Genomic DNA, 54,045 nt, shown 5'->3' with positions numbered 1-54,045 from the left:
ATTAGGTTAATTCTTAATATGAGTATTACTTTAATTATCTTAAAGTCAGACTTATTTATTCTTCTTTAATTATTTTAATACCTTTATTTTTTAATGTGTTCTTTTCATTATTTAATAGAAAAATTAATGCTTTAGTCGATTAGTGACAAAATTTAAAATGAATCAGGGTCTGCCTTGTAATCGATTCACAAACACTTCTAGAATTTTACTCTCTTTGTTATATTCAGATGTCAGTTTAAAGCCTTGAAATACAAAACGCAATTTAAAAAATTAAATTTATATTCAAGTATAATATGTAATTATTATGTAAATTGAGAGAATCCAACCAAGATTTTTTTTTTTTAAAACTTTATAAAATTTAAATTATAATAATATTTATTATTAAAAGAAAATAATTATGGCGAAAAACATATTTCTATCATTAATTTTTTATTTAATGTTCTTTTCACATAAATCGCATAATTGATTGGTCCAACATGTCAAAAAAAGTAATATTTTATTTGGGAGGTCTAATTAAAAATATATATATATATATATTGAGTTAAAAATTAAATTTAAATATTGTCAATAAGAAGTGAGACTATATTTTAAAATTGATAAAATTTTAAACATTAATTCGTATTAATAAATTAATTAGTTCAAACTTTTTAGTATTAATTAGTTTTAATTTATCATAATCTTTATATTAAATATTATAAAAATTTAGATAAATTTCTTTAAAATAAAGTATCCAAAATATCTAAAATTTGTACAAACTCATTAAATTAAATTATTAGAGAAATTTTAGAAATTAGTGAAATATCACAATGATTAAATGAGATCTAAATAGTCACTGAGATATAAATAAAGAAAGAGCGCATATCAAAATATATATTTTTTATTAATAAATTTTAAAAATTCAATTAAAATTTCAAATATTTTTGCTTTAGAATATGGTAAATAAAAGAAAAAAAAATCTCTAATTTATTTCTGAATTTTTATTTTATTTGTAGCTAAATTTTAATTTTATTTTGTAGATAAATTTTCATTTTATTTTATAATTAAAATTTTAAATAAATTTTAAAAGAGAAATAGTTTAATTTATTTTTTTAAAAAATTTATTAAGAACATACATATATAGGTCACAGAAGACATACACTCTTTAATAAAATTATTCCTATTTTATCAAATTATATTAAATTTTATATTCTACACAGTTATTTATAACGGATGTTGAATCTGAAAGGATTATCTCTACCACCCCAAAGCAGATAAACATCTATTGAATAAACTGTTATGTCATTAAAACAAAATAAAATAAAACGTTGTCGAATATTATATTAAAAGAAATAAGTAAAACAGCATATTCATATGCTTCAAAACGTTACGTTTGTCAATGGATATATCAATTGAAATGTTGAAATTGCGTTTCATACTTATATTTGAAATGGTGATATTCGTTTTAAAATTTCCATTAAAATTAAATGGATTTTGTATATATTTAATCAATAAAATATTAATGTAATTATATAATAAACTTAATCTATATATAAATTTATGGGTAAGAATAGGTAAAGCCCTATTGAAATGTAAGATTAGTTGAATGCAAAAGTTTCCTGAAATATTTAAAAAATAATTTAATATCAAATTTAAAAAATTTTAATTATAAAAATAATAAAATATTTTCTTTTAATAATTTTAACCCTTCAATTTCAATACTAAATAGACACGTAATACTTAAATTTTAAGAGTCTATAAAATATAAAATATCTTATATTAATATTTTTTAAATAAGGAAATCCTTAATTTTAAGTTTAGGGGTAAGTAATGGACAAAATAAGGAAATAAGGTTCTTCCAGTGCTTCATCTATAATTTGTCTTTTATTTTTTATTATTTAAAATAAAATTTAAAAAAATATAAATTATAAATTTTTTATTTTGATTAGTAAAAAAGCTTTTCAAAATTTTAAAATATGAATTCGTTGTTTTTTATTTAATTAAATTAATAAATAAATATCAATAACTTAAATTTTTGTTAAAAAATTTTTTGAACTAGATACGAGAGGATTGATCTATCATTGCCTTTACTAATATATCGACGAAATTGAATCCTAAAAGTGACCCAAAAAGGATCGAGGTCTTGAGACAACCCAGAAGGGAAGGGCAATGGGAACTTCGGTCTTCAGGTGGCTAGAGTAGACTTTCTTCTTGCTGGAAAAAATTGCATGGCTAGGCCTAGGTTGTTTTAAAAGGGATTGGATACTGTTTCTTCGCAAAAAGCTTTTTATATATATTAGCCGCTTGACATAAACTCTAGTAATTAAAATGGTCAAAATTAAGAACCTAAGCTCCATTTTTAAGATTTGCTCCTGATACTGATACTCTCTAGCTACTTCACTCTCTTTCTTCAGGAATCTTTCTTATTCCAGTATGAACACGTCAATTTCATTACCAGCCTTGAATTATATGTAATGAAATAGACATAGTTTTTCACACTCATTGGCCATTTCTGCTTCATTTGAGTATGCAATTGGTTTATAAATAAGAATTTATCAGCTCCAGGATTCCCTTGGAAGCATCTATGCAAGAATGTAATCAGCGGCCCATTTTCTTGGCGGGGATCCCGTTGCTAAAGCTCGTAGCTGTTGGATTCTCCGCTTACCAACAACGCGACATCCGTAATAATTTTTCTAATTTTCCCATTACATGACAAACCCTGCTTAACTATAACTTTATAAACTTATTTTTGCAAATAAGCCGGCTAGGCAGCAAAACGGCAAAGAAACCGCATAGACCAGCCAGAGCCAGGCACATATCTGCATCATTCCGCCAACCATATTCACCTATATATACGCCCACCGACCTCCCTCACCACGACTCATTTCTTTCAGACGCACCTTTTTCTTCTCAATCCTGCCCACCCTAAATGTCTACAGAATGGAACCTCCCCTCCGGGCTTATGCCTGATCCTGCCAGCCCAGATTGGCTTAGCAAGGCGGACAACGCATGGCAACTCACTGCGGCAACTCTAGTGGGCCTCCAGAGTGTACCTGGCCTGGTCATACTCTATGGGAGCATAGTAAAGAAGAAATGGGCTGTGAACTCGGCGTTCATGGCCCTGTATGCCTTCGCAGCGGTGCTGGTTTGCTGGGTGGGCTGGGGGTACCGGATGTCATTTGGGGACAAGTTCATACCTTTCCTCGGGAAACCTGATGTTGCCTTGGACCAGAAATATCTATTGGGCCAGCCCTTTGTAGGGAAATTCCCTAATGCTACAATGATATATTTCCAGTTCGTGTTTGCAGCTATAACGTTGATTTTGATTGCTGGGGCATTGCTTGGGAGAATGAATTTTCATGCATGGATGCTGTTTGTGCCGCTTTGGCTCACTTTCTCTTACACTTTTACTGCTTATAGCATATGGTGCCCAACTGGGTGGTTGGCTAAGATGGGCATTATAGATTACTCCGGAGGATATGTGATTCACCTTGCATCTGGGGCTGCTGGTTTCACAGCAGCTTTTTGGGTAACTATAGCTATAGCTGCTGAATTTATTTGAGTTGAAATGCTTGGAACTTTTTGGTGGTGCTAACGTTTATATGGAATAATGATAATGGGCACAGGTAGGACCAAGGGCAAACAAGGACAGAGAAAGGTTCCCACCAAACAACATCCTTCTTATGTTGGCAGGTGCTGGACTTCTTTGGATGGGGTGGACGGGATTCAATGGTGGAGATCCTTACTCTGTCAGCGTAGATGCATCTCTGGCCGTCCTTAACACCCATGTTTGCACTGCTACTAGTTTGCTCACCTGGCTCTTTCTTGACATAATTTTCTTTGGGAAACCCTCTGTGATTGGAGCCACACAAGGCATGATCACTGGTCTAGTTTGCATCACCCCTGCTGCAGGTACTTCTTTTTTAAATAACTTTTTTTTTTCGTTTTTTACAAGAAAACATTTAAAAAAAAAAACACGATGGATATAATTAAAATATAATAACAATAATTATGGTTGAACAGGAGTTGTCCAAGGATGGGCAGCAATCCTAATGGGACTGATGTCAGGTAGCATCCCATGGTACTCCATGATGGTCCTGCACAAGAAAATATGGCTTCTGAAGCAAGTAGATGATACGATGGCAGTTTTCCACACCCATGCAGTTGCAGGTAGCTTAGGAGGCATTCTCACTGGCTTCTTTGCAGAGCCTAAGCTAAACCGCCTCTTCTACTTGGTAGACACTTGGCAGCACTATATAGGACTTGCCTATGGCCTGCAAACCGGCAGGACGACGGCAGGGTTCAAGCAGATGGGAATTCAATTGCTTGGAATAATTTTCGTGATTCTCCTGAACATTTTCACGACGAGTGTGATTTGTTTCTTGATAAAATTCGTGGTTCCTCTTCGACTGGCTGATGATGAACTGCAAACTGGAGATGATGCAATTCATGGAGAAGAGGCTTATGCGTTGTGGGGAGATGGGGAGAAGTACGAGTCCAAGCATAATTCAATTTATGAAGAGTTCCCTCAGGTGGCTCCAAAGGGTGGTGGTGGTGGGGGAGGTCAGGTTGAAATGGCTTGATCTTTACCCTTTAAACTAGTTCTTCACTTTCCTTTTCATTTTCTTCTTTTCATTTCTTTTTCGTTCAATTAAAATAAATTTTTCATTTGTGCTTCATTGATAAATATAGGACTTTAATGTTCTGATCTTCTGTAATAAGATTAAAACCATATCCTCCCTGGATTTGTGGTGACGATATTCTGCTTTTTTTCAACATTTAAATGCATATTTTCACAATAAATTATTAAGTACAATCGATGAACTAAAAAATAGTACACCTCATATTTATACAAAAATAATTACACAATAAAAGTAAAAAGATGGGACCTACTATTTTATTAATGAAGGTACACATACACTGAATGCACTTAATAATTTACCTATTTTCACTCTTGATATCAATATGTTCTTAGAACTTTTCTATTTAAATGGCTTGAATTTATGTGAAACAGTGAGGGACTATTCATACCCAAAACCATATCTCTATTAGATCTTAGCAAAATGATCATATCCATATGAGATGATTGTATATTAAATAATATTCACCTAAATTATTATTTTTATAGTGAAATACTTAATTATTTCAAAATTTTAACATAATGAAATTCTCAAAAAGAATGGCTACTTTGATCAAACCGGATGAATTACAATATATGATTAACTTATAATATCTCATATCATCCGGATTGAATTTTATGATCTTGATACGATGTGATTAGTAAATGCATAAATTAATGGGAAGTAGGTGATTGCAGCATGTATATCACGAGGGCAATAGTGTTGCAGATTTTCTTGCTATTTTTTCCCTTTTTTTTTTTCTATATCAAGTTGATAACGAATCAGGGTATATCTATATATTTATGATAGACCTAATTTAAATAAATTTTCTCCGTTCTTTCAATTTGAGTATAATTTTTATTTGAATTATGAAAAAAATTTTAAATTTATTTTATTATAAATCTAAAATATAAATACAAAAACTTCACTTATCTTACATATAAATTTTATTATATATAAACAAATGATCCCACCAAAAAGAATAATAAGAATGGATAGGATATATATATATATATATATATATATAATTCTTTCACTATAACTCAATCACTAATTATATATATTTAAATTAAAATAATTGCTCATATTTAAATTTTAAAAATTTATGTTAAATTTATCTAATAAAAAAATTTAATATTATAAGAAAAGGTTTTATTTCTTTTATTTATAATATTTTTTTAGTTCAATATAAATTACTTTTATTTTTTTCCCTTAAAAAACTCAATCACTCCATAGCAAAGGGTCTGTTAATAAATATTTTAATTAAATTGTTAAAACAATCCAAATAATTTTATAAATATCATATATCATCAATGTTAAATAGATTTTCTAAAATAAGATATATTTTACATAGAATTTTTTCAAATGAGAATTCATATTAGCACATGAAAACTAAATTAATTATTATAGAAAATTCTAATATGTGTTCGGAGTACTAAAATTATGGTGCTCTCTCTTTGTAGACACATTAATATAGCTATTCCCTAAATTAAAGAGAAATGAGTCAAGCGTATAAAAAAGGCATGTGTGAAGAGTAACATGCATTTTGAACTTGGAAGAAAGCAGGAAAAGACAGCATTCGAAGGCACTTTGTCAAGTGGGGAGGAGAGGAAGTGGACCCGTCAACAACATGCATACCCATTTCCACTTGCTCTTCATCAAAACCGCATCTTTCTGGTGGCTTTGCCCTCCACCACCTCTTGTATATAAATTTAATTAATATTAAATTTGATAAAATAAAATAATTGAAAAATAAAATTATTCAGTAATATAAATTGAATACTAAAATTACATATTAAATTTCTGGTAATAAACACACTCATATTTTATAAACCTTCATGCTTATATTTTTATTCATACATCTTTGAAAATTGTATGTAATTTGGTTGAAATCTTTCATCGATTACTAAAAAATTACTTCAGTTCTCATTTTTTTTTTTAGGGCCTGTTTGAATTAACTGTTGAATACAATCGATAATCATAAATGATACTGTTATCGATAATGATAAATCGATAGTGATGATAAATGCTTTATATTAAGTGTTTGGTAAAATTATATTTAATCATTCTTTGTTAATATGTGAAATGACTAATAAGGGTATATATCATATAATTTATTTTATTATTTAAATAAATATAAAATTATAAATTTATTATATTATATTATTTATTTTATTATTAAATTAAATATATAATTATTAAATTAATATATTATATTATTTAAATAAATATATAATTATTAATCTTTTATATTATATCATTTATTTTATTATTGAAATAAGAAAATAATTATTTTTTTAAGATAATTAAATAATTTTAAAAATATAGATAAAATAATAAAATAATTATTATTGTTAATAGAAAAATTTATAATTAATTTTAAGTTTTTGAATATAAATAAATATTTTATATTTTATGTTATTAATAAAAAATATTTTAACAAAGTTGAAATACATTAATTAAAATATTAAAATTATAAATAAAAAAATAAAAATATTAATAATATTAATTTTCAAGTTAAATAAAAAAGGATAATATGGTCAAAATAAAAATAAAATCGATCATTATCACCGATGAAAAATTTCTAAAAATAGAGCTGATACAAATTGCAGCTGATGGGTATCATATCAGTTGCCCATCAGCTATCAGCTGTATTTTTTTAAGCTTATCAAACACCACAATTTACCTGTTTGGGTGTCTATCAGCTATCAGTTGAACCCAACAATTAAACCAAACACCCCCTTAAGGTAGATAATAATCAATGGTTGGATTTTTTTTATTTTTAAAGAAATTTTTTTTAAATAAAATTAAAACTTAAGAATTTTTTTAATAATAAATTAAAGTTAAAATATAAAAATAAAATATAAATAAAATTTAAGGATGACTACGAAAATTACCAATATCATTACCAACCATTACTGAAAAATAATTTTAATTAGTAAATTTATTTGTTTATTATTCCTTTTGATCATCGATATAAATAAATAAACAAAATAGTACAGAGAGAGAGAGAGAGAGAAGAAGACAGTTCCTTTATATGAAGAAAAGAAAAGAAAAGAAAAGAAGAGAAAGAAAAACAGCTTTCAAAGAGGGAAGAGAGGAAAAGTCATTTGTGTTTTCTGCGTTGAAGAAGAGAGCTAAACAACTGGACGAGAAGACGCGGCGAAAATTCAAACATTGTACGGACGTTTCATTCTTTCGTTGCTCTTATTTAGATCTGTGGACTCCTGGGATTCCTTCTCTTTCTCCATTTTCAATGCGGTGACTCCCAGAAACCATAGTGATTACCTTCCTTTCAAATGATGATGGACTTCTACTTCTAAATTCTCGCTAATGGAGTCTGAAACGGCGTCGTCGGTCGATGAACAGGTCGTTGCTGCTGTTGCTTCAGTGGGTGCTGCAGCTGGAGCTGATTCCAGAGGTAGGCATCGGATTCTTGCGGAGCTTAAGCGCGTTGAGCAAGAAATCAAGTGCTTGGAGGTCCGTTTCTTCTTGGGAATTCTTCTTCTTCTTTATTGCTTTCTTTTATGTTATTGGAATTATATTTTTATTTTACTACAATAATGTTGCAGCTTTACTCTATTCCTCTGTGTAATTTAATATGTGGGGGAGGAAAAAAGGGACTATTTTAAATTTGTTTTCTTTTTATGCTTTTGGATCCTTTTTCGCTTCCTTTTTTTGGTAAATCTAGTTGACGTTTACTTTGCTCACCGGATTCAACTGAATATTTAAGATTTTGTTTAGGACATTGTGGATTGGGTGCTGCCCATTTCATGTTTAGTTAGGGTTACTGAGACCTATGCCTTGAAGGGAAGATTATGGAATACTCCTGTGCACATAAATAGTAGTCTCCCTCGCTCACAGGAAAGTGTGGGCTCTCTTTACAACGTGGAGAGTGGAGAGTGGGTTCACGTGATCGTGAGAGATGTTGCATTTGTGCACCTAACAATCTCTTGCCTTGGAGAAGGTTTGCTGAATGAGAGAACTGAGAGATTACTGGGTACTTGGCTTGTCTAGCTTATTGTTTAGGAGAAGATAATTTACTGGTTGATTCAAGAATTTGGAACCTTTTTTTATGCGAATAGTAATGCTTAATGAGCTCTAGGCAATACATGGTCGGCACTGGTCCAGAATCTACAAGTTGAAAATTGTTTCTGGATAAAACTGAAGAATGTGAAGCATACTTTAAGCTAGTTTTATTTTTTGTAAATGCTGATCAAATAGGCATATTCACTTGACACTGTTATATCCACCAAGATGTTGCGAGCCTAATATGTTCAACCACCAATTTTGACATGCCATGTGTAGACCAATGGATCAGAGCAATCATATTTTTGCTCGAGTGCAGGTTAGAGTTATACTCAATTTGTTTGCCTAACTTATATGGCATGGGAACAGGCCACTGAGTTTTATTTAACCTGTTACCGTTTCAGAACTATGTTTGAACTTCTGGTGAGGAATAATGGTAGGAGTGAACTTTTGTCACTGATAGGCATAGCTTCTGAAGTAGTAAAGTCCCTTTTATTGCTGTTATAAAATAGGAAAAGACCACTTGAGTGGTTGGGACCTAGTGGCTGCTTTCTGAGGACTAGAGATATCATTGTATTTTCTCTCTCATAGATGTAAAATTACACATATATTGTGCTATCTTGTGTGCTCTCCCTGTTAACACTCTTTAATGTAAATCTCGTAAATTGCATTTCTTGATTATTTCTGGGTCTTGCTTTTTTTCTTTCTTTAGTAATTGTGGAGAACCCTTTTGTAATTCACACATACTGATAACTCTTCCAAATAATTCTGAGGCTTCTGTTATTACCGTTGCACTGCACCAATAAAGTGTTAAAAGCACTACGGTCTGAGATGGCTATCCCCTATCTTCTTGTTGTAGTTGTTTGTTTATGATTAAGGAGCCTATGAAACTGCTTATTTGTTGAGAAATTAGTAGGAAAATTGCCATCATGGTTAATGCATTTTCTCTGAAAATGTTTCTTGAAGTTTCCCTGCTTTAGAATCAACAGGTTTTTAACCTGGCTTTATCCTTTGGGTTTAGGAAATCTGACCACCTGTTGGTGTGGAGATTATAGGTTACAGATAGGGGCTTGCCCCTTACCAAACTTTCCTCACATGGACATGGTATGAAAGCTATCTTCTTGTTTTGAAGACACCTGGTGCTTAACTGAATATCAATGAGGCTGAACTGTCATGTCTTTGTCTTTGTTCATTTTAAGTGCTACAGGAAGTAATAATTGTATTTGCATGCCCTTATTTGGATTTTGACGAGTTTCATGGATTTAATTCTGATTAAGCTTGCTACATGAACTCATACAGGAAGAGCTGGGGGAGCTTGAGAATACACATAATGTCTCAACAGTGTGTGAAGAGTAAGTGCACTAAGTGATAGTCTTTCCAAATTTTTTTTTTTTTTAAAAAAAAGGAAAACAGTATGCCGTCACTTAACCTGTTTATCTTGGTAAGAATTTGATTAGGATTAAAATTAATTTTGTTGGTGCTCCTCAGATTGCTGCTGAATGTCAATGTCATACCTGATCCATTACTCTCAGAGTAACTTCTGTAACACCTATGTGTTTTCTTGCTGTTTTAACATGAAATTTCTTTATCTATGATGCTCAATCTTCTTTTTCTTTGACCCCCCAATACAGAACAAGTGGCTGTGTGAACCCATTATGGGATCGATGGTTTGAAGGGCCCCAGGAATCTCAAGATTGCCGATGCTGGATACTCTGATTGGAAGCAATCTAACATTATTATGATTTATCAGCTGGAGGCTTCAACATATGTTTCATAACAAACTTGTGAACATGTTACAAGACAAATGTTGCTCTCAGCGAATGGTCAATTAATTTTTTCTACTGCATGAAATGAAAGGTTTTTAGGTAACTCATAGTTGATGTAAAATCATTTGTTGGTCTGTTCAGATTAAATTTGTAAATCAAGTTTGTAACCACTACTGAGAATTACTACATGTATTTTTCTTCTCACAACTTGAAAGAATAAGAAGAAGAAGAAGAAGAAGAACAAAAATTGTTTTGGTGTGTAGTATTCACTAGTTACTTGGTATTAGAGAAGGATAATGGGGAGCAAATGTTGGCAAAATACTCCCATTTCTACAATGAAATTATGAAAATATTCAACAATACAATAATACAAGCTTCTGTGCATGAAGACATTAAAAATCAAAAAGCCAAGTCTCAACAAGCTCAACTCAACTCAATTAATCCTTTATCCCAAAAATTTGGGGTCGGTTATATGGATTCGCTTTTTCCACTCTGAACGATTTTGAGACTTGGCTAATGGTTGAAAATTTTATTTATGCATACAAGCTCATATAATAGCCAAAAAGGTCGAAACTCAGGAATATATACGGAACAAGTGTATCTATCTTAGGAACTAAGCTTCAAGAAAAGCAACTTAAATCCTCTCAACAGAATTTACAACTATGTACTCTCAAAAGCTGCAATGGCTGGGAAAATAACTATTAAGTTGCTTGAGAATTAGCTGGAACCTCTTCCCAAGTGGCCATTGGATTTGCAAAAGATGACAAAACTGAGGGGTTCAGATTATTACAGAACTTGAGTGGATAACAGGTGCCTCAGCTGGAGTAGATGTTCCTCGTCTGATATGTGAAGGGATAATCGAAGATTTGTTAAAAGTGACTCTTGCTCCCAACTTAAAGGACCAGAAGCATACAATGCTTGCACAGTTGATTTGTAAGCATGAAACTCTAGTTCATGGATGTCAGCCTCTAACTTTTGTTCCAAATAAGGAGTTAAGCATATGTTAACAGAAGAGGAAGGATACGATGATTCGGCATCTGAGTTATCAGATGTGTTTTCAAATGCTTTAATGCAATTATGACTAAGAGAGATCAGAGCAAAATCGTTTGAACTACAACTAGCAACAGAGCATTGGTCACCATCTTCAGTTGAGAGAGGCCTAGAAGAATTATATATCCGTTCGGTAGTTGCTTTTGCTATATTATCATCCATCTTCCTAGATGCCTCATTGAATTCCTCATCTGCTCTTACTTCTTGAGAAGAAACGTCACTTACAGGCCTAAACAAATGAAGATTTCTTGTGAGAGGCCTGTGGCATCCTCTCACACAAGAAAATAGGTCCTTGGAAGATCTTTCAAGATAATAGGTGTTGCTTCTATTTACCATTTTTGCAGGAAGACACTTCTTGGCATTATTGCTTCCATCCTTAAGGCCTCTCTGCCCATTTCTCTTTCTTAAGCTCGAGTCTTTGCCTATCAGTTCATCAAATGGAGAACTGCAAACCAAGCTGCCAGAATGTTTCGACTTATTTTCAGTATATTCTTTATTTTGAGCAACCTGCAGTGAAAGCTGCAAAGACATTGGAGATGCAAATTCACCCAATCAATCTCCATACAGATTGAAAATGTTATATAATCGAGTCACAGAAGAAAACTTGCAAGGGCATGAAGGTGAATGAAAGAAATGCTATATGCGAGCAACATGGGATATTGCAATACCAAAAAGCTTTCAATTCATAAATTTAGTGGGCTTAATATAGCAAAACAAGAGAAAATCAAGTAAAATAGAGCATAAGAAAAAGTATATATTACCTTCCCTATCACTGACCAATTATTGTTATGCCAGACTTGCCGAATCCTTAGATTAGATTCATGAAATTCTTTGAGCTGGATGGATCCAAACAATTTTATGACAAAATGGTTGTTCTTCAAAACCTTTGCAATTTTCCCAACCCTCCAACATCGAGTATCGAACACATCAGCTACATCACCAACCTTCCATCTTTTTCCCCTTTCATGAGGAGGCTGAGGCCTAACATCCTCCTTATGCACCTTCTCCATCACAGGCTCTGCCTCACTGTCTGTAATTGAGTCGTACCTAACAATGTAATAATCGACAAACACTGATATTATACTGCCTGGAAACCAGGAGCCATATGGCTCATGTTCCCTTTTTAAGACTTCCACTGAGTTCCCTTCTTCAAACTCCATGATTCAAGACTCTCTTAAGCTTAAACCTGAGCAGCAAACACTGAACGTTTAGATATAAAAACATATGCGATCTTTAACTTGCACGAGAATGGAACAATCAAATAGTAGTGAATACTTTACTTTGCTGCAGCAGATCGAAGAAACCCAGGATCACATTCATAAAGTGCTAAAATAGTATTTGCAGATGATGGAAACCCAGAAGTACAAGTCACTCACTCAATTGCTAAACAAGATTTTTAGATCTTCCAAATATTGTCATCTCCTAGAAATAAATTTATAATTTTAGAAGTTGAATTCAGTCATTTCTACACCAACCCAGTTCTCTTCAATTAAGGTTTCCAAACACCAACAGGACAGAATCAAGATCAGAAATACCTCACAACTAAAGAGTTAACACCCAGTTTTTAGCTGCCCTCACAGAAGATACTATGATTGAACTAATTATTGAAAAAAGAAAACAAAAATGACAGATAACCAGAATTTAAAAAACTAAATGAACTCTTGAAACAGAGAATTGGTGATAAGGAAATCAAACAAAAACAATAATAACAAAGGTGACCAGTAAATAATTGAATAGCAAAAGATAGATTCAAGAAAGGGATTATAACTAAAGAAAGAAAGAAAAACAATAGGGGAGGACCTGGGAGTGACAATTGCAAAGGAACAGGACATCCTTTTGTTGTGCTCATGACCACATCTTTACGCATATTGGCTGTATATGCTCTCTCTCTCTCTTCAGTGTTAGCAAAAAATTTCTATGGATGGTAACTTCATTTTCTACTGATTAGCTAATTTGATGTTAACTTCAAACCCGTTTCCCCCTATTTCCCGTTAGCTACTATCACGTAATCGTCACCCATTGGCAATTTCATGGGACCATCAATTCTTGATGGCCTTCTCATATTTTATTGAAATCAAGTTAATATGATAAACAAGGATCTCCCATATCAAGAAATTTAATTTACAGTAGATCTTCCTGTTCTTTTTTAAAGCACAAAATGAAACAAAAGGGGAAGAAATTATAGATGGATCATATGGAAGAGAGTGGCTTCATAGATATTGATTTAGTAGCTTATGAATTTTGCATTCCCAATATTTCATGTGGTAGTGATTTACAGTCTACATTTAATATTGTCCAAATTAAACTTTTTATCTAATTAGACCATAAATTTATATATATATATATTTTTTGGCTCAATTCAATTAAGACGAAAAAAAAATTATTTATATATTTTAAATAAATAAGATATTATTTTCTTAAATTTGAAAATAAAAAAATTTCAAAATAAAAAAATCATGTTTTTAAAATAAAATTCAATGAATCAAAATCTGCAAACTCTTACTTCCAAATCAAATTTAAAGGCTTTATGTATAATATTTTAATTTATTTCTACCCAAAATAAGAAAATAAAATAAAAATAAAACATTTTCCCTTTCCCCTATTTAAGAGTTTTTATTATATATATATAGAGAGAATAAAAGGTATGGAAGTGCTGGAAATATTGAATATAGATTTAAACCACCATACGCACCCAAAAGGCTAGCTATCTTGTGTTGATCTTATGTCCAATAATAATAATAATAATAATAATAATAATAATGATGCGGACATTAACATCATCCAGGAGCCTGGAGAAGTTTGTATTTTGAGAGGGTAGGACTAGAAAATGACTGCGATAGATCTGTTCAACAATTGGGTTTGGACTCGGCCTAACTGTTTCACACTTTGAGGCCCATTGACACTGCCCCTAAATGGTCCAGCCATGTTATGATTTGGGTCTTTAGGCCTGAAATCTCAATAGTTTGGGGCATATTCTGAGATCCATAGTTGCAAAAGCAGGCAGATAATAATACAAGTCAGGTTCTGGATATTGATGCTCCGGTAGTATTTTATAATACCAATGAATATAAATTAAAGGGTGGCATACGCCCCGTCATCCATCGCCATGCTACTGTATGCATGATTATGCATCGATTTAAGGAGAGTTAAAAATAGTATTAATCTCATTGAAAACTTCAACCATTGTCAAATGTTAATTACATATGATAAACTTTAGGTATTATATTAGCAACTTGTTACAGTGGCTCCATGTTCTTTACTGCTTCCTCCAATGAAAGCCGATAACGAATCGGGGGCTGTGAGCACACCTCGATGATACTTCCTCGGTCTCAAAAAAATATAATCCACTTTTTTTTTATATATGGATTAAAGATTTTAATTATTATGATTTAATTGAATTTTTTTTCATATTTTTCTCTATATGTCTTTAATTAAAGTTATATATTGAAGTAATATTACTTGGATTGCATTAAATATAAGATAAATATAAAAAATTATTGTTATTAATTAGAATATCAATTTAGTCTTTCTTTGTAGATAATGATTTATAGTAATATGTCTTTAATTAAAATTTTAAAACTTTTAATTTATAAAATTAAAATATAAAGAAATTAAAATAATATTCAGTTAGTGGTAAATTAAAATAATGTAAATCAGTAATAAATTTTATTATTATTTTTTATATTGTTATTAAAATTAATAATAAATAAATTATTTATTACATTATATTTTTTGTAAAAAAATAAAATTTATTAATTATTTTAAAGTGTAATAATATGAAGGTATAATTATAAACTCAAAAAAATATACATTTCTAAAAGAAAAAAAAAAAAAAGACCATCTTTATAAGACGCGCAGAGAAAAGAAATATGATTTTTTTTTTTTTTGAACAGAGCAAGTAATAAAACTCACTAAATTTAACACTTTGGCTACACTTTCCAAGCAAAACCCACTTCTCATTTTTCATAAACTCTATTAAACCCTAAAAAGGCCTTTATTATAAGCATCTATTTCGTTTCATCAATTTAATAAGTCTTTTTTGGCCCTATTAAAAATTAAACCCTAAATCCTATAACCTAAGCTCGGTCTAAACAATATATTTAAATACAAAGATTAATTGTATATATATATATATATAAGGATATAACCCTATGGGTCTAAGGAGAATTAGAACTTGGTGATAATAGATAATAATGTTACATGCTTAAAAATGTGCCCTAATCTAAGGTCTAAGAAGAATTGGAACCAAAATAAAACATTATTTTAGAGTCTAAAAAGAATGAACCATGATGATAATATACTCCAAAAATCCCAATCTAAGGCCTAGGAAGAAGGTGTGAATCATAAAACTATTGTAATCTAGGATACGAAGATTGAATTAGTCACGCTAAACTAAGGTCTAGGGAGAATGTATGAATCAAAAAACTATATCTCAATTATTCACGTTCAAAAATAAATTCTTAACACTAATCTTGCTAGGGGGCATGATGAATTTCAAAAAAAAAAATTAAGAAAATAGAGAAAGAAGTGGAAATGCAAATTTTTAATATATATATTTCAATAACTCAAATTTATTTTAATAATAAAAGAAATAACTTTAACCTCCTATGATAAGTTTACTGGTTACTCATTATTCCTTTATGCTTTATTTGCTTTTTCTCTTAACTAAATTAAAGTTGGGCAAGTTTATATATTTTGCCAAATCAATTCAAATAAAAATTAATAAATTAAATTACAAATCACATATATTTAATTTTCATATTAAGTGGTCAGTTTTTAAATATTTTAGCATGAGTACATTATACGTATGGTAAGAGCTCCCGACCTATCCTGATATCAGAGCCTGGTTATGATTGTATTATACATACTTCACTGGTAAGTAGTGGGGAATATTCAACCATTGTTATCTTTTTAATCACATACTACTATTTTCTACCATCTTCTTCATCTACTGGTATATAGGCTGGAAACTAGTAACTGCTTGAATCCTTCCTGTAAGGTAGAGCGACCTCTAGACACAACGCCACGTACCAAGCATGGCTTGTCAAATACCTAACCCTGTTTCTGAAACTACTCTACAGTCTCCTTCACCTTCTGAAATTGTAAATCTCACCTCCTCTCTTTCTTTCTCTTCACCTTTACGAAGGACTCTGTCTTCTCGAATAGATAATCTCATAGAAATATCTACTATCCCTGAAGATGTACAGGTCGGAGAATCTCTCTTACCTCTTTTAAGTCCTTGCAACATCTATCGAAGATCTGGATCCTTAACCAAATCTATTAGATCTCTTATCTCTTCAAGGAGATCTCTATCTAAAGAATATGTCCAAGCTTCCAGAATAGATCAGTGCTCTCTTCAGAGCTCAACTGTTGAACAGTACGTGACTCTTGAGATTCCACCTCAGCTAATCCCCAGGTGGCGATAAGAAGGTTTTTCTCATCTCCACTTTGGAGCCGTCAGACTTATCCTCAGTCTACATGGGAGACGAGGACTTCCAGTTACAGCTAGAGTGTCTCTCCTTGATACACGGTTCTTACAGTATGAACATGTGGTTATAGGAACCTGCCTCACCACCTTGCATGCTGGGAGTGTGGTGTTGACATTCTTCCCAAACTATAATCTCTCGCTAAGAGATCCACATCTTAGCACTACCCTTAAAGTTCAGGTTCAACTCACTGGAGCCGCTCAGGTGACCTCTTCGATGATGGCCACCTTACACCATCAAATTATCTACAAATTGCAGGATCATGTTGTAGATCTTTCACAGCCATCTGTCTCCAATGATGCTCTGCTTGTATTGGCTGATACTGAGACCACCCCAACAATAGTCCAGATACCTCAGCAGTTGCCTAGAAATGAGCTTGAACAGCTCATCCCCAAGGATTGGTTAACTAACTATGAGAGGCTTCATTCAACCTCTCAGCCAATCCAGATCACTGAGTATTCTTTCAGAAGGAATCCTGATGGAACGGTGCAGACCACGTTTCAGCCTCCTTGGCATTCCACAGGATCTCTGCCTATATTCCAGACCATGATGATCCAGCCATTGGAAAAGGAGCAAGATGATTTTCCCATTAGAGCAGTAACCCCAGACAGCCATTACATCTATCCCAAGAAGATTGATGGTCACTGTCCCTGGGATATCCCAGGAGCTGGAGAATGTGATGAGAATTGTGATTATTGTGACAATTATTGGGAAAATGAGTATGACCATCCCCTGTCTGATAAGAATTGGAAGAAGCTTACAAAGAAGACAAAGAAGGCTTCTTGCAGACCGCAGCAAGTTCTCAGGAGGGATTATCCAGATAATAGTCCATGGATTGGTATTCATGAGGAAACCAAACAAAAGAAACCCCTTCCCATTTATGAGCTTGCCCTTGACATCATCAGGAAAGAAGGAAGGAGCCTACCTTCTCCTAAACCAGTTCCTTCCATTCCTCCTGCCCTTCCTTTGGTACAACCTTGCATGATGTTCTCACCTGCCTTATATGAAACAGATTTTCCTCCACTAGCTCAACAAACTGACCAACAGACTAAAATCTCCACAAGGCCTTTTATCCACTCAACTAAGGTTGATTCAGATGGTCAGATAACTCCTATCACTCAAGCTGAAGAAGTTCTGAATTGGCAGACGAAGAACGCTGCTGTCCAAAATAAAACACTGCAGTGGATTGACTCCAAAATTGACCAGGTCCTTAACAAGACTTAGCACATTGAACAGAAGGTCGATTCCTTCACTGCCTTTGCTCAGAATATGCACAAAGAGTTATTAAGCAAAATCACTCAGCTTGATAGAGATTTAAAGGCTTCAATCCAATAACGGAGATTTGGCGCAGAGTTCAATCAGAAGGAACAGGAAATTAGAAGGCTGAAGAAACAACTGGCTCAAGTCGAAGCAGACCTGCATAAGCCAACAGAGGCTCCTGTCTCTTACAGCCCATTCAGCTCTTTCTCTACACAAACGACTCATAACCCTTTCCTTCCCACTCCTGAGCCTGCTTATTCTCCTTTCGGGCCTTTTAATTATTCATATGAGCCATCTCCAACTATATACCATCCATCTACTAGACCAACTCCACCTTCCAGATACGAACCAAAGAACCCATCTTCTTCAGAAGAATCCCATCCTATCAAAAGGAAGGTCGATAAAGGCAAGGACAAGATGTATCCTGATCATCCTCCACAACACATGGTGTCCATACCTTCTGAACCAGAAGATAGTTCTTCAGACTGCTCATCTAATGACAGCGAGGACGGACAGATGGATATCACCAGCTTGCTCATGGCTGATCCACAGCCAACGACCTCTCAAACAGGTCCTTCGCCAACCACAGACTCCACCAGCGGCACTACAGGCCCTACAGGGCCTCCTCAAGCCCAAGATCCCCATGTTGAGATCCCTGACAATGAACTAATCTTGGATTTCGGCCTACCTGGAGCCCCACAACAGGCCAGACCCAGCTCAGGCCCATAGTTCACATTAGATGATGTCCCACCATCTAAATGGAGGGATCGCATTGCAGAATTTAAGGCTTGGCTTGACATCCAAATGCTTCGGGAAGGTGCTGACTCCCATTCTACCCTTAGAGAATTCATCTCTCGAACTGTTGGTACACTACAAGACTGGTTTGCTTCTATTGGAGAATATCAGAAAGCCCAGTTCTGCCACTTGACTATCTTACAGGCTGTCAATGCTCTCTTCGTTGAATTCCTCGGAGATGCATCCTTATACAGCAAGCAGTTAAGGCAAGAGTTCTTTGATATACGTTATTGTTCTATAAAGAGATCAGATATTGAAAAGCACTACCAGCACATGACTCGGCGTTAATGGTTATAATGATGTCAACCTCAGGCATACCTACATTGCCTCCCTGCCAGAAGCATTGCAACCAGAACTCCACAGAAGCATTTCTGCCACCAGAAGAGCAATGAATGCTATCACTATCAGAGAAATCCATCAAATGACTTTAGCCTGTCTGGACAAAATGTGTGAACAACAGAAGTTGTTCAAAGACATCATTGACAATAGCAAAGCTCTGAAAAATGTTTATCAGAAGTCCCACCTTGCTATTAAATGCAAAGAGAAGAATTGTGAATGCAGACCGAAAAAGAAGGGACACTATAAGAAATACTCCTCTAAATTCAAACCCCCCGATAAGCAGAAGAAGGGGAGAAGGACAATCAGATATTTTCGACGGAAAATAACGGGTACATAGAAGTCTGACCGTTGTTACATCTGTGGAAATCGTGGTCACTATGCTAAGAACTGCCCTAAGAATCCTAATAAGGCAGTTAAGCTTCTGCAACACATTCAACAAGCATTTCATGTCTCTCTGAAAAATGATAATGTTGAATCCCTTTTCTCTAAGCAAGAAGAACCAGATGAAGATACAGTCTTTACCCTTGGAGCAATCACTGGTTCAGAGCAAGATCACTTTTTCTCATCAGGAGAATCAAGCTCAGACACTGAAGTCCATTACCTGTCTTACCTAGCCCAACATATCCAATCCTCCCAACCAACTTATGGCCCAAACACTATTCCAATTCCTCTAGTCCCGCTCCATATTCTTCCCAGCAAATATGAGCGTACCATTAGTGTCATTGGCTTCTTGGATACCGGGACTCACAAAAGTATGATGAATCCGGCCATTTTGCCTTCAGAGTACTAGGTCCCCCATGAAAAATACTTCAAAGCAGCAGATGGAAATATTTTCAAGACTAGCCTCATTACCAAACATCCCATTGGGATTCAGTTTTTCCCTACCTGCATCTTGTGGACAAGAGTCATCGGGTCGGATCTTCCTGACAAGGATTTGCTAATAGGCTTTGACTTGTATCAACAAGCAAAGCATTTAAAGATCCTACCCACAAGATTGAAATATAAAAGGAACTTTCAGCCATTCACCTCTTTCCCGCAGCTATACTCCTTAGCTAATGCCTCAGCTGAATTTCAAGAGCATAAGGAACTCCTCTTAAGATCCTATGCTGATTCCCATGCACATTTTCATCATCGCCACCCCCTGTGGCAGAATCCGGATTTCTTTGTCAATCTTCCATTCAAACTTAATGAGGATGTCAACTCGACGAAGGCATCACACCCGGGTATGAATCCTACAGACTTGGCTTTAGCCCAAGAGGAATGCAAGCAGCTTCTCCAGCAAGGTCTCATAGAACCCACTTCTTCTCAGTGGGCTTGCCAGGCCTTTTATGTTGAGAAAAGTTCTGAAAGACTAAGGGGAAAGAAACGACTTGTCATTGATTACAAGCCCCTCAACCACTTCCTTCAAGATGACAAATTCCCATTACCAAAACCAGAGGCCTTATTCACTCAACTTCACGAGGCCCATGTCTTCTCCAAGTTTGATCTAAAAGCTGGATTTTGGCAATTGGGTATTAACCCCGCCGATAGGCCCAAGACTGTGTCTTGTATCCCTACGGCCCAATATCAGTGGACAGTCCTTCAATTCGGCCTTAAGACGGCCCCCTCACTTTTCCAAAAGGCCATGAGAAGGATATTCGAGCCCATCCTCCACAGTGCTCTCATTTACATAGACGATATCCTTCTTTTTTCTAAAGATGTTAAGGCCCATAGGACATTTCTCTCAACTTTTAACAATTGGTGGACTCCTATGGAATTATGCTTTCAGAAAAGAAGAGTTCATTGGCCCAAACTGACATTGACTTCCTTGGAATAAAGTTCAAGGATGGAAAATACCAACCGGGACCCCACATTGCAGAAGAATTACTGAAGTTCCTTGACAAGAACTTGACAGTAAAACAAATACAGCAGTTCCTTGGTATTATCAATTACATAAGAAAGTTTATCCCGCATGTGGCTACCCACACGTGTCAACTGTCAAAGATGCTTAAGAAGAATGCTCCACCATGGAAAGAAGAACAAACCCATGCGGTAAAAGCATTAAAAGAAGTGGCTCTAAATCCGCCACCTCTGAAGATTCCCAGCATCGGGCACCGAGTCCTTCAGACTGATGCAAGTGACACCCACTGGGGTGCAGTCCTCATCGAGGAAATACAAGGGGAAAAGCATATCTGTGGACATGCTAGTGGAGAATTTCCTGAGCCTCAAAAACATTATCATTCGGTCTACAAGGAGATATTAGCTGTCAAAAATAGGATAAAGAGATTCGAATTCCATCTTATTGGTCATCACTTTACTGTGGTTATGGACGGCTCATCCTTCCCAAAAGTCCTAGACTTCAAAAATAAGTCTCTTCCTGAACCACAATTACTGAGGCTAAAGGACTAGTTAGCCAAGTATAAATTCACAGTTCAGCATATCAAAGGGAAATATAACTTGATTCCTGATCTTCTATCCAGGCCCAATAACCTCCATCTTATTCAGTCTTTCTCTACACTCCCTTTGATCCTTATGGCATCATCATCGTCCTCTCCACAAACTCCTCCCCCAATGCACAATTTCCTGGTTCCAACTCTATAAAGTTTTCCCCCAGGCTGCTCAGCTAACCAACCTATTCCAAAAACAGCCAAGTTTGCAAGGGATCATTTGTTTCACTATCTGAGTGCCAGAAACACTCTCAGAGGGTTGCTCCCGTCCTCCTCTGTCTTCATCCCTGATAACCCTTTCCTCACCTGCTTTAGTATCCATCCTGACAGAGAACTCATCCTAGAAGAATTATGGCTCTTCTGGTGTATGGTTACTCTCTACTTCACAGGGATAGAATTTCCGCTCATGGCCCTGTACCAGTATGTTATGTGTAACACCAACAGGACTCTCTTGTCCAGGTTCCTGGAATGGTTCAAGCCCATTTCAACATGGCGATATGGACTAAAGCGAATCATAGAAACACATGGAATTGAAGACAGGCCCATCAGTGCTCAGCCGAACATCAGAACCGTGTTCATTTTCCACAGGCCCTTCTCTAGGAGGCCCGATGGACTTCTCTGGTCCTAGAACTCTGAATACGAGTGGAGGACTTACATGGGATTAATTACTGAAAAGGATGCCATGGGGCCCATGAGGAAACAGCTAGCTGAATATCTCTGTGAAATTAATAGCTATCATTGCCTGGTGCCTCCCCATGTGAATTACACATCACTTGGCCCCATCTGGTCTCTCACTGACGAGCCTATTGATTGGACCCATCCCATGTGGCAAGATTCTCAGGATCCAATGGACACTGAGTCACAAGATGCTATCCAGAACACTGACCCACCATCACCTGTACACTGACAGTGGCTAAAGGACTTCTTTGGCATCGATTCTGACGACTCAGATTTTGATACTCTTAACCTATCCACTACTCCGTAAAAGTTAAAGTCTGTCGGTCAATAATGTAATAAAGTGTCCTTATCTGTCTTTTGCTTTAAGAGTGTCGGTAGCCAGTTTCCAACCGGTTACCTGTAATCTTAAGAGCCTCCAAGTCTCTATAAGGAGTTGCTCTCTTCAGTTGTAATCAGACTAGAAATCACTCTGAAATAATATTTTGAGATTTTCTTCTCACATGGCCTTCTAAACTTCTCTCTTTCTCCTCGAAAACCTTTAAACGTGTATCATACTCTTATAATCAGAGATACCTCGTTAGAGGATCCTGTGTATCAGAAATATCTTTGTTTTGATGTTAGGGTGCGACGGTCCCGTTATCATACGTATGGTGTGCAAAAGGGCACAGCCAGAGAGTACCTATGGAGAGGAAAGAGGCATAGCATGAGTACATTATACGTATAATAAGGGCTCCCGGCCTATCTTGATATAGTTTGTATATATATATATATATAGCTTGGATTCGATTTGAGTTAAATTTTTATTATGTTGACTCAAAATCTAAATTAAAATTTTAATTTATAATTTTTTTTAAATTATAATTAATATTTAAGCATATAAAATTGTAAATTTTAATGTAAATTTATTCAAATTAATTTATTTATTTTTTTTTATTTACAGACTACTTTGTTAGATGCGATGATTTTTTGGGAAAACCAAACAAAAGCGCAACGCTGCTTTGCTCTTATTACAAGGAACTTCTTGCCAAAAGACGGAAAACAGCTGCACGTGTTTTTAGTTATACAACGGAGCTCCTATTTCTTTACACGTGCTGTTGCCATAGCAATTTGTTTTTTTTTTTTTCTTTAAATATAATCGGCATAATTTATAATTAAATAATCATATGTAATTGAAAAAAAAAATCCAATAGCAATAAAAATAAAATTTAGGATATTAATTCTCACAATATTTGCTTTTTATATGTTTATTTTGCGACAAATTGAGTGAAATAAAGGGTGAGATTTTGCATCAAAACATGCTAAATATTATTATTATAAAAAATTATTTTAAGTTCAACATTATAATATTTAAATTTAAATTTTCTTATTATTGATTAAAATTGAATCGCATTATGATATTTTACAGATTTAAATTATCTCATATATATTGATGCAATTTCCTCCCGCCCAAAGGGCATGTGAAATGAGGATAGAGTTGGCAGACTAGCAACTAATTAAACCCCAAAGAAGAAAAGAATCAGAATCAGAATCAAAATACCACCTCTTGCTGAATCAAACATGATTGATTCATCAATTCCCAAATCCATATCTAACCCAATCAAAAAATTTGCAGCATAAATTAAAAGGGAAAGGGCAAATCCTAACCTAAGCATATGGGTAGTATCGCAAAGAAAACAAATAGATATGGCACAGTTCCCCTTGGCAACATTGAATATTCATGTCTATCTACTTAGCTTGGAGCTAACTTCCCCTAATTCCCATATTATAATATAAACACTGACATTATTTATTCTAAGCTCTGGGCTGGGCAAAGTAGCAACCATCACCCCATGCCCATTGCAACGTACAGACCACAAAAGTGGGCTATATTTTAAAGACATTTAGGGGAAGGGTAGGGAATGTGACACCCAAATGAACCCAATAAAAATATCAAGGAATGTGGTGGAGAAGAGTGTCAGTGGGAGAACATGGGAAGTTCAGCTTGGAAACTGTGCTCTGTTCTACATACATCTCCACATTCATGTAACCAGAACATGGGGACTCGAAGGCTCCAGTCCATAATTTACTTCTCATCCAATTGGGCATTAACTTGATCTTAAACTCTGTATTTCTCCACATTCGTGTAACCAGGACATGGAGAGTGTGGGTCCATTTTGAGGTAAGCTTTTCTTTTCTCTTTTATAAACCTGGCTATAGAATTTTGTATATACATTAAAAGGGTGATGCTAATATGATGAAAAGGTCAAGATTAAAGGGGGAATGCAGATCTGAAATGCATGTGGGTTAAATAATGAAGAGAGAGAGAGAGAGCATGATTATTTTTTCTATGATACATAATAATCATTGGAGCATGGACAAGACATATGAAAGATATGTTAAGGAGGATTCATTTATATTTGAAATTTAGAGCTATAGGCTAGCATGTTTAAAGAGATATAGCCTCACATGGACATAGAACCCATAGAACCCCAGAAAGCTTTGTCATAAGTTTATATTTGAATAAGTAGTAATGGAATATAATAGGTACTTATTAATTTTAAAATATTATTTGGTATTTTAAATTTTATTAAAAAATTTTGTTTGTAAAATAATTATTTTGTGAAATTAATGACATATTAATTTTAATGTACAGCCAACAAATTTCGTAATGGAAATTTAATTATTTGTCAACAAACACCGGTTACAAACCAATAGCAATTAAAGGATGACTTTAAGAAGCATTTAACTAACTCAATACATAAGTCTAGGTCGAGTATTTGATTAATTGAATTGAATTGGATTAAATTTTTAATTAATTAATTGTTTGATAATAAAATTATTAATCGAAGTGAATTGAAATTTAGAGAAAATTAAAATTAACTGAAATTGAATTTTATCAGTTCGGTTGGAATTATTCAGTTATAACAGATTAATGCACACCCTACATGAGCCATGATAAAGATTCTTATTGATAATTTATAATTGTTAATTGTAATATTTTGAGTACAAATTTAAATTAGAGTTTAATTAGTAAAAAAATATATTCATTTATAATTCACATAAACTTCATTTGAAATAAATCATTTATAATAAAAGAATTTAATTGAATTCTCATAAATTCATACTTATTTCTATTTAATAAAAAAAAATTAATTAAATTGAATTCTTATAAAATATCACATTCCAAACAAGAGATAGTGATTATATGTATAATTTTATTTGTGCTTGCCACTTATTTCTCCACTAAATTAGGTAATTTTATCATTTTGCTTAAATTTGTCATACATAGTTGCCTTTCAACCCCTCCGAAAGACATAAAAATTATATTAAATTTATTAGGAATTTGTTTAAAAAAATTAAACTAAATAAATTAATTAAAAGTTAGAAATTCTTTAATATTGTTATCATCATTAATTTGTAGAAGTTAGATATAAGCAATCAAGCAAGTTGGATATATATATATATATATATATATATATAACAGAATCAAAACTAGTAAACCCATCATCAACATCAAGGACTTGATATTTGAGCATTATAGAAAAGCAAGCTTAGCATAGCAGTTGCGGTACAAACATGTAGGAATTGAGTTCTAAAAATGGCCGGGTCTCCATTGGTTAGATTAAGCATGAACTTAACTGGATTCAAAAACCTGCCCCAATCCAAAGACCAATGGGCACATGTAATAAAGGAATTTGATCAGTAGATTTCTGCAGATGGTGAAGACCAAGATGCATACTAAATATAGCACACATTTTGTATACGGTCGGTTGAAGCCACAAGCAAACAAACTTTCTTTTACTCCAGGAAGAAGAAGAAAGTTTATAGTTTCTTGGGACTATAAATCCTGATTTCACAAATTGGCAAAAGGAAAGCAGAGAGACCCAAGAAGATCTTGCTAGAGGAGGCAACCATGCATGTTCAACCAATTTTCTCCAAGTTTATATTGGTTTACCAACTTTTTAATTTTTGGATATATATATTTAATGATACTATTTATATACGGTTAGAGTTGAGTTGAAGGAAGCAAACATGTGGCTTGTTAAAAAAGCATATGAATATTGATAGAGAAGTTGCAGATTAATTGTGATAATGTAATTAACTAACATTAATTATATATATATATATATATATATATATATTAGATTTATGATCCAAAATTTTAGTTGATTTGGAATACCCTTTCCTAATTTGAGTGTAAGAAATATTCCTCGATATAGAGGAATATTTTTTATATAGAGTATAACTCTTATTTAGTGTTATTCCTAAATTAAGTGGGAATTAACATTATAAATAGGTGAATGATGGAAAGATTATTTGGCTTTGTTTATGGAGAGTGACTTTATCCATGGAGAGTGGCTTTGCCCATGGAGAGTAGCTTTGCCTATTAATGAGGGGCTTCTGCCCATTGCAATCCCATTGACGGAAAGAGACTTCGATCTAAGGTGAAGAAAGGTATAAAATTCAAAAAAAATGGATTATTGTCATTGATGAGAAAGTTATTGCCCATGTAGTTGAAAACACCTTTTGTGGTGTAATAGTAAAAGTAATAAATATATTAGGTCATGTCTAGAGGATAATATATTTACTATAAGCTGTTATGTAGTGTGAGTTCTCTTGGGTGTAATTAGGTTTATGGGTAATATAGTTTTGAACTTGTAATGATTAGTTATTTATTGATAATAGTGAAAGATGACATATCCGTTATTGTAGTCCTATGTGAAGAGGATGAACTACGTAAATATTAGTGTTTTGTGTATTTATTTTATTTCTTTGCAGTTTACACACTTCCGCAGTGTACAATAATACATATATGGAAACATTTACCCTTCTCTTTTGTTAGTAGAGTGAGAATTTTTTTTTTTAGTGCCGAGAGCTCATCTCTTCTTTTTTATTGGAATACGCAACTGTTCTCCACCCCATCCGAGTGGGGGACAACTATTCTCTTCTCCAACTCGACATGAGTTGCCCTTTCTTTACCTCTAGACGAGGTTTGTGGAGAAATAAAGCTTGGTTTTACTTTGTTGTGGTTTGTTTTGCATGCAATTCTTTATAAAAGAGGGTTGATGTGCTTATGTTTTACTCATGTTTAATGCCTCGTGGCTATGAAGGATGAGGACAGGGGTGGTTGGTGATTTCATCTATGGGTTTGTAGATCTGCCTCTCTGAGTCCATTTTTAGGGGTATGGCATTTCCGGGAGACTTTACCGACACTGATTTGAAGCGTTCAATCCCTCAAATGGTCAATATAGAGACCTACAGAGTTCTGCCCGCTATCGAGATGAACTTTAGTCCTTTGGCCTTATATTGATTTAATATGTGCTTTCTATGAGGAAAAGGCTCTTATATAGTTCGCTGGTTTTTCTCTTTATCTTAGCTGCAAGTCTCTTATTGCTTATTTTGTTAATGATGATTTGTATATATGGTTGTTGCCTAGTCTTGGAGCCTATGGTTTTTAGTGAGCTACTGTTTGTTCTTCTATTGTTTGGGTTACAGATGGGTGGATTTCTAGGTTTTAGAGATTTGATTGTGGTGGTTTGATGTTTACTCTTCCTAGACTGAGTATATTGTAATATTTTGGACTCTAAGCCTTTTTTTTAGGTAAGTTACATTGATCGTATCGTAACTTAGGTACTTATTTCATTTCAGTCATTCATTTTCAATTTGTTAAAATAAAATTCTTCAATTTTAGTGTTATTTTATAAAAAGTCATTTTAACTTGTAATAGCAGGTTTCTAAGTTTATTTTCATTTACCTCCTTTGTAAGAACTATTGGATGTTATGGGTGGAGGGAAAGTTTTAAATCGGGTTCCATGTCTCGTCACATGGAGAAAGGCTTCGTGGTTCTATTCCAACTGAAGAAAATGGTATGGAGAGAGACTTGCTTTTTCCCTAGAGAGACTTGCTTTTTCCCTAGTCAATCAATTATTGTTCTTTATGTGATGTTTCCTAATTACTACTTGTTTTAGGAAACTCCCAATTTCCAGTTTGCATACCTGTGAAATAGTGGATAGAAATGAGAACATATTCTGAATTTTTAGCATATATAAAAATAAAATAAAAAAAAATAATTAATATTTTTAACCTAATTTAAAAAATTATTTTTAAAAGATAATGAATAAAAGTGAAAAAAAAATTCAAGTTATATCTTCAAAAAACTAAAAAGCCAGATATTAATTTCTTTCCAAAAAAAAAAATCAATCTGCTTAAACTAGCCTGGCTATTTAAGAACCATTAATGTGATTATTTTAAGGTTACTATTTTTTTAGCCGGTCACGGGCTGCCGTTAGTTACTCCGTAGGTGTGATAATGGCATATGTTTCCCACTCCCCAAAATCACCTTGGTAAATAAAAAAAAAAAAAAACCCCATCTCTCCCTCGTGATTCGCGTTAACGTTCCTCTTCACTCTCTTTGGGCGGCTTTAAAATCGGCTCATATGTGTCAGTTCAGGGTGGCGGGGGGAGGAAAATGAGAAAAAGGTTACTGTACACGTGCACCCCACATATATCATCATCCTTCAATCCATACGTGACAAGTGTTGTCCAATGGAGCGCTGAGATGGCTTCCGGACATTGAACCATTGGATTCAACTTTAACCAATGGGGTTGCCCATCCATCGGTGTCCCAGAATATGGCAGCGTATATGACTGTCCACTTTCAAGCTCTAAGCCTTCAACCAAATGCCATCTTTGTTTTGGTATGATAAATAATCATGTTGGACGTATTCCTTCTGCATTTTCCAAATTTGTGGTTATGCGTCCTAGACCAGTAACTTTCCACAAGATTCTAATAAGCAGAAATTCCTAGATTAAAAAAAAAAAAGAAAAGAAGATTTTGCGTTAAATGGATTCATTCAACAAAAACAAACATGGCCTCAAAATCAAGTCTATAAATAAGAACTATGGTCCAAAGTGCTTTCAAAAGTAAAGAGAAAGATCCAAGATTTATGCAAGTTATGCGCTAAACATGTACAATGGAAGGGGGTAGTTTTGGAGGAAAAAAATCTTGGTCTGGGACTCATTTGTTCAAACTTGCGAAAGTCAAGAAAATGGGCATCTGACACGTATGTAGAGCACTACCCACGGAGGCTCTCTGCAAGTTGCAGGTCTGTGCACCACAAAGTCCTCAAAATTTCACAATCCCCATTTCAAGCCCGCTCTGGTTCCTGGACCCAAAGCGCACGGCCCAAAACTGCCAAGACTTGTTTGGCATTTGTGAAAAAATAAAGGGGAATCCCCGTCATTTCGCCTATCCCCTGCCTTTCCTTCAACTTCGTTCACCCTTTAAAAGACCAGAAAAGCGGGAGATGATGATGTAGTCTCAGACAGAGAGAGATGGAGATTGGAGAGTGATACTTCGCCGGAGAGAGCTTTTCCTCTTTCGTAGATTGAGTGTAAGTTAACGGTAAAGTGTGTGAGAAGACTTGAAAAGATGACGGGGATGGTGCGAGAACAGAATCTGGAGAAGCAGATAGAGAAGCAAATGGGGTGCATGGCAGGGTTCCTTCAGATCTTTGATCGCCACCAGATTCTTACCGGAAAACGCCTATACGCCGCTAAGCGCCTCCCTCCCTCTACGGTTCGTTTATTATCTATTTCTCTTTTCGACTGTTCTGAAAATGCACGAATTGCTAATTATGCTTATATTAATCAGCTTTATTGGCTTCGATCAAACTTTCAGGTAGTTGATTCTAGTCCCGAGTCTGAGAAGACTGTGGAGTCTCCAGCAATATCGAGGGAATCGGAGGGGCAGCAAACAAGATCAATGCCTTCTCCGGGCCACTTGAAGCAGCAGCACTCTCCGGTGACGGAGCTCCGATCTTCTGTGCCGGAGTCCCAGGCCAAATTGCCTCTTCCTCTTCCGGTATTCGAGCTCAAAGAAGGCACTAAGTCTTCGTGGAAATTTTGCAAAGAAGCTCCTAGACTTTCTCTTGATAGCAGAGCAACCTTCGACGCCAAAGGAAGCCTTAAACCGAAAGAGATCCGTACAAATGCTGCAATTTTATCTGTCACCACATGCGAGAAGAATGGAGAAGAAACAGATGATAGTGAGAAGCAACACCGATCGCCTAGCGTAATCGCAAGGCTGATGGGACTGGAGAAATTACCGGAATGGGAAAATGAACAGGCCAATAAACCTGAACTACGAAGATCTGCTTCAGAGTCCAGAGCTTCCAGAGATCTTCTGCAATATCGATTCATCGACGGCATCAATTTCCAGTTAAAGCAGTCGCAGCAGCAGAATACAAAGAGCAATGTTCCAAATAATGTAATCAGAGAAGGTGCCGTTAAAAATCAAACAACGAATGTCAGAACGGTAGATCCAAAGGAGTATAATGCTGTGAGAAACACTAGAGTTGGGCCTGCGAGGGCACCTCACAAAGGCATGGTACAAAGAAAGAGCTTCTATGATTCAGCTGATTTCTTCCCTGAACCTAAACATGCCGTGTCTATCTACGGTGAGATTGAGAAGAGGCTAAAAATGAGAGGAATCGATGAGCCATCAAAGGATCTTGAGACTCTCAAGCAAATCCTCGAGGCTCTGCAACTCAAAGGTCTTCTACATTCCAAGAAGCCATCACACCAAAAGAATCAAAGAAACTTTGTGTACGACAGGAGTTTCTCACACGACGAATCTCCAATCATTGTAATGAAGCCGACAAGATCGATGTTTCCCTTTCCAACGAGTAACGGGTCGGCTAGAATAGGTAATGATTCGTCCCCTTCGAGTTTTAGAGCCAAGCCTGCAGTTCGCCGGGACTCGAATATTTCCGGCGAAACATTTCAAGCAATGAGTCCCAGACGTGAACGACCGGAGATTGAACGTAATGTACGAAACCAAAACGGAGGTAGGAATTCGAGTTCGCCTACTCGAAGTGAGAGCAGCGTGAAGAGTGCCAACAGGAGACCTTTGACTGTTGAAACGCAGAGGAGAGTAAGTAATAATTCAATTGAGCAGAGAAGAGTATCTCCGGTTCAGTCTCCTAAAGTTAGTTCGAGGAGATTCGTACCAGATCAGAGCACAAACCGATCACCCAGAAACAAGAAACCAACGGTTGAGATTTACCAGAAGGAGGAGAAGGTGTTTATTCCCGCGGAGGATGAATCATCCTCCATTTCTGAAAGTAGTATCAGCACGCCTTCTCAGACTGATACAGAGGTAAATCATAAATGAAGATTGAAGAGCTCCTGATAAATTTAGGTTATCATTCCACTTCAACGTTGATTTAGGTTATCGTTTAGTTTATGGGTTGATGATTAATTTCTCATGCAAATTTTATTTGCATTGTTATTACAGAGGTCGAAAATGGAGGAATACAAGGAAGGTAGGAGCCTGCTGGAGAGGTGCGATAAGCTGCTTCATAGCATAGCTGAAATGACAGCGACTGAGTTGCAACCGAGTCCAGTATCGGTGCTTGACTCGTCATTTTACAAGGAGGAATCTTCTCCTTCACCTGTCATGAAACGGAGCATTGATTTCAAAGGTATGGAAACCTGCCACTCTGTTTAATTTGGTTAGTTGCGCAGTTGGTTATTCTAGAGGCAGAAACCAGTTTGATTGCTAGATTTTGCCTTTGCGCTTAGGTGACGTGACGTCTTTTGTGATCTTTAGCCAGTTTCTAGGGCTGTAGATCTAGGCCTACTTGTGGTTAGCACAGTGGTTATCCAGTAGTCCATCGTATTCAAATAATCCATTATTATATTTCATTTCATTATCCTTGATTTATAGCACTTCCTTTCGTTTGGAGGATTGGAAGGAGACAAAAGCAAGGTTTCTTTAAAATAAGTAAAATAATGAGAAGTAAGATGAAATTTTTTAATGTTTCATTGAGGAGGGAAGGTAAATAATGATTTATGGAAGATATGAAAAAGGAAAAATTAGTAATAATTAATATTTAATTTATGGAAAGAAAATGCTTAAATTTGGTAGGTTGAGAGGTTTTAAAAATTTATATTTGGAAGAGTTCAAGGTTTTTAAAAGTATAATTTTTAAAAAATTTTTATTTTTTAACTCACTAAATTAATGAATTAATAAGATTCTTTTTAAAATTTTTAAATATTTTATAAAATATTTATGTTATCTCAATTACTATAAAATTAAAAAATTTAAAAATTATGAAAAATTTTATTTTAAAAAATTTTATTTTATGAAATTTTATTTTATTCTATTTCTTCCTAAATAGAGTAATAAAAATCTTTACTTTTTCTGTAATTTTTTTTTTCAAAATAAATTTTTATGTGTTAATCACGTAAAAAAAAAAAAAAACCCCTTATTCTACCTTAAAAAATTTGCTCCAAACGAAGTGAAGGCAAGCAGCTTGGTTTCCTTGGCTATAAAGTGTAGTTTAAAAAGCAAGAGGAGGGCCGGTCGGTTCATGTAAGCAAAGATCCAAAGACGACTTCAATATACGTGCCGGTGCCCGGTGGTACAGTCACGTGGGATAGATCGTAATCACTAATGATGAGCATCGCATTGGTGACTACGGCGGCGGCGTATTATGGAGTGATGTTTATTTATTAACAATAACTGTAATGCGAATGCGATGACGGAAATGGGGGGAAAGAAAAATCCCTTCTTCTTCTGCTTAATTTACCTGACATGAGAAAATCGAACACCAATCGTTCTCTCTCTCTACTTCGAAAGGAATATGCTTCGCTGAACTTGACTGACCGGTGTCCGTTTAAGGCCACGACAGATTAGACCGCTTTTGCATGCCTTTTTAGAATGGCCCACCACGGCCATCTTAACAAAGTGGTTGTTGGAGAGCTAGCTGGATGTAGCTTTTTTTTTTTCCCTCTTGTTTAATTGACGTTTCCTTTCTCTGTCAGTGTAGTAAGCTTTTGTTACTGACATGGTCCGTACTGATATGGACACTGTTTCACTTGTATCAAAAAGTGGGGGAACATTTTTATTAATGATGCTCTGAGTTGTACTGTTGTTTTGTCAATTTATCATCTAACAATTTATTTCTCTTGTTGAAACATCAGATCATTTAGCCGAATTTGAAGATGATATTTGGAGCCCGGCGATCTCACAGGTGAAGTTAAAATCAGAGGAAAATTCAAACGACTGTGATTTCATCTACATTTCTGATATTATCAGGGCTTCCAATTATTTACCTGAAGATTCTGATGTCTTCCTGTTGCTAGAAAAGCAACAGTATTTAGAGGGAAAAGACACGTCCGCAGTCTCTAGACTCCAAAGGAAGCTTACTTTCGACACGGTCGTGGAAATTCTCAATCGGAAGAAGCAATTGCCTCCCTGGAAGGCTATTAGTTGTGCAAATTCTGCCGGTGGAGAAACTTCATTGCAACAAATTTGGTCAGAATTTCAAAGAATTCGCGAGAGGGATGCATCGGATGATTTGTTGGAGGTGATTTGTGGTCTGCTAAAGAAGGACCTCGCAGGAGACTCTATCAGTGGATGGGGATACTGCCCAATTGAGATGTCTGAAACAGTTTTATACATTGAAAGGCAAATTTTCAAGGATTTGATCGGAGAAACCATCCGAGATCTCGCCGCCTTTACTGGGAAATGCAATCAGGCCTCGTTGATGCGAAGGAAGCTAGTTTTCTGAAAGAAAGGGAGAAGCAGCCTTCGCTTTTCTTCCTCCTTACTTTCTGCCCTTCTTTATTTATTTCATTTTTTTTTTCTTGGGGGTAACATTTAATTTGATTACAGATTACCGGAAAACGGGGCAAATCTAACGTCCAATTTCACAATGTGTAAAGAAGTACTGAGAATGTTTCAATTGCATGTGTGAGCTTTCAAGCACATTATCATGTTTGCTATTAAAAATTGGAAAAGATATTAAAAAAAAAATGAAGAGGTTGTTTGATTGCATGATGGCAAGAGATATTTGGGTACAAGGGATTTTTTTGTCTCCAAGTGATGAATAATCATTCTATTGGTATTGCTCTGAAAATTATGGTCAACAGTGTTTCATAGCTGAGCCCAGTGGATGGTGTTAGAGGTCATCATATCCTGTCATCTTCAATGTTCAAAAGTTCACATGATATTTTGACCGTTTGAGATGAGAGGAACGGAAACACGTTTGAATAGGGCTAAGATTCAACTCCTTCATCTTAATCTAAAATTAATTGAAATTATTGTATAAATTTTGTTTTCTGAATTTAATTTTGTTAAACACTAAATTAGTAATTAAATTGTAAAATTTATGAATCATTTAAATTTTAAATTTACTCCCAAATTTATAAATTATTTTAAAAAATTAAATTATAAAAAAAATAAATATGTAATTTCATCAATTAGAGTATAATTTTTTTTTCCTTAATTACTGTATTTTCTCTCTAAATATAAGTATAAAATAAATTTTTTTCTCGTTATTTTTTCTTCATTCCAAATAGAGAAATGGACCAATTGAGCTAGTTATTCTAGTTATTCGTCTTTGATTAAAAAAAAAAAAGGGAAGGAAATGGAGCTACGAGATGGGCAAGGATTGGAGCTGACCCTGACCGGGTAGTGCGATCTGTAAGGAACTGCCAGGGAGAATGGACACATGCAGGCGGCAGGGTACAGTGTCCTCTGATTGAATTTGATTGGGAGAATTTGTTATATGAAAATTCAGCAAATCTTTTGTCCAGGATTTGCCCTTCATTTCTTGTCAAGGCAACTGAGAGAGGGACCATGGCTAAGTATATCATCCAAGCAATTGGAGATGATTTATAATAATTCTCCATTTAGTGAACTGTTCTTCCCCCAGGAAACAAACTGTAACACGAGAGTGAAGGACGGCTTCTTCACTTTGCTGGAAATAGTGGGACAGTATTTCCCTGGAAACTAATAAAATTACCTTTTCTGTGGGGCCACTTAAATGTTTTTTCGAACACTTAAATATTGATGCAAGCCTAACTGCGGATTTAGAAAATTTATTTTCTAAGCTTCACATATAAAAAAAATTAAAATATTATTAAAAAATTAATTTTAATATCTTATATATTATTATACTCGTATTAATTTGAAGCTTTTATTAAAAAGATAATCTAATAATTAAATTTATAGAGAGTTAATTTAAATATATATATATATATAAAATAAAAAGGAGTCAATTTTTATTCAATCAATTAATAATTTATTATTTTAATTAAAATTATAATAAATCTCATACAATAATATGTATATATGATTGTTCTATTAATAGAGTGTTTGTACATCTTGCTTGATATAGGTAAGAAATTTCTGTAACTTCATGTCTTTCCACTAAAAATACTACTGGTGGAAGTTGCTTCACAAGTGATGGGCACCCAGGCAGGGGCATACAATACAATGCTCCCTCGAAATAATGTGGCAAATAAGCCAAGCATGTCATCTGCATATTTATTACTCCAAAGCGCTTCCTGGAACCTGTTTCCATTGCCTCTGTGTTGCAATCCTTAAGCTGTAGAACTTGGCTGAGTAGGGCTGACCACACTTTGATTATAGGAAAATTCTTGCCTAGATATTATAATTAAAAAATTTAATCAAGTTAATTTAATTAATTTTTTTATTTAATTATATTTTTTTAAAAAAATTATTCTTTTCTCAAATAAGTTAATTTAGTAAAAAATAGACAAAATCAAACTAAATTCTTTCAGGCAGAATTACTTTGAAACATTAATTTCATTTAATTTACTTTTGATCTACAAACTATCAAAGTATTATACATTCTTAATTTTGTCATACAAAGAGTAAAAGTAAAGTAGGTCTTGTTAGGTTGGAAGTAAGTAGACCAAAAAATAGAATTTCTTAAGAGAAGTAATTTACCCAAATGAAACTTAATAAGTTACACTTTATTTTATTATACTTTAAATTATTTTATTAATATTATTTTCTTTTATATTTTAAAAGTAAACTAAAATTAATTTATATATAAAATACATTTATATCATACTTTTTAGAAAGCAAGTTACCTAAAAGTATATTTTCTGAAAAAATATACTTCTCAAGAAACAGAGTATTTTGTGATTGGAGATAAATTCCATAAAAATATATTTTCTGAAAAGTTTGCTTCTCAAGAAACAGAGGATTTTGTGATTGGGGATAAGTTTACTGAAAAATTTCAAATTTCTAGGAAGTGAACAAAGTAAGAATTGAGACTATCTACAAAATAAGAAAGAAAATTATAAGAGTTCATAGAGTAGGTGATCTTTTGACTGATGAATGAGAAAAGATTAGTAAAGTGGGAGAGTTATATAAAGTGAAAGTTTTGTAAAGTGAGGAAACAAGAACTAAATATTAATTTTAAACTAATTAGTGTCAATTATATGAATCATTTTTAGTCACTTATCTATTTTAGACACTAAATTCATTTTAATATTGAAAATTTATATATTTTTTAATATTACTTTCCTCCATATTATCTTAGGCATCCTTTTCCTTTTTCACTTTATCAATTACTAATTTATCACAATTTCATACGAGAGCATTCGATTTTCTGCATTGTATATGACCAAATCATCTTAAACGACCTCTCTCGTTTTATCTCAAATATATGGAAATATCTTTGTATACTTATATGGAGAGATGGAATATGTTTTAATAGAATAATATTTTATTAGACGATTAAATTGTTTTTCTCATGTGGATAATGGAGATAATACCACTAGGGTCATAAGTATTTGCTCTTTATTATGTCGCTTGGCATTTCTTTATCAATGAAGGAAAGATTCAAATGTGGTGGGGTTCGAGCGAGGAGGTAGCAGACTGAGAATTGTGGGCCTTGATCACATCACTTCAATTCTTTATTATAGGGCTTGTGGCCCATACCCCACTTGGTTGGGCCCCTCTTTGACAATAAGGCCAGGCCTAACTGTCCCTTGATGATTTGTACCAAGCAAAAACAAGTGGGCTTTGCTTACAATAGTTTATAATACAATTAAGAAATAATTTCAAAAATTAAAAAAATATATATTTTATTAATCTCACTTAGCTAAATAATTAATTGTATTTTATAAGTTTTTTCAAATTACCTAAATAATTAATTCTATAACTCACTTAGCTCCTTTCCTTTGTATTAATCTTTAGAAAACAGAAGCAAAATCCAAGAATTTGTGAAACAGGAGAAGAAAAGATGGGGTCCTTGTCACCCCAAGAGCCTACAGGCTTATCTCTGTAAGCGTTGATAAGAGATGTAGATGTTGCACTGGCATGGGCACATGCCACTTGCAAGGACATTTACTCCTATGTGAGTGTGATGATTTTGTCACCTCATTTGCATTGCGGGCGGGGGGCAATTGTCTAAATTCTCATCTTCAATGGTGTCCAATCCTTAACGTGGTGGTTGTCTTTGTCATTCTGGCCTTGTCTCCTCTATTGGGACCTTTGGCTGGTCACCAATTGACTAACAAAGTAATATTGATGAGGCGAGTTTGGGTTCAGAAACTTTGAGGAGGCCTTGTTCGGCATACGGGATCTTCGAATCCATATGGAAGGCCTGCTTCAATCAACCCAATTACCACCTGGGCTTTGATTGAGCTCAATTTCTGATCCATGGACTACCATGTTTTTTACCCTCCGAAGTCCAAACTCACTCTCCTCCGTTGAGATTTGCCATTGCTTCCTCTCCAATGCTGGCAGCTGCCAGTGAATGGTAATTCCCTTCCCCATTCCATCTTCTAATTGTTCATTTTATTTTGTTCTAAATTTCTAATTGTTTATTTGACAATCGATCAGTGGATTTTTACTCATATTATGAAGCCTTATATTTTCATGAAATTGCATTTTTTTTTTTTAAATTTTTATGTATTGGAGGGTCTGACAGTCTGAGAAAATGGAGGTGTCGTTTTCAACTGAAAAATGGATGATGTTTCCCGTCGAGTGAAATGCTAAAATTATCTGTAGCTTATAGAGCAATAATTTTGCGATTTCTTGGCATCAGGTAAGTAAGGGCAATTAATAATTTTTTGCCTTCTATTGACTAGTTCATGAATTATTTAGCTTGATGCTATGTGGGGTGGGGGAGCTCAAGACCTTCAGCCGTGTCCTTGAAATTTTGGTAGCCTGAGTTCATTTTTCCAAGTCCAATCTTTAGGGGTATGCTTGTGTATTGTTATGCAATGCTTCCCAATATGCATTTTATGTTCGTTGAGATCCAAACATGGTCTTAGGAATTAGGCTGAAACAATGCTTAGTCACATTTCTAGGCCCCAGATGTGCTTTGTGTCTCCACTAAGTCTCCCATTTAAACATCACAATACTTCAAGACATTATTGGGACTGGCATACACTTGCAGCTTAAATTTTTTAATAGGTAAATGTGGGTTTGAATACTAGTCCCACTCTCTCAACAACACGGAAAAGACAGCAGAAGGGTCCTAGTTTGGTCACTTGACAGCACATAGAAAAGGTGGGAGACAATCTTGGTCCACTATGCTGATTTTAAACCCTACACTAGAGCTTCAGTCAAAGCACTTTTCATTATGAAAATACTTATTGGCCTTGCCATTAGCATGATTAAGAATGAGATGTATCATCCTAGTCCAGGGCTCATCAAAGATAGAGAAGAATCCTCTGGAGCATTAATTCCTATATATCCAATTCTTATCACCAAACAGTTTCTGTTTTGAATGAGGAAGGAAAGATATTTAACTTTTGATAATTTTTGAGGATTTGTTAATCATAAGTTTATTATTATTTTTTTATTTTTTTTCATGGTAGCCATGATGATCATCTAATCCAATGAAGAAAGAGAAATGCTACTATTTGACATTATTAACCTCTTAGTTTCCATATAATCTGTGTGTTTAAGATTTCAAGCCATAATCAGAATACCCTTTTATATTGAATCTATTAATTATATCTGTCACTCTTTCAAATACTCTGTTCTCAAGCATACTGAAGTTTTCTTTTCATAGATGTGGCTAATGGCTATGAGTAATTGTTTCATCTATAATCCCAAATTTATTGCATTAATAACAGGACTTCTTAGTTGCATGTTTGAGCTGCAAGTTTGATTCGCAACCCTTGTACGCATGGATAGTCATGTTTAAACTAGAAATGATCTCCCTTTTACCCTCCAAAATTTTCCCATCCTGGAATTTTTTTTTATTGTGTTGTTGGCAACCGATTTAAGTCCAATTTAATATTTTTCACTAATATGTCAAGCTTATTTCGTTCTTTGGACTTTGACAATGTCTTATTATGGAAACTATAATTTCTCATACTTTCTAAAGTGTAACATTTCTTAAAATCTGCATACGTTACATCACATATAAAAGTTGTTAGGCCAGCATGAAATATTATCAATATATCATAGCTAATACTGCTACACACAAATGTAAACATCTTTAAACCTTCGAAGTATGCATTAAAATTTATAGAGAAATCAAAGCCAAGGAACTATAGCGGATAATAAGAAAGGGACATTTACAAACTAAACAGAAGAAAGGATCACACAACTTATACCGGCCATTGTTACCATTTATGTCACTGGAAATGAACAACTGCTCTTGGGTATTGCTGAAGTTTGGAATGAATTTTCCTCAATTGAATTGTCCGAGTATGTGGAAGTAATCCATAAATTTCAGAAGCATCGAGCGGCATTTCTTTCGATTTTCCAGTGCAGATATTTATGAGAAGTTTGTTGTATTAAAACTGCAAATAAATATCTGGCAATTATCTGTCAAGAGAGAAGATTCTCAGCTGAACTGCCCTTCTTCATGTCCCTTGATGTTAGCTGGAGCATTTCACTCTATGCTTTTGTTTTGTTTTACCTGTGAATTTACACACACAAATCATGCAAGTCAGAAACAGTTCTTTCCATTTTAATTTTAAAATTTGATACTAATAATTATTTAGCTCCCTTTAGGCACACTTCAATAGTTTTTTGATTGAGATATCTGCTACCAAATGGGATGGTCTAGTATGAGGTTTGTAGTAGGAGATAAATGGGGATTAAAATTCTATGCTTTTGTGTATGTAAAAACTGAAGGATTGAGTAGTATTACATAGTTTGTAGCATGGTTGATTGAATGCTGGATCTTCAGTTGACTTGGGAGGATCCTGACCAAATATCATCTCGCAACTCATATCATCAAAATCTGCAAAGTCAGATGGCACAGAACTATTATGAAGTTGCATTGATGGATGGGTTCTATCATGATTCATCACATGTTAATTGCAAATGGCGACATTGTGTTTCTGTGCTCAACTTATGATTGGCACTTGAGAATGTGGATAGACAAATTTAGATGCTTGTGGTCATGTCACATATGCTGTAGGCTATGCAGTAATAATTGGTTCCATGGGAAATTGATGAATATCGGAATCTTGCATATAACATGGACTAAATGGCACTAATCATAGAACCATATATGTTTAATTTACGGTCAAGAATTTAGGTATTACTGTCCATTCGCACAAATATAATTTATATTTGTAGTTTCAATCTCTGTACTGCAATTCCCACCTCAGATTGGATGGGTCTACATGTGGTTTTGTACCCAAAGTGGTTAAGCTTGGGGCCCTCCCCAATTACAAGATGACCGTGGCCTCCACGTTCTCTAGTGCAGGTACTATAGTATGGTTTCTTTTCCCTTTGTTTTTGTTAGTTACTGTTAAGAGGAAATTCAGAATAATTTTTTTGGTATTACTGCTAGTGCAGATTGTAGACCCTTTCTCTGTGCAATAAATCAAATTTTAGACATTTCTTGATAAAATAATATTCTTATTTGTTCTCTATTAATCTAGAATTTCATAAGATCGTCTAACAAACAAGTCGGTTGGTAATGTGACCTGTTTTAGAAGTGTAAATGCCATAACATCAAGGGTTAACGGTCTGATGTTGAATAGTAAGTATATATTTGCTTGCAGAATGAGTATACTTACTAGGAACCATATCGACTGGCATTCCCAGGGAGTGCTTAATAAAGGTCTGACTCGGAACCTTACAGAGATTAGTACACATCCCAACACAATTAGTCTCTTCTAAAAACCTGCAAAATCATAAAATAGTAATAGTAATAAAAAGAAAAGGGTCAACTTCATGGATTATCACTAGTCGTGTTAAAATTTTTTATGATTATTTGATAATGATGTTGATTATTGCCATTATGATGGCCATGATGTTAATGGAGGAAATAGAGTCTGTAATTAAGCAAACACACACTCATCGGAGCAGATTAGTTTTAGGAATGAAAAGTGTCTTAGGTTGGTGAAATGGGACCCCATTAAATGTAGGTTATTAGTTTTGTAAGTAAAAATGAAGGGAGAAGTTAAAGTTACCTGCACTTTTTTATATGGACTACATTCTTTTCTTTTCTCCCATTGAGCTCAGATTCCCGTACCTTGTTTGTAAAGTGATCAAGGTCAGTCAGTCCTGTTAATATCCATTTCATACACAGATCTTATTTCATAGATGATGATTATTATTATTATGTGTGCCTGTTTGCATCTTACAAAAGATCAGAGAAATATTTTTGATTGAGGGAATCATTGATGCACCTGATATTTACTTAAACTATCCTAATGCTCAATAAATTAACATAATTGCAGATCCCATCCCCTTTAAAGGGTGTTGGAAGTAATATCACAGTTCTTGAAAGGAAAATTTTTGCATACCTCGCATGGCCCAATTAGCCAGACGAAAAACAAGGTGGTGAAAGCAGCAAAATATTCTCTTGCAAATTTAGATTGGGGAAGCACTGTCTTTATCTGCATCAACAACTCTGGTTTGCCATGTTACTAAAGCAAATACAGGAAATTCATATGTAGCTGCGAAATGAACTTCAAAAGCACTGCTTATAAATGGAATGATTATGTATCCAGACACGGATGGCCTTTAAAAAAAACTTATATGTAGCAATTGAGGCATGCAGCTGCTTGAGATTGTAACAGTTATTTTTACAGTTGTGCAGAAATGAACACGTATTGTTAGAAATATGAAGTCATCTTGTCCACCAAATCTGCAATTGATTGATGAATGATATAGATCATGATGAGGAAGCCATTTTGCTCAAACATTAATTCAAAGAAAAAATATATATTTTGCAGAATTATTTGCATACAACTTCAAGGAGGCTGCAGTGCTGATGTGTTATTAATAAATTTACCATAATATCATTTCCAGATATTTCTAGATTGACCTCCTAATATAAGTTGCCAAAGGGCATATATAGATGAAGGGAGTTTCATGCATGTAATTTGCATTATTATGCTCCTTGTTCATCAAGAAGAAGAAAAGAAGATAAGAACAAGAATAATGAATGAAATGAACTTGCCAGGTCAAGGATTGGTCTTGGGAAGGCTCTATCAAGAGCTTGAAGCACAAGTTCTCGTTGTTGAATCAGGCTGAATTTTAGTGAAGCGTCCATGGCTGCCTCAACCAAGCTTTCATACCCAGTCTTGCTATTTCTCAACCCTGCAAATGCTTCCACTATCCAATCTTTTTTACACTAAAAAAGAACCAGGAAATGAATAATAATAATAATAATAATAATAACCTGTTGCAGCTTGAACACTCCGGGAAAGATGGTTTATGGCTAGTTGATCAAACCAGTTATCATTATAGACAGTCTTTCTTGTGAGTTCCATTATGTTATCTGCCGGCTTTGAAGTTTTCTTCTCTTTTACTCCGGTAATATTCTCCAGTGGCCTAGTGAGCACTGCATAAACTGGCGAGTGATGAAGGTTGGGAAGATGCCTCGGTAGAGGTAGTGATGGAATGGAAAGAAATTTTGCTTCCATGTTCAATATTAGAGAAAGAAAGAAAGAAAGAGAAAAAAGACCCCAAGTTTGTATCGATACAGTATTTTTACTAGTAGAGGGACGGCAGGTGTATATATATATATAACTATAGAAGAACATGAAGCATTTTAAAGACAGACAAACTGACGTAAGTGTTAAGGATTAGGAATCTTGTAACTCTCAAAAACATTGATTCCTCGTTCGGCCTTGAGATGCTTTGTCTGTCGATTTCTTTATTTGTCCAACACTGATTGCATGGATCGGGCTATGCTTCTTGAAGCTTAATTTATGGAATCAAGATGTACAAATCCCTGTAAAATATAGCCCATTACAATGTTTTATAATGAAAGTTGCTGCTGTTTTCTTCAATTCAAGTTGTAACATGAGTGACATCATGGATTGAACTTGTCAAGAATTCGCTTTCGTCAGTTAAACAATAGGAGCTTTAAGTTTAAATCACTTGATTCAACCAAAAAATGTAGGCCGGCTCAATGTCAAAATGAGCTCTCGTAATCCACCATCCAAGATGTGATTATACAGAGATGGTGATCCTAGGAGATGATTTAGAAAGAATAATCATGTGTTAATTTGGATTCAACCAAAGTGCAATGTAAATGTCAACCTCTACAGACCAAGATTAGACAAATCAGGTTTAGCTAGAGTAGTGAAAGGTGATGCAAATATTCGTCTTCTCACAAATAGTTAACGCTGACTTACAAAGTTTATAAAAAAAAAAAGAAAAAGGGAAAAAAAAATTGATCAAACAAAGAAGAAGACCTAAAGCCTTAACCAAAATATAAATTTTCTTGTGTAATTCGTCCTTAAATTTGGGAGTTGTAACAAAATGTTCTGGGGAGTTGAAAATAAGTGTAGATTTTCAAATAGATCAATCTTTTTCGTCTTTCTTATTGTATTTTCTCCACCTGTTCGACACGATCCTTCTTCCCCAACTCCTCACCTCTCTCCATTGACTCGTTGTCCTCACTTTGATTTTTTTGTCTCTCGCACAACATGATGTGGACTTAGCTATCTAACAGAACTAAATAATTAAAAAATATTCATATAGTCCATTTCAACTAATTTGAGATTAAGGCTTTGTTGCTGCTGTTATTCCATGCCCAAACCTCCAATCTGTCCCCTTTCCTCCCTCCCACTACCTCTACCATTCCATTTCCCTATATCCAACTATCAATCTCTATCATGATAACGGTACTTATCATCAAAATCACTCCTCCTCCTGTTCTTAAATTCCTTCTCCGTATGCTTTCTTCAATTTTCAACTTCTATCTCCCTAGATAGACTCTCCTTTGCCTTCTCTTTAATCGCCTGTAAAATATATTCTTTTTTCTTTGTAAAGTACAAGCACAGAACAAATTCCTAATTGCAATTCACTCTCTGAATGTAACTCACCTTGTACTCTGTGGTGAAATCTTGAAGCATGCCGCAAACTATGTGTTGCTTCCCGATCATATCAAACCTTCGGTGCTAAGCTGCTGGCAGACACCTTTTCACTTGTATGCGGACCATTACAATGTCTATTAGGTTTTCAATTGTTGTTGAGATGTTGTGTTTAATTGTATTGAATTGTGTTTACCTGTAACAAATTTAGGCTTTAATAATATTTTTTTAATATTATTTTTTTATATAATATTAAAATAATAAATAATATACATAATATTATATTTAATAGTGATATAAATTAATATTAAAAATTTTAAACTATATGCTTTATGCATATCCTAATGTGCTTGTCAATATTTTTTTTTAGTATTATGTTTTAAATTTTTAATAGTATATTATTAAAATTTAAATTATTATAGTATAATTTTATTAATATTTGAATTAAAATTCTAAAATTTATTCAAAGATTTTGTTGAAATTTATTTAGTTGAATATTTGAAATTTATTTTGAAATTTTGAAAATTTTGTCCACCTTACTTTTGTTATTTTTTTTTTGGGAATTAATTGATTTTGTATATTGCTGGTGACGTTTTGTGATTGTGATTATGGGGAGGCCACGGGCAGTAGTCAGGGGGAGGCCACAGACCTACAGAAGAGTGGTCAGAAGGGAGAGACAGAGCAACAGATAATAAAGAGGATGAGAAAGAGAATTGACTTTTTTCTTTATATTATCGGTAAATGAAAAATTAATAATAATAAATTAGAAGAGTTTTATTGTGAATGAAATAAATATTAAAAATATATATATATTACAAATTAAAATTTAAGAGTTTTATTATGGCAAATGGAGATTAAAACTTGCCCTCAGCCAACGGGAATAATTCTAATATTCGATTGGGCTTTGGCCATATAAGCCTTGTTAAGGAAATAATAGAGCCCAGTCCATGAATGACGTTACCAAATCTCCTTTATTAGACGCCAGCGCTACTCTTTTTAACAAGCTGCTATAATAATTTTTATGCCATGATATAAATATTTGATTGTGGATTTTTTTTTTTTTATGATTACTTTATTAAAATCAAATTATATTTTATTTTCTCAATAATCACCTTTAAATGATAGAAATAATTATCATTTTATTTATAAAAAAATAAGTATAATTTATAATCATTAAATCATTATTTTTACTTTTTCTTATAATAACAATAATACTAATAATAACATTAGTATGCAATATATAATCTTGGAGCATATAAATATATATATTGTTATTTCTAAAATGCCATTTCACAGCACAGCACAATAGCAAATAAAGTCAAAAGAAATATTAAGAAATAAAATTAAGTATTAATCAAGAGAAAGCTAAGAAATTTAACTTGACAATCCAACAAAAAGCATCCCTACTCTAAATAAAGATACCAGTTTTTAGAGAACACAATCCTAGATGTCAGAATATTATACATACTTACCAAGATGTCCTAGACGTGCACCAACAAATACCAAACTGACCTACATTATCCTAAACAAGACAGTCACGCAAAACGCATAATTGTTCAGTTGCAAACGACATGAGATCAATCTTTGGTTGTTTTGTTGATCAGAGATTTGTGGATGTGAGGGATCACTCCACCGCCAGCAATAGTTCCCTTGATGAGTGTGTCAAGTTCTTCATCACCTCTAATGGCTAACTGCAGATGCCTTGGTGTGATCCTCTTCACCTTCAAATCCTTGCTCGCATTTCCAGCCAGCTCAAGAACTTCTGCAGTCAGATACTCCAGAATCGAAGCCAAGTAGACTGCGGCAGTTGCCCCAACTCGCCCATTGGCAGATGTCCTTTGCTTCAGATGCCGATGAATTCGACCAACAGGAAACTAAGCACATTCATTCAGAAGGAAAAGATGTCAGAACATGAGGTCTAGCAAAAGAAGCATGCATGTCTTTTTATTCCTGAGAAAACTTAACAGATAGGTACAATATTTATGGGACCTAATAAGCATATCATTGCTTACTTTACTTGAATATCTCTAAATATAGCAACGTCACATCCAACATTTATTATTATACATAAAAGTAAGAAAAATTTTGAGCATATTACAAAAGTTATGTGGAGAACAAGTCCGACCATATAAAGTTGGTAAACATTAGAACTCAATCCTAGAAAATCTTAAAGACAACGTGCGATTGCATGAATTTTAGAGCTCCATAGCGAGTTATTTATATGATATTTCAACATGCATCCAATTTCTTAAGAAAGTGAATCTTGTGAGAGGAAAATCTTATACGATAATTTGAAAATAAAAAGATATCATATTTCTTGTTGCAATCTGCCATTGGCTTGGTCCATAAAGGGCTTATAAACAATACTAACATAACTTTTCACTTAGAATATCCACACATCCCAATACATAAACCAAACTAATAACACAGTATATCTTAATTGAGAGAAAAAATATGAAGAAAACTGCCTTGTCAAATGGAAGTTGATTTGGAGCCATCATACATTTTAAGAGACAACCATTCTTTCATCACACTCACATTCTTTTTATTTTATTTTGGTGCCTCAAACCTTCACTCTCTATCCACTGGAATGCAAAACTGAACCCCTTAATATGAATCCCAATTATTTGCTGTTGGGATGTTCCCTAAGAGACCTACTACACACATTATTAAAGGGCATAAACAGACCTTGAGAATTACCAGATCTTCATCTCACAGTATGAATAATTCCATGCTGTTAAATCCAAAGTGATATTTTATCTATCTAAGACACATCATGCCCTTTTAATTACCCGAGTATCATCTCACAGGATGAATATGGACACAAACACCTAGAAATAACCAGCCAAAGCAAGTCCATTATTTAAGTATTAGGCAATTGCAGCCGTATACAACTAAATTTAAATTGGCCATCGCAGTTCCTTTTAGTGAAAAAAATAAAAATTACTCTTTTAATTCCCTGTTTAGGTTGAGCGCAGCATATTTTATTGATGTACTCATGTATCGTCTCGTATCATATGTTATAGTTTTTATTGTTAATATATTTGAAAGAATGATATGGTACAATATGATTTAATAATTTTTTCTTCTTATTTGATTAGATATTATTAATGTTTTAAATATATAAATAGTCTAAACACATTTATTTAAATAAAATATTAATTTATAAATAATGTTATCATAATAATAATAAAAAAGACATCTTTATTAATGTTTTAAATATATAAATTGTCTAAACACATTTATTTAAATAAAATATTAATTTATAAATAATGTTATCATAATAACAATAATAAAGACATATTTTATTCTTTTTAATGAATCACTAAATATAACTTATAAAGCTGATGATTAGAAACCATAATTCTTAGGAACAATATTTTCAAATACGTAAAGTCAACATGCAATGTAAAACCATCACAAACCATGATCCCGACATAGTGTTAAAGTGCTCAACACCCATAAAGAATATTCGGTGGTTTACCAAAATAAACTTCCCAAGCATACACTAAAAAATTGATACACCTTGGTTACAAAGCGAAATTTATCAATTACCAAAATAGTAGATTCATCAAAGATCAACCAACACAATCTATATCACCAGTGTACAAGAAAATTGAAACTATACGATGGGTATTCCTCTACAACTATACAACAATCTTCAAACGAAAAGGGTACAAGAAAATTTTCCAAAGCAATAGAAAATTGCTGGTCAAATTTACCTGAATACCGGCACGAGAAGACCGGGAAATTGGCCTCTTCTTATCCTTATCTTTGTCCTTGTCCTTGTTAGCTGCGGTGGTTTTAGCTGCCAAAAGCCCTTTCCCTCCTTTTCCAGCCATCTTTCACCTATTATTTTTTTTTTTTCAAATTTGAAACGTTAAAAGCAATATAAATCTGGGAAGAACAAGAAAATTTTCAAGAATTAAAATTCTTTAAAAAACCAAGAGCAAAATGTAGTTGGAAATTATATACAAAATGAGGCCAGCCAAAAACGAAAGCCCCATTTATATTTCAAAATCAGAAACAAAACTTTTCTTCTAGTTTTCACAGATAAAAGATTCAACCGCAAGAAAAATCTTAGATCTGATTGGAATTATAGAAAATTTCACAGGCACAGAAAAAATCATAGTGAGAGAGAGAGAGAGAGAGAGAGAGAGAGAGAGACCTGATAAATAGGGAGAAAGGATAGTGTAGATTGAAAGTGAGAGTGAATTTTTGGATTTTATATTTTATTGCGAATTTATGGAGGCAGGAATTTGAATCTTGTAAAGCAAAAAGAGCGGTTTAATTTGGGTGGGAAATTTGCAAATTTTGGATTTCGAAATTCTTTTCTTTTTGCTTATCCGTCCCTTGTCTTCTTATTATTTCCGTTCATATCCATAGACTTGAATTAATTTCCCAACTGGACCTTTGTGGATAATTGGACCCACTAGGGTGAATCTACCAAAACCATCGAATATTGCATCGTATAATTTAGAAAAATTAAAAAAAATTAAAATTAAGAGGACATTTGGTTAAAGATACGAAATTAAGTATTATATTTATTAAAATGAAGATAATGCTGATTATTTTAAAATTTATTAAAATAATATAATTTTTTATTTAATGAAATAATAATTTTAAAATAGGAAAATAAATTATGAATAAAAATACCTTTGTGACTTATAACTTTTTTTTTAATTTATAAATTAAATTAAACATTAATTTTAGTAAGCTTAACTAATTTATAAATTAAATCAAATACTCTCTAAATCAAACTAATTTAATAATATATTTATAAATTTTTAATTAATTAATTTAATTCATTTAAAATATTAAAAAATTAAATTAATCGAAATTATCAAAATTTTAAAGAAAATTTATTATTTAATTTCTATATTTTAATAAAATTAATTATTTGATCTCTGTATTTTAAAAAATATACTATTTAATCCTTATAAAAACTTTCATTAAATTATTCAGTCTTTACATCAAATTTTTCGTTAGTTAATATTGATCAATCTACTATTTAATCCATTTATTTTAGTAAAACCAATTAGTTACTTTCTATATTTTAGAAAAATATATTGGTCCCTATAATTTGACTCTATTATTTATGTAGTTTCATAATTTTTTTTTATACTTAAATTATTTTAATTCTCTTACTTTTATTTATTTCTTATCTTTTCTTATTTCTCTCTCCATGTTTCTTTCCTCTACACCCACACCCTTCTCTTTCTTATTCTCTCTTTGTTTTCATCTGTCAATAAAAATAGTGTAAGCTGTCTATACAAAAAAGTTAATTAGTTTTTTCAAATTTTCAAATAATTAAGAAAAATTATTTTTAAGTAGAGAAAATATAAAAATAGTGTCCAAAGAATTGATATTTAAAAAAAATATAAATTAAGATTTAGCCTCTATATAGCAAAATTTTTATTTTTATATAAAAACATATTTTTCAAAATATATGAACTAACTAATTAATTTTTTTAAAATAAATAAAATAAATAATAATATAAATAATATGAGTAACGAAAAAAATTAATGAAGAGATTAAATAGTTTAACTAAAATTTATATAAATACTAAATAGTATATATTTAGTTTCATTTAAAATATAATAATTAAATAATAATTTTTTAAATTTTAAAATCCATATAACATTGGCCTATATCCTACTATGTTTTAAGGTCTTTAAGGGCTAAAAGTCTAGTGGATCAAAAAGTCAAAACCAAGAGTTAAATATCTAACTCCCCTCTTCTGATTGAAATTTGTTGTTGAAAATTTTGTATGGTTGATAATTGGCTTTTTCATGAGATTTGATTGTTGGACGTTGATTTGAAAATTGATGTTATTTGTTGTTTTTCTTTATATAATTTGAAGATTAAAGTGGTGATTTTTTTTATAAAAAAAAAAAAAGTAATTTTGTTGTGCTAATCATGTTGTGTCTAATGAACATGAGAAGGCAACCAATAATTTATGAAAACTGAATATAGTGGCTTAGGCGTTGATCAGGTACCAGTCCCGGCCTATATAAAACATGATGTGGGCTTGGTCCAAGACTTTGTTCTCTTTGGATTGGATCGTGTTGGACAAGGATTTCTTCAATACGCACAGAGAAGCCAGACCTGAATTCAACTGAGAATTACTGTATACATCAGGAATATTAAAAAATAATATTTTATTAAAATTAAAAAAAAAATAATAATTTTCTTTTATTTTAAAGAAGGTGAGACTATGTATTTAGAGAGAGTGTACATATACATCAGATGCAATGAATAATCTTTTTTTATTCAATAAAGCAAAGTTTGGCCAATTGACTTTTTCTTTTTTTTTAAATTTGCTTTCATTTGAATCATAATAAAGAGATAAGATTAAGATGAGGGGATTATGTTTTCCTTTATCTTATCCCTTTTTTTGTCAAAAGTTTGCAATCTAAAAGAGTTAAAATTTGGAAGAACCGTTTAATTTAATTATTAAATATTATCGATGATTGATTATTGATAGTTGATAATTAATAATTAATTATAATTAAATTATGCTAAGTATTTAATAAAATTATATTCAATTATCGTTATTAATAAGTATATATTATAATTTTTTTATATTTATTAAAATAAATATATAATTATTATATTATATTATTTATTTTATTATTAAAATAGGTAAATAAATAGCAAATATTATAAAAATATTTTATAATTAAAATATATCAAATTTAATTTTAAATTAATTTAAAATACTCTTTAATTAATATATCCAACAATATTTTAATAATAATATCAAGTAAGTCATTTAACTTAATTATAAAAATTTTGCAAAAAAATAAAAAATAAAAATATAATTATATATTATTTTTTTATTTAAATTATTACATGGAACTTATGACTGTTTTACACAATGCATAAACACTGATTTTTAATTTAATTTAATTAAATTAAATTAATGCTTCTCAATAAACTGATTATACTGATGTGAAAATTATATTAATAAAAGGGAAAAAGCATTGTGCGCCTTTTATTGATAAAGCTACAAATAAAAAACCTTTTCTCACATGCTTTTCGTATTATAATTATTTTTATTAAATAATAAAAAATAATACAACGATTTATAAAGAATTTTATTTGTAAAACTAATAAAAATAATAATTAATTTTATTATTTAAATATTTATCGATTATAATTATATTTAACAGCTAAATTAAACACCCGTCAAATGTACTACTGCTAGCTCCTTTTTCAACACTGTCATAGGATGGGCACACATCACTTGTTGAAAGACACATCAAATTTTCTCATCAAGCCAACAGAAATTCAAAACCAGGGGCCTAAAATTTGATGCACAGTGGGTTGATGATGTATAAGCAAGTGCCTGACTGTGACTTATCACCTAACGTCACAAACAAAAATAATGAAACAACTCGGCTTAAAAAGGGGATTAAAAAGAGTAAATAGTAGTAAAGCACAATAAATATAATGTTTAATATAAATTTTTATTAAAAGGGTGACATTAGCATATTATTTTTTACCCTTCCTCTGTTAGTTTTACCCTTCAATAGAATATGGTAGAAAGAGAAATGCAGCACAAAGATAATAATTGGCAATTTGACAGTGAAAGGAAGAGATGCATACCACAGAAATGCACTAAAGACTAAAGTCTAGAGTGGATCCCATGGTAGATTTGACATGTTATCTGCCACCACAAATTTGCATCAATTGAATTGAAAGAGGACCCATATTAGGTCTCATATTCATATGCAAACCTGATTTTCACCCTATTTTTGATCTTTTCTTTCTTGTTTTTTTTTTTGGGGGATAGATGCATGGTCTTTGTCAGGCAATGATCCAAATGAATTCATGGGCTAAGGTAACTTCATGCTCAACAACTGAGAAAGGAGCCCAACTTTATTTTCCTTAGTAAACTCATACGACAAATCAATCAATAGATTCGTCCTTTCTGTTAGGGCCACCATGAATCCCCCACGCATGCCCCTGCTGTTCTTTCCTTCTTTAACTACTCGGCCCAATGGGTATCGAAATCAGTGGCTATCGATGCTTACATCATCTTTCCTTTTCGCTGCCCTTGGAAAATTTTCACCGTTGGGTTTGCACATTCAAATCGAAATCAGTACTTGAATTGAAATTAAACAGAATAAAAAAATAAAATTATGAATTTTCAATTTTATTTGATTCATTGTGAAATTAAAATTATATTCCTTTTCAAAAGTGTTCTCACATATATAGATTATAAAATTGAAATTAAATTTATTTTATATTTTATAAAAATTAATTTAAAATTATTATATATTTTTATTATTATTATTTTTAATTTTAATTAATTATAAAGAAATATTTAAAATATTTTTTCTTTTTAATTTTAATCAATTATAAAATTTCAATTTTATTTAATTAAAACAAAATAATATTTTTTTTGCATTTTATAATTTAAATAATTAAAATTAATTTTCATTGTAATTTTTTTAATTTTAATTATTTATATAAAATATAAAAATAATATTTTATACTTTTAATTATTACTATTTTTTTTAAACGTGCATTACGCTTTTTTTGTATTTATTGTCTCTATTCATAATTTAATATTTTTACATATTATTATTTATTAATTTTTTACATTATATAATATTATTATAATATATTAATTATTATTATTATGATAACATAATAATTTTTCATTTTTAGTAATATTTATGTTGTATATGAACCTATGTTTTCATATTAAATTAATAAAAATAAAAGTATATCAATAGAAATAAAAAATTATAAAGATAAAATTTATAATAAAAAATTTATTATTATAATATAATTTTATAATTATAAGTACTTTGTAAATATATAAATTAATTAATTTTTATCATTTTATAATTTTTATAAAATATATATAATTAACATTAAAAACCTAAATTCAATTTAACATAATTTCGTATAATATTGATTTTTTTATTTTTTTATTTTTAATTTATTTTTTAATTTTATTTAATAAAATTAATTGTGCACATCCATATCAATAAGTATTTATATTATTAATTTTTATTTGATATATAATATTTTACATAATTTTATATATTTTTTTTATGATATGAAGAAAAACTTTAAAATTAAAATTGAAAAATATATTAATACTAATAAATTATTTATAAATAATAAATTAACAACTAAAATATTCTTTTTGTATAAAAAAATTAATGTTAATAGAATAAAAAATATTTAAGTTAATATATTATTATTTTTAATTGAAATGATTATAATAAAAACCGTATACACAACTAATTTATAACTTATTTTTAAATTAAAAATTTTATAATTATTTTTAAAAAAAAATATCAAATTTTAATAAAAAAAGTCATTAAATTCATATAAATAAAAATTTTCTTAAATAATATGGTGCTTGTATTAATATAAAAAAAATTATTTTTTAATCAAATCATTAATTTATGTTTATATTTAAATATAATTTTATTAAATTGAAATAAAAATTCTACATTCAAAAGTATGATATCTAATTTTTTTATATATATATTCACTATTTATTAAGTTAGGATAACATTATAATATTAAAAAATT

The 54,045-nt window shown here is 32.6% G+C and overlaps 6 protein-coding genes and 1 long non-coding RNA gene across 12 annotated transcripts; 4 read left to right on the top strand and 3 right to left on the bottom strand.

The window, feature by feature from the left end:
* Positions 1-2,905: 2,905 nt before the first annotated feature.
* LOC110645657 (ammonium transporter 2 member 5-like) lies at positions 2,906-4,559 on the top strand. The gene is made up of 3 exons (XM_021798879.2): positions 2,906-3,505; positions 3,603-3,888; positions 4,000-4,559. Exons 1-3 carry the CDS (start codon positions 2,906-2,908, stop codon positions 4,557-4,559), a joined length of 1,446 nt encoding a protein of 481 aa, XP_021654571.2.
* A 3,049-nt stretch (positions 4,560-7,608) lies between these two features.
* LOC110645649 (guanine nucleotide-binding protein subunit gamma 1) lies at positions 7,609-10,652 on the top strand. The gene is made up of 4 exons (XM_021798870.2): positions 7,609-8,075; positions 9,924-9,976; positions 10,113-10,157; positions 10,256-10,652. The coding sequence occupies exons 1-4, from the start codon at positions 7,929-7,931 to the stop codon at positions 10,338-10,340; spliced, it is 330 nt and encodes a 109-aa protein (XP_021654562.1). The 5' UTR covers positions 7,609-7,928; the 3' UTR covers positions 10,341-10,652.
* Positions 10,653-10,942: 290 nt separating this feature from the next.
* On the bottom strand, positions 10,943-13,394 carry LOC110645647 (uncharacterized). 4 transcript variants are annotated; one of them, XM_021798866.2, is made up of 3 exons: positions 13,241-13,394; positions 12,202-12,626; positions 10,943-11,959 (listed from the first exon to the last, which is right to left on the bottom strand). In XM_021798866.2, exons 2-3 carry the CDS (start codon positions 12,598-12,600, stop codon positions 11,177-11,179), a joined length of 1,182 nt encoding a protein of 393 aa, XP_021654558.2. In that variant the 5' UTR covers positions 12,601-12,626; positions 13,241-13,394; the 3' UTR covers positions 10,943-11,176. The 4 variants fall into 4 exon arrangements, with proteins under 4 accessions (XP_021654558.2, XP_021654561.2, XP_021654560.2 ...); XM_021798869.2 differs by lacking the exon at positions 13,241-13,394 and adding an exon at positions 12,716-13,234; XM_021798868.2 differs by lacking the exon at positions 13,241-13,394 and adding an exon at positions 12,721-13,234.
* A 16,004-nt stretch (positions 13,395-29,398) lies between these two features.
* LOC110645658 (protein LONGIFOLIA 1) lies at positions 29,399-34,274 on the top strand. Its single transcript, XM_021798880.2, has 4 exons — positions 29,399-29,982; positions 30,085-31,563; positions 31,702-31,888; positions 33,393-34,274. Exons 1-4 carry the CDS (start codon positions 29,836-29,838, stop codon positions 33,980-33,982), a joined length of 2,403 nt encoding a protein of 800 aa, XP_021654572.2. The 5' UTR covers positions 29,399-29,835; the 3' UTR covers positions 33,983-34,274.
* Positions 34,275-37,748: 3,474 nt separating this feature from the next.
* LOC110645653 (uncharacterized) lies at positions 37,749-42,303 on the top strand. 2 transcript variants are annotated; one of them, XR_009146006.1, is made up of 3 exons: positions 37,749-37,993; positions 38,165-40,912; positions 41,895-42,303. It is a non-coding gene; the product is annotated as an uncharacterized LOC110645653 (long non-coding RNA). The 2 variants fall into 2 exon arrangements; XR_009146005.1 differs by having other exon boundaries at positions 38,155-40,912.
* On the bottom strand, positions 39,680-44,671 carry LOC110645651 (beta-carotene isomerase D27, chloroplastic). Of its 2 annotated transcripts, none has more exons than XM_058140405.1 (8): positions 44,496-44,671; positions 42,842-43,636; positions 42,620-42,759; positions 41,961-42,053; positions 41,625-41,686; positions 41,229-41,335; positions 40,349-40,441; positions 39,680-40,114 (listed from the first exon to the last, which is right to left on the bottom strand). In XM_058140405.1, exons 2-8 carry the CDS (start codon positions 43,203-43,205, stop codon positions 40,074-40,076), a joined length of 900 nt encoding a protein of 299 aa, XP_057996388.1. In that variant the 5' UTR covers positions 43,206-43,636; positions 44,496-44,671; the 3' UTR covers positions 39,680-40,073. The 2 variants fall into 2 exon arrangements, with proteins under 2 accessions (XP_057996388.1, XP_057996385.1); XM_058140402.1 differs by having other exon boundaries at positions 42,842-43,396.
* A 1,140-nt stretch (positions 44,672-45,811) lies between these two features.
* Positions 45,812-48,597, bottom strand: LOC131175807 (histone H2A variant 1-like). Its single transcript, XM_058140409.1, has 2 exons — positions 48,206-48,597; positions 45,812-46,357 (listed from the first exon to the last, which is right to left on the bottom strand). Exons 1-2 carry the CDS (start codon positions 48,323-48,325, stop codon positions 46,061-46,063), a joined length of 417 nt encoding a protein of 138 aa, XP_057996392.1. The 5' UTR covers positions 48,326-48,597; the 3' UTR covers positions 45,812-46,060.
* Between the last annotated feature and the right edge of the window lie 5,448 nt (positions 48,598-54,045).

This window comes from Hevea brasiliensis, chromosome 2 (genome assembly GCF_030052815.1).
Source record: "Hevea brasiliensis isolate MT/VB/25A 57/8 chromosome 2, ASM3005281v1, whole genome shotgun sequence".
NCBI lineage: Eukaryota > Viridiplantae > Streptophyta > Magnoliopsida > Malpighiales > Euphorbiaceae > Hevea > Hevea brasiliensis.
This window is presented reverse-complemented; position numbering and strand designations above follow the sequence as displayed.

What these genes read in the sequence shown, in the direction of transcription:
- LOC110645658 (XM_021798880.2), top strand. Translation starts at nt 29,836, where the DNA reads ATGACGGGGATGGTGCGAGAACAGAATCTGGAGAAGCAGATAGAGAAG. An exon ending in AGCGCCTCCCTCCCTCTACG is followed by an intron (nt 29,983 to 30,084) that starts GTTCGTTTATTA and finishes TCAAACTTTCAG; the next exon opens with GTAGTTGATTCTAGTCCCGA. An exon ending in CTTCTCAGACTGATACAGAG is followed by an intron (nt 31,564 to 31,701) that starts GTAAATCATAAA and finishes TTGTTATTACAG; the next exon opens with AGGTCGAAAATGGAGGAATA.
- LOC110645647 (XM_021798866.2), bottom strand. Translation starts at nt 12,600, where the DNA reads ATGGAGTTTGAAGAAGGGAACTCAGTGGAAGTCTTAAAAAGGGAACAT. An exon ending in ATTGGTCAGTGATAGGGAAG is followed by an intron (nt 11,960 to 12,201) that starts GTAATATATACT and finishes ATGTCTTTGCAG; the next exon opens with CTTTCACTGCAGGTTGCTCA.
- LOC110645649 (XM_021798870.2), top strand. Translation starts at nt 7,929, where the DNA reads ATGGAGTCTGAAACGGCGTCGTCGGTCGATGAACAGGTCGTTGCTGCT. An exon ending in AAGAAATCAAGTGCTTGGAG is followed by an intron (nt 8,076 to 9,923) that starts GTCCGTTTCTTC and finishes GAACTCATACAG; the next exon opens with GAAGAGCTGGGGGAGCTTGA. An exon ending in CCTGATCCATTACTCTCAGA is followed by an intron (nt 10,158 to 10,255) that starts GTAACTTCTGTA and finishes CCCCCAATACAG; the next exon opens with AACAAGTGGCTGTGTGAACC.
- LOC110645651 (XM_058140405.1), bottom strand. Translation starts at nt 43,205, where the DNA reads ATGTTCTTCTATAGTTATATATATATATACACCTGCCGTCCCTCTACT. An exon ending in CAAGACCAATCCTTGACCTG is followed by an intron (nt 42,054 to 42,619) that starts GCAAGTTCATTT and finishes TTGTTGATGCAG; the next exon opens with ATAAAGACAGTGCTTCCCCA. An exon ending in GGCTAATTGGGCCATGCGAG is followed by an intron (nt 41,687 to 41,960) that starts GTATGCAAAAAT and finishes TTTACAAACAAG; the next exon opens with GTACGGGAATCTGAGCTCAA.
- LOC110645657 (XM_021798879.2), top strand. Translation starts at nt 2,906, where the DNA reads ATGTCTACAGAATGGAACCTCCCCTCCGGGCTTATGCCTGATCCTGCC. An exon ending in GTTTCACAGCAGCTTTTTGG is followed by an intron (nt 3,506 to 3,602) that starts GTAACTATAGCT and finishes TAATGGGCACAG; the next exon opens with GTAGGACCAAGGGCAAACAA. An exon ending in TTGCATCACCCCTGCTGCAG is followed by an intron (nt 3,889 to 3,999) that starts GTACTTCTTTTT and finishes ATGGTTGAACAG; the next exon opens with GAGTTGTCCAAGGATGGGCA.
- LOC131175807 (XM_058140409.1), bottom strand. Translation starts at nt 48,325, where the DNA reads ATGGCTGGAAAAGGAGGGAAAGGGCTTTTGGCAGCTAAAACCACCGCA. An exon ending in CTTCTCGTGCCGGTATTCAG is followed by an intron (nt 46,358 to 48,205) that starts GTAAATTTGACC and finishes GAATGTGCTTAG; the next exon opens with TTTCCTGTTGGTCGAATTCA.